The sequence below is a fragment of the Lampetra planeri genome, chromosome 79, assembly GCF_965212315.1.
Source record: "Lampetra planeri chromosome 79, kcLamPlan1.2.h2, whole genome shotgun sequence".
NCBI classification, from domain to species: Eukaryota; Metazoa; Chordata; class Hyperoartia; order Petromyzontiformes; family Petromyzontidae; genus Lampetra; species Lampetra planeri.
In genome coordinates, this window is record NC_136184.1 from 595749 (window position 1) to 667837 (window position 72089).

At 47.3% G+C, this 72089-nt stretch overlaps 1 protein-coding gene across 6 annotated transcripts; it reads left to right on the top strand.

The window, feature by feature from the left end:
• Window positions 1-584: 584 nt before the first annotated feature.
• Window positions 585-55489, top strand: LOC144738253 (ribonuclease inhibitor-like). 6 transcript variants are annotated; one of them, XR_013589194.1, is made up of 11 exons: window positions 591-740; window positions 2717-3102; window positions 6353-8024; window positions 12323-12409; window positions 16781-16864; window positions 24050-24136; window positions 42809-42892; window positions 43732-43818; window positions 46472-46555; window positions 47128-47407; window positions 48389-55489. XR_013589194.1 is itself a non-coding variant. In XM_078621259.1 (10 exons), exons 2-10 carry the CDS (start codon window positions 2739-2741, stop codon window positions 47213-47215), a joined length of 2637 nt encoding a protein of 878 aa, XP_078477385.1. In that variant the 5' UTR covers window positions 591-740; window positions 2717-2738; the 3' UTR covers window positions 47216-55489. The 6 variants fall into 6 exon arrangements, 5 of the variants coding, with proteins under 5 accessions (XP_078477387.1, XP_078477385.1, XP_078477386.1 ...); XM_078621259.1 differs by having other exon boundaries at window positions 47128-55489; XM_078621260.1 differs by having other exon boundaries at window positions 598-702; window positions 47128-55489.
• Window positions 55490-72089: the final 16600 nt, after the last annotated feature.

Consider the following 72089-nt stretch of genomic DNA (forward strand, 5'->3'; position numbering starts at 1 on the left):
CGTCATAGAAAAGTGGAATTATCACCACCACTGGAAGAGGGCTGTAAGCAGGAGATAAGCACCACCTAAATGCTTATTTTAGGAACAAATGACTCACTTTAGACATGTATGATAAGTGTCACAGACTTCATCAGTGCATCACACGAGTTGCTTGAAAGGTGAGGTGATCACATTGATGGTTTTCATGAGCTGAGCTCACCTACCAATGAGGAACTCTCAATAAAAATAACCAACATTGTCTCAGTACAATGTAAACAGGCGTGTCTTTTCTTAACGAGCGAGATACGTTCTGTGGAAAATGATCGATAAGCAAAAACTCGTCAAACAACCATCATTACCCCATTGACTCCCATGCTTAAAGCTGAGCTACGTTTCAGCACCAAAATGTTGCACTCTTGAGCAACTTTATTACCGTGAGAGATACAAATTATTATATATAAAAAAAGTAATAAAACATCAAATATAACACCTACCACACATGAAGAACCACAGTGCTTGGAGGTGCCACCGCTCTCCACACCCGCCCTGTCCGCCCACCCCTCCCCCTTTACCCCTCCCCCTCACCACCCACCCATCCTGCCTCCCCTTCCTGCTGCTGCTGGAGGAGACTTGTTGATGCCACTGCTGGCGTCAGGGCCTGAGACTGAGAGAGCGGCAGAGGAGGCGACACGGGGAGCGGGGCCGCGTCTGCGCGTGTCAGGGGTGAGAGACGCAAATCGACTCAATACTTCACGGCGTGGGTGAGTATGGGGAGTTTGTGGTGCGTGGGGGACGGTGGGTGGTGTGACACTTCACAGCATGGGTGTGAGGAGTTTGTGGTGCGTGGGGGACGGTGGGTGTTGTGGTCCAGACTATAAACCGTCGGTGTAGGCTACATGGCAAGATTTTTTAATTGGTGCATAAATGTCTGTGTGTGTGTGAAAGATGGTGTAGCACGTGTGAGTGTGTGTGAGCCAGGTCACTGTGTGTGTAACTAAAATTAGTACCTGGGGCGGTGTGTAAATATCACACATTGGGGAGACAAAGGCGGTCTCACGTCGTTCTGAACACCCACCTCATCGTGTGCCATTCCGGCTTTTATAGGGGCTCGTTAACAGCACTTGCCCCACCAGTCTGTGGAGCCACATGGGGCATGATTGTGATGGAGCTCGAGCTGTAGGCGTAGAAGACGCGCGGCCGTCGATCCTCTGCAGGAAGCGCGCGTCTGCTGTGTGCAGCGTGTAGCTGCACGAGAGTGAAACCAATAGAGTTGTTGCGCCTTGGGCAAATAATACATACACTATGTTATCGTACGTGAGGTGAGGAGGAAGGACAACAAACTAAACACAAAAAGCACTTCTAATGAAATGAGTTTTCAATCAAGTGCATCGCCCCAGCGGCTTCCTAATATCAGAAGGAAGAGAATTACAGACGGCAGCAGAAGCGCATCTGAAAGCGCGCGATGAAAACAACTGCAGGCCACCGTGTGCTGCTGCCAAAGAACGCAAATTGATCAAGCCGTCTCTACTCGTTACACGAACATTTGATAATTTTGCAAACAATTGGTTAAAATGCAATTTGCTTGTTATAGCGCATTCTCGTAGAAAGAACGCTGGTTAAGTCAGACAGGCCTGTATATGTACAGTATAGATATTTAGTTTGCAGCAGTGCAATACACACAGCTCAATACACAAAGAGTTAAATGTATAAATATCTCAAACTAAAGAATGGGTCACTTGTGTTTACAAACATGATGTACAAAACTCGTTTTAGTCTCATGCTCTGCATGCTGTTGTAAATAACCGTGGTGCATGCTCACTGACCAGATGCTTCATTATTATTGATACACATTTGAAATGTAAAATTAAGGATTTTTTTCATTAAATTCTTACGTAAAACAAATAGGGAGGTGTTCATCCAGCGATAGAGAGACAATGGCTTCTGATGATGGTGTAACGTGCCGTTAATTTTGGAGGACTCCTAAGAGAGTGTAGGTGGAAATTCAAATGCATAGGAAGGAGGCTGCACAGACACTGGACCACTGCTGTCCTGGATGAGTGATTTATTTAACATAATGAACATCACAGTAACACTGACGCTGCCTCATGTGTGTACTTTAAGTTTTGGCTTCCCCCACGAAATTCCGTGCAGGGTATGTGACGTCATACCACTGCTAGAGCGCCCTCTACCCATATATTGATAACATGGGAGTGCCCACAACATAGGGACCACCCAAGAACAAACCTGGCTCCCACCCTCTGCCGCTCCACCTCCATCATAATCGTCACTCAACTAGAGGTGACGCTATCCCGATCATTGCACATTACAGCGCAATTCGCCGTCTGCGTGGCATCACGGTGGTCGAGGCAGTGAGCACGTGGTGTCACGCCGCTGCTTAATCTGCTAAACCTGTGTGGTGTTTTATATTAGGTTTACATTTAATCTTTTTTGTCTTAATGTTGTGTTCATATCAATGTTCAGATGCTTGCACTGAAGAGTGTTTCGAGATTCCTAAGGTGTTTAGATGCTATTTAATGCATTTACTTATATTCCAATTACATTTTAAGCTTACAGTACCATTCAAATAACGAAATGTGTTCACAATCAAATACCTAAAGTCAAAATTCTACCTAACCGAGACAAAACTATTTTTGGTATAGACATTTTATTATAATAATTAATATTTTCACACGACTATGCTTACAGGTGACACGTGGTTTGTTTTAATGTTCTTCAGGTGACTCCATGCATTTGTCGTGATGGAATCAAACGATTCTACATATGGGATCATTAGAACCAACAAAGTGAAACTCCGGCAATGTCTCCAAGTGCAGTCATCAGAAGTACTTGACCATTCACAACAAGCAGGGATAGTCCTGAAGAATGAATACGCAACCCTCAAAAGCCAGAATGACCCCATTGCACGAACACGGGACCTGGTTGACCTGGTGCTCGACAAGGGAGAAGATGTGTGCATGAGATTCCTTGAAGATGTGCTGGTTCCACTGAGATCCGAGATCCCTCTCTTGGATCAGTGGATATCACAGCATGAGCAGCAGCTCAAAGTGATGGGTGTCGATCTGAGCAGAACTGCGGGAAAAACCATCCCTGGAGCAGCTTCTCGTGAGTGATGCTAAACTTCACATAGCCATCCGCATGTCTCGAGAAAGTCTAGGTCAGGGGTCTGCAACCTTTAAGACATAAAGAGCCACTTGGACCCGTTTCCGAAGGAAAAAATAAACTGGGAGCCGCAAAACCATTGCAACTATTAAAACAAATATAACACTGCATATATTGTTTCTTACCTTATTGCTATATACAGGATCATGCAGTCAGCTGTCAATCTGAATAAAAAAAGGACTTTTTCACTTAACAATGTAAAATATATTTTTGCAAATTAATAGCTAAATTACCTGGTTAATGGGATTTTTGCTCCTGAACCTCAGTGCACAGTGTCTGCACATCAGGGCTGTAAGACGTCACCTTCATTTTCACACAGCCTTGCAAGCTGTCATCTGTGAGGCGTGATCGATGTTTGTTTTTAATATAGTTCATGTTGGAGAAGACCTGCTCACATACATATGTAATGCGGGCGTAAGCGACCTTCCGGAGGTGACGTCACGGGGGGTGGAGTCATGTGACGTGGGGGTAAGGTTCGGGGCTTTAAGCGGGTAAACCGGAAGGGGAAGGTAGTCGGGGTGTGAGCGGAAAAGAGTGAGGCCACGCGGGCAAGTGTGGAGAGGGGGGGCGCCGACGGCCATCGGGAGCCAACCCCGAAGATAAGAGGAAGCTGCGGAGTGGTGTGGAGCTGGGGAGGAGACAGCCAGGAGGGCTGCGTGTTAGAGGCAGCGGTGTGGCTGCCAGGAGGAGCTGCGGAGAGAGAGAGAGAGAGCAAGAAGCTGGGAGAGCTGCGGAGGGAGAAGAGCAGCAGCGAGTACAGCCAAGGGGGGCTGTGTGAGAGAAACAGCAGCGGAGCTGCTGTTGTGGATCGGGCCGACATTGGAGTCAGCACCGTGGAGAAGCTACAGAGTAAAGACAGCCGTGTGGGTGTACAGCACGAACCGAATAATAAAGGACACTGAGCCAGACATCGTGGTCCAGTCGTTTATTACACATATGTGGAGCTGAAGATCGACAGGACTCCAAATGCATACTTTTTCATGTTTATATAAGTGTTGGGGATGGCATTCCATGTTTCGAATACAAGTTTGTCCTGTTTGGGAAGGTTTTCAATATCACTCCATTTATGATTCTGAGCCAGAATGGCCTTCTGACGGGCAACATCCTCAAGAGTAGCGGTCAAGCATTTGAACTTGGACACCCATATATCTTTGTCGGCTATATCGGCCAGTTCCATCTCAAGATCAGGTTGACTTACACCTGCAAATGCAGTCATATTCAATAGGGATGGATCGATCGCCAAGGGAGTGACAGGGAAGGATAATGTCGTTTTTTCCTCTCTGAACTCACAGAATCGTTTCCCAAACGAACTTTGCATTGTGGTGATTGCAGACTTGAAATATTCCAAATTTATCGTATCATGACTTTGTTTGAACTCTCTCAAAGAGGGAAAGTGAGACAGTGTACCTCTCTGTAAATCTTTGACAAACACTGTCAACTTGCGCTCGAATGCCAAAACCTCCTCCAGCATGTGCAGGGCTGTGCCTCCTTTCCCCTGAAGGGTTGTATTTAGCGTGTTTAGATGTGCTGTCATGTCTACCATAAAATGTAATTTTTCCAGCCACTCTGGCTGTTCCAGCTCAGCAAAGGTGAGCTCTTTGCTGCCCAGGAAGGTTTTTACTTCTTCCAAACATGTGACAAAGCAACCGCAACGTTATTGCCTGTCACCGGGCGGGCAGTGTGGAGCGGAGCGGCGACCTGTCAGCAGCGGCAACGCCAGAGCAGGTGTCACAGTGCGCCTCCTCCTCTCGCTAGCATCCGCCCCGGAGCCGCGGTCAAGGTTCAAAAGAGCCGCATGCGGCTCCGGAGCCGCAGGTTGCCGACCCCTGGTCTAGGTGAAGGCTTTTCTTTGAACTGAGATAAATTGTCATTTAAAATTAGCAAACTGCACCACCCTTGCATGACAACATTCCTCTCAGGACATTTATATTCCATTCCATAGCAGGGAAAGTACATTTGATCAGCAATCAGGAGGAAAAGATGGATCTATAATGAAAATGTGTATGGACCCCAACATTCCTGAATTTATCATATCCCACAGCTCCCTTTTCTTGGAAAATACAAAAAAAATTGTTATTTTCTCCCACCTCTTCAGACACAGACATTGTATTTAAGCTTGAAGAAAATATAATGAGCGATGAAGCTCTATTTCAAGTGTCATGCCCACGATGGTTGACCATGGCAGCAAACCCATCTGCTGCCATGGTCTCCGTGACATCGTACAATCTGGATTCCACCAAGGCTATGTCATTGAAACTGTTCCCCTATGCATGGTGAATGACCACCTCTCGGAAACTATGGAAGCTGCTTCTAGTTCTTGACCTTTGGGCTGCTTTGGAGACTGCACACCACTCCATCCTCTTGAATCGGCATGGCTACGCAGGCATCTCTCAGACACTTCCCTACTGCTTCTGCTTCACCCTCGAAAAGTGAGCCATATTTTTCCAATCAAGAATTGCCTTCCATTCAGAAGCCCCAATTCTATGGTGTTCCACATGACTCCGTCCTTGGTTATCTGCTCTTCTCAGCACAATGTATCCTCCTTTGTCGAATTATTTTTTCCGAATTTTTATTATCGACTATCACTGCTATTTTAAATGACACTCAGTCTTTTATTGGCATTGATCTCATTAAACTGAACCTACTCTCTCCTCCACACCCTGACTCGGGTTGGTTACAGTTTTCTCCAGATTAAACATCAAATTTGTATCCCTCATCATTTAAAAAAAGTTATCTGGTCCAACACCATGTGAGACTAGGCTCTAAGAAAAGCTGTCTCTGGTGTGGACCAATCAATTTCAAGGACAGTGCATACATTATCAGAGTTGTGTTTTTTGCTTGCATTCCGACCGCAGGTATTATGGTCAATGCAAACATGACTCCTTGTAAAAAAAAGTGTCAGTTTTTCTGCCAGATAAAAGGGTAAAAAAACAATTATCATATTTTGCTACTGGCAAAGGAGGTTCCAAAGGTACAGTGTTTTAAAAAAATTGCATATGTAGAATGCACATCGGGGAAAACTTCCACACAATAATTCGTGATGCGCATGATGTTGCTGCATTATCCATGGTGAACGAATTCTATATGCTTTTTTAAATCATGCAGTTGATTTAAAACATATTTGTCTGCTATAGGAATGTTTTTATAGTGTAAATGAAACTAATTTGTTAGTGAAATTGTCTGTTTTATTTAGATAACCCAGGTGATGATTACAGAGAATTCTTGCTGAAGCTGACATCATTAACACGAGACTACGACGCACGACCTGGAGAACCTGCAGTGTTTTTGCTGGAGAGGATGGTGAAGCCAATTCTGGTTCTCTACTACCGCCATAAAGAAACCAAGGAGCACGAGTTACTAGCGAGAGGCAAGCAGCACGAGGAGCTAATGAATAGAGCACAGAGAGAAGGGATGGCTTACAATAAGCTATTTGATCCCATTGGAGAAAAAAAACCCCGACTGGTTATTGTAGTGGGGACTCCAGGCAGCGGTAAAACCATGTTGAGCAAATTCATTGTGCACAGCCTGCTGTCAGGTGAGAGAGTGTTTGCACGACACTTTGAGCACATTGTGCTCATAAAGTTCAGGGAGATAAATGATGTTGGAGAGGTGTCACTCGCAGAGTTGTTTTCTGTACTGCACTCATGTTTGGGAAACAAAGCGAATGAGGTTTTCGCAAACCAAGAGAAAACCCTTTTTGTTATGGATGGGTTGGACGAGTTTGGAAAGTGCCTTCACTATGCAAATGCTTGCACTGATCCACGGAAGACGGCAACAATAGAAGCCATCATTGCTGCCATAGTGAATGGAAGTCTCTTGCCCAAGGCCTCGGTCTTGATAACGACCAGACCCATTGCCATGGAGCAGTTGAGTGGAGTGAATGTTGATCAAGCTGTTGAAATCACTGGGTTTTCCAACGAAGATAAAATAGAATTCTTTAAAATGTTTTACCAAGATAGGAGTCTAGCAGAAAGGGCACTCAAGCTCCTGCAGGAAAATGAAACCGTGAATACATTGTCCCAGAATCCTTCATTTTGCCAAATAGCAGCCATTACACTGAAGGAACATTTACAAAGGTCTGATCATTCTGAGATTACCTTCAAATCAATGACCGACCTCTTCACACAATACGTGTTTGGGCTCATAGAACACCATGGACGTGGCAGCCACGGAGCCAAGGAAATCGTAACGTCTCTTGCCAATATGGCTCTGAAGGGGGTTCAGCAAAACACCCAGATGTTCAGCCAAAAATATCTTGAAGAGTATGTTGTTAGTTCTTCTGAACTCGGAAGTACATTCATCAACAAAGTGTTCACATGCGAGGGCATTAAACAAGGGAGTTGTTATTCATTTTCACACTTGACAATGCAGGAATTCTTTGCAGCAATAGCCGTGCATCTGTCACATTCAACACGGCCAGTGAGTGACGTCATCAAGGCTATTGAGGACAGCAAAGATGGGAGGTTTGATGTGTTTCAGAGGTTTTTTTGTGGACTAGCATCAAGCACTCCATGGAAGTTCTTTGAGGGTATCTTGGATCCTCCATCTGCAGATTCTCAAAAGGGAATAATCGAGTGGCTCAATCGCAGCATGAAGAATCAGAAGGATGACAAACACAGGCTCATCAGTCTCCTGCACTGCGTGCACGAGCTGCACGACCACAAGTCTCTGAGTGATGCCACTCAGTCCATGACTGTGATAGACCTGTCATGCACAAAGCTGTCCCTGCCAGACTGCGCTGCTCTCTCCTGGATCTTGATGCATCGAGAAGAACCTGTGGAGACACTCAACCTGTTCGGCTGTTTCATCGGCACCGAGGAAATGAAGAGGCTCCAGCCTGGACTGTACAGATGTAAAGAGCTACTGTAAGACTTGCACACCTCGCATTGACTACTGCACAAATTGTGCATGCATATGTGTGTGTGTGATATCAACTTATCTTCAAATGAGTATCAGGTGCTGCAGTGTGTAAAACAGTGCGACTTGGGAGACAAAAGCGGTCGGTCATGATGCTGGCCACCCACCCCATCATATGCCATGCCGGCCTTCATAGGTGCTCCCTAACAGCACTTGCCCCAGCAGCCTGTTAAGACTATACGGCGGATCTTGGTCTATAAGAATCCTCACTTAGTAACTGTACACGCACAGAGTACAATGTAACCCCATACAGTCACTACACTTGTGTAGGGGTGTTACGGGAGGGCAAACAAACACAAGGGGTTTACACCATTGGAACCTCATTTGCCAGTAAAAATATGATACATTTTTTTTACCCTTCTATCTGGCAACAAAACTGACACCTTGTAAACAATTATCATATTTTTATTGGCAAATGAGGTTCCAATGGTATAAATGCTTACCCCGAGCTCTCATACTCTGATGGTGCATTGTCTTTGAGTTGTGCGCCTTTTGGCGTCATCTGGTCCAACCCATGTGAGACTAGGCTCTAAGGAAAGCTGTCTCGGGTGTGGACCAATCAACTTCAAGGACAGGGCACATTATCAGAGTTATGTCTTTTGTTGTATTATGACTGCAGGTATTGCGGTCTATACAAACATGACTCCTTGTAAAAAGGTGTCAGTTTTGTTGCCAGATAGAAGGGTAAAAAACCAATTATCACCAGGACTTACTGTGGAGCTGATCTGTCCTCTGACCATCGACTAGTCATCTGTAAGATGTGCCTGCCATTCTTCCATTCTGGTGGTGGATGTACACCCAGGACCCCATTCCAAACTAAAGTGGCCTGGTCTCAGCTGATGAAAGTTGCAAGTGAGAATTTCATCATCGCTTGCGGCTGGGGTTGGCATCGTCCCCCACTCCGTCTGATGTCGAGGGTAAATGGGCGAGGTTTAGGACTGTGACTCATGCAGCTGCAATGGCTGCTTTGGGTACGCGGTCCAGACCTCCCCAGAGACCCTGGCTGACAGGAGGTGTTCAGGATAGTTGAGACAAAGCGACAGGTCCATTCTCAAAGGCTACAGCATCCCACGTCAGAGAATGAAGAGGCTTACCACAGCCTTCGCTCGGAGGTTCGGAGAGCCGGAAGGCGCTGCAAGGATGGGTGGTGGTCGCGGGTTGCTGAGGAGATGGAGTCTGCCTCAGTGGCCCGCGATCACAAATCACTATTAACGCCATCAAAAAAGTAACCTGCTGCGCCACACCGATTACCATCATTAGGGGAAAAAACGGTGATCCAATCTCCGACCCCCAGGAACAGTTTTGCAGATTTGCTGAGCATTTCTGTGAGGTCCTGGGGGAGGGGAAATCCCTCAGCCAGGAAAACATCATGGCACAAAGTGGGGATAACCCTGCTGAGGCTGCGGTGCTTCAAATATTGGAAGAAGTCATCCCCTGTGAGTGGCTGGCTGAGGTGCCATCTGTTGAAGAAGTACTGATGGCGATCCGGAGTCTGAGACCAGGAAAGGCACCGGGCAGAGATGATCTTCCAAGCGAAATGCTGAGGGAGGGTGGCGTTTGTGCACAGACTGCCCTATATGACATCATAACAACAGTCTGGACCACTGGACGGGTTCTGCATGACTGGAAGGATGCCCTGATCGTCCCCCTCTTTAAGAAGGGGGACCGCACAGACTATAACAACTACAGGGGCATCTCACTCCTCAGTGTGCCGGGAATGGTCCTGGCAAGGGTTATTCAACATCGCCTTGCTAGGCACGCTGAGGAGAGGCTTGCGGAGCCCCAATGCAGTTTCAGAAAAGGGCGGTCCTGCACAGATTCCATATTTTCTGTCCGTCTGCTACAGCAGAGGTGTAGGGAATTCCAAAAAGACTTACATCTCTGCTTTATTGACCTGGTCAAGGGCTATGATACAATCAGTAGGCCTGGGCTCTGGGTTGTTCTTCGTGCTTTCGGAGTCCCTGACCCTCTGCTAACGATCATTAACGACCTTCATGATGGTGAGTGGGCCCGGGTAAACCTACGTGGCCGGGAGTCAGAGCCTTTCCCTGTACACCTTGGGGTGCGACAGGGATGTCCTCTGGCTTCCACATTATTTAACATCTATTTTGACCACGTAGTTCGTGAAGCCTTCAGTGGCTGTTCCATCTGGTACAAATGCAATGGGAGGCTGATCGATGCCCATGTGCGGTCAAGGGATGGCTCCCTATTGGTCAACCACGTTATGTATGCCGACGACCTGGTAATTGCGGCTCACTCAGAGGAGAAGTTGGAGGCGCTGCTGCTGAAACTGGAGTGTGCCACTAAGAGGTGGGGCCTTACCATCAGCCCCATCAAAACGAAGCACCTGCCTGGGTAATTTGTACCATCGGGTACTCCACCCCCACAACTCCCAATCGGTGATGGGACAGTTGTGGAGAGAGTCGAGAGATTCCCATACCTGGGCAGTGTTCTCATGACCTGCTCCGGTTTAACAGCAGAGGTCTCACTCTGAATCAGTTGAGCGCCATTATCTTTTCACCGGTTTTGTACCGCTTAACCATGATTAACCATGCAAAAAAAGATTTAACTACACTTAGTTGGCCAATCTTATTTGACAGACTACTATTACAGGTTCACCATGTTTAGTGGTTGTCTCCTTCTCACAGGTTGAGTCACAAACCGTACCTCTCCATAACAAAGGCTCACCCTCTTAAGCCTCACCTTACCATATGAATAAAAAGTGTGCTTTACTTGGCCCTTTCCCCCCCCCTCTCCAACCATTATATAAACGGAGTGGTAGCTCCTGCAATCTCTCATTTACTTGATACAGCTATCGTGGCTGTGACGGTTCCACCTGAAGACGGAAGCTTGTGTTGCCTCCGAAACGTCGTGATTTTTATTTTATTTTACTTTTATTAATTTTAATGTTTTACCTACGTGACTTTACCGAAAAACCCTAAGAATATGTGTGGAAGCTACCTGGTCTGTCGCTCCGCACGAAGCTTCGAGTCTTCTCGGCCACAGTCATTCCCTCCCTAGGCTGGCCTGCCTACGATCAATCCTGGGTTTAACCAGGCTGGATTGTGTGAGGAGCTCACAAATCCCCGAAAGATCTGGACAAAGTCCCATTGGTGACCTCCTCCGGCAGGCAAGGCTGCGTTGGTTGGGGCATGTAGCCCGCATGCCCAATCACCGCATGCCCAAACAGCTTTTGTTTGGCTGGATCGAGGGGGCTAAACGGGCGCGGCACAGGCTAGAGAAGAGATGGAGTGATGTGGTACAGGAGGATGTGGAGCTGAGTGGACCTGCCGATGACTGGTACCAGCGGTGTCAAGATTGGTCTCTGTGGAGGAGGCTCGTGAAGGACGCTACTGGGCAGTTGGAGGCAGTCGCCTACCAACAACAATGGAAGGTGGAGGAGCGACGTTCACAACAACGAGCAGAGCACCGGGTGGCTAAAGCACAGCAATTTGGCACAGTAGGGGGCACAGGTGGTGCATCAGCCAGTCATCTCAGTCAGTCGACCCGTGGCACCTGGGTCTGCCCCGTGACCTGCCAGCGGGCGTTCGACACTTCACGTGGCCTCAAGGTGCACATAGCCTGGCACAAGCGTCGTGGTGAAGTCACTGCCACTTAGTGGCGAATGGCGGTTGTTGTTGTAGACGATGAGCGATAGTGCAGCGGTTAGCACACTGCGCTATGAACCCAGCATCCCGGGTTCGATTCCCGCTCACAGCCAACACCAGTGACGATTATCTGAACCGGACTTGGGCCTCCCCTAGGTCGACTCAGCCTCAAATTAGTACCTAGTGCGATGTGTAAATATTGCCACTGGGGAGACAAATGCGGTCAGGCATAGTGCAGGCCACCCACCCCCTTGTGTGCCATTCCGGCCTTCATAGGTGTTCACTAATAGCACTTGCCCCTAGAGTATGTTAAGGCTATATGGAAGATCTTTGTCTTTTTTGTAGACGAGGTCTTGCAAAACAACACCCTTATAAACACAAACACTTTCAGATTATAAAGGTACAGTGCAGTATGAATGGATGGATTATTGTGGGTAAACTGATATTTGTGAATGCCACAAAAATCATATGCTTCTGTGTTATCTATGAAACAATGAGCAGCTTTACTCATGAACCTGTGTGCTGTGGTCATGTGCAACGCCATTGTGAGTGTCCCTAACTCACCGCGTGTTTGACTCCACGGTTCCCGTGGGCTCAATGAGTCAGCGCTGTCCCTTCTCCCGTCCACCCGGGTTTAGGATGGGTCGCAACGAGATCGGAGACAGCGGCCTCCAACTTTTCGCGGACGGGATGTTGGGGAGAGAAGGAAGTTTGGAGACGTTAGTGTGAGTAATGTCCTTGAGAAACACGCGTCACGCGCGGGGTCGGTACGCGTGCACGTGGCGGACAGTGTGGGCAAACGAGGACACAGGGCGTTGATCGGCTAACTGTTGTTGTGATACTAATTAAGGTGGGGTGATAGTTAAGGGGGCTGCAGGTGGCTTGGGGTAACTGAGGACGCAGGGCGGTGATTGGACGAGAGATATTGATGTCTGGAATTGGCGCCAGTGTGGCTGGAACAACAACGCCACGTGACACCGGGGGCTGGGGGCGAGTGGCGTCGCAGGGGGATGACCCAATTAATCAGGGGTAATTGGTTCGGGGATAAAGTGGGAGAGCGTGGAGTTAAACGGGAGTTGGTGCCCGGGACGAGAGATGAACGGATGGAGAGACGGAGCAGCGGATAGAGTATAGTATAGGGTAGCAGTGGATAGAGAAGGTACAGTATAGGGTAGCAGTGGATAGGAAGAGAGTACAGCGTAGGGTAGCAGCAGAGCAACGGAAGCGTCAGAGAGAGAGAGAGAGACGATGGAGAGTTACGATGGAGTGAGACGACGAATTTAACGGAGAGCGCCCGAGCTGGAGAGAGAGAGAGAGCGAGGCCAGCGGAGCGAGCGAAGGGATATCGAGTGATATTGATGGAGAGTTGTGGGTTGGAGAGTACGACGGAACATGGAGCGGTGTTAATGGAAAGACCGTGAACTATATGATCAATAAAAAAACGAGGAAAAACAAGAAGCTGTCGTGTCGGTACGAGTCCGACATAAGTACACCTAAACAAATATATACACACAGACACAAAACACAAAGATACTCAGTATAGCATGCTATTGTATTTTAACGTCGTTTATAACTACATTTTTATGCACTCATCAATTAAGTTATTAGCCACACCTATTACAGCACTTTTAACCACTATTAAATAACAATACAATTAAATCTTGACTTAAAGCTTTCGTGACTGCAGGAATTCATACTCTTTAGGTCTTTTCGTAAAGTCACGTAGATAGAAAATTATATTTGATTATATTTCTACTATAACCTTTGATATTGTTTCAAACTATATCATGTTAATACAGTAGATCATCGATTATCCAGCAGCTTCGGAGGGAAGGGGATACTGGATTTTCAAAAACCACCAGATAATCGCATTATTTAAAACAGCTTGTTTTTGCACATCCTTGAATAAGATTATATCCTTAGGTTTTTTCGGTAAAGTCACGTAGGTAAAAACATTAAAAAGTAAAATAAAATAAAAATCACGACGTTTCGTAGGCAACACAAGCTTCCATAGAGAACCTTGGTCTCGGAAAATACAATTTCATGAGAGCCCACCGAGTTGTAGCAATGATCGGCAACGGCCGAAGAATCAGTTCTGCCGTGTTTCAGATCTGACTTGCTATGGGCTCTGTGGTATAGCGTTTTGATGAGAGAATTATTTTGAGATGGGTGGTGGTGGGAATCCGGTTTCAAGTAGGAATCTGTGTGGGTGGCTTTCCTGTAGACAGAATGTCCCAAGGATCCGTCAGGCCTCCTCTCAGATCTGAAACACGGCAGAACTGATTCTTCGGCCGTTGCCGATCATTGCTACAACTCGGTGGGCTCTCATGAAATTGTATTTTCCGAGACCAAGGTTCTCTGCAAACCTCCTGGCTACCATCAAAAGTTTGTACACGAAGCCATACAAATATACAAACACAGACATAATTCCAACCGTGATGACGGTTACAAACTGAGTAATCATTGGAAAGATGTAATTAACCATGCAAAAAAGATTTAACTACACTTATTTGCCAATCTTATTTGACAGACAACCATTACTGTTTTACCATGTTTAGTGGTGGTCTTCCTGTTACAGGTTGAGTCACAAACCGCACCTCTCCATTAGGCTCAGCCTTTGTTATGCAGTCTATTCTTAGTCTCAAGCCTCACCTTACCATATTAATAATAAAGATGCGGCCCATGCCCCACCACCTTCTCCAACCATTATATAAACGCAGTGGTAACTCCTGAAATCTCTCTTTTACTTGATACAGCTGTCGTGGCTGTGACGGTACCACCTGAAGACGGAAGCTTGTGTTGCCTCCGAAACGTCGTGATTTTTATTTTATTTTACTTTTTAATGTTTTTACCTACGTGACTTTACCGAAAAAACCTAAGGATATGAATCATTGCAGTCACGAAAGCTTCAAATCTAGAATAAGATTATGTTTGTAGGTGTTCTGTATATATATATTGACTGTTTTAAATAGTTTACATTATAAAAATCGCTTAACTAAATATACAAAGACAAAATAAATATCCTGCTGTAAACAGTGACTATTTACTGTACCGCACTCACCACTCCAATATCGAAGACTCTGCATGGGGTGATGTGTGTACTACGCTCTTGTTCAACAACTTGTGTTTGACAACATCTTGTCTTTGACAACAACTTGTGTTTGACATCAACTTGTGTTTGACAACAACTTGTGTTTGACATCAACTTGTGTTTGACAACAACTTGTGTTTGAAAACAACAACTTGTGTTTGACAATCGTCGGACTGATGCAGCCTTCAGATCGGTGCTCTGGCAAACGCCGAATTGCACGCAATTTTTGCCGGATCGCACTGCAAATTTACTTTTTCTATGACGAGTTATTAGTCATGAAAAATGTATATACGTGTAGTATTTTAATTGTTTAAGTTGTTGTATGTAGTGTAAAATGTACTGTAAATATTATTTGACGCGGAAATGGGGGGATGTTCAGAGGAAATTAGGAATGAGAGGATATGGGAAGAGTTGTAGTGGAAATGCCGATATGCAGGCCAGGTGCTGAGTTACTTTCTGCTCAGACAGTTGCCACTGGGGGTGTCCTTTCAATTATATTGTGATGAGATGTTAAATTAAACGCTTTCACATGTGACCTCTTATAGGATGATGCAATATCGAAGATAAATCATGATTATTTGATCTATATATACATCCACAGAGATTCTACAGAGAGCCTTAAGCGGACTTTTGGGTCATATACTGTTAGGGGACACCTAATGAAGGCCAGAACGGCACATGAGGGGTTGGGAGGCCAGCACCACACTCAGCCAACTGATGTTTACTTACTACACCAGATACTAATTTTAGGCTGAGTCGACCTAAATGAGGCCGACGGCCGTTTTAGATATTCATCAATGAAGTTCGCCGTGAGCGGCAATCGAACCAGGTTTGTAGTTCACTGTGCTAACCACTGCACCACTACTTCCCACGTGCATGCACATATATATGTGTAGTGCTGAACTTTACGCAGACAGCTTTTTTTTCCGTCGTCACTTTTATTACAAAACTCTTTACATTCAACACCCGTGATTTCAGCGTGTTTCTCTGCGCTCCGCTTGCCTCGCTCGCTCCGCTCCCTCTGTCTCTCTCTCCGGCCGTCTCCTGTCTCTCTCCGGCCGTCTCCTGTCTCCCTCCGGCCGTCTCCGTCTCTCTCTGCTCTGCCTCACTCACTCATCTTCTCTCGTTCCTGTTCCACTGCTAGTCTGTTCTATCTCTCATATCTTCTTCTTGTTTCTGCTCCACTGCTTCTCCCCTACCATCTCCATCAAGGCTCCCAGCAACAACTCTCCGTCCCTCTCTCACGCTCCCGTATATATCCCCGTCCTCATTAATTACCTGTAGTGCCATAGGAGGGGCCACTGTGCCAGCCCAAGAGGGGAGGGGCTGCTGGGGGCTCTAGGACCCTAGACAGCTAAGCCCTCAGCGCCAGGGGATATCTGGGGGCACAAACAACTCCACCCCTCGATGGGGAAGAGGCATAAAAGGGCCGCTCCCTGGCTGATTGGGGCCAGTCGCAGCTCAAGACCCAAGACCAGCCAGCCAGCCAGCTTAGGACCCTGGACCCCCTCGTCCCGCTTGTCCTTGTAAGGGCCGGGACGCTGTGCGGGCCAGTGGTGGGACTCTGGGACTCCCGGCTCTACGTCCTTGTAAGGGCAAGTTCCGAGGAAGCCAGAGTCCAGACCCACACCTTGGCTGGGTCGGGTCAGGTAGCCTCCCCTAGGGTAATTGTAGCCGGAGGACCCCAGAGTGTAGCTAGAGTAGGCTGTGTTCCTAGGCTGTGTACCTAGGCTGTAACAGAGTATCAGGACTGTTGGAGTGTTGCATTTTAATAAAGAAGTTACCTCTACAAGTGTCTCTGGAACCCATTATATACAAATTAATTAAGCGGCGTCCCCACCGACGCCTCGCGCCCGTGGCTTCCGTCGTTATCGCTCCCATCTCCAGACTTGCTGGCGCCATCCTGCACCTGCTACCTCCACCATCCCTCACCATCCTCCACTCTCTGCCCAGACTCTCCACCCATCTTCTCTGCCCCCACTAACCGTCTCTTCTCTCCCTGTAGGCTGTATCGGTGTTCACTGACAGACAAGTCGGGTTCCTCTCTCAGTGTCATCCTGAAGGCCAACACAGGTTTGAAGAGTCTCACGTAAGCTCTGCTGTTCGTTTCTCACATGTGCTCTGTGCACGAACTGTGCTAATTGTTGGTGCAACGCGTCGTGAAGTAAACATTTAAATGTGAACCCATCAATCTTGCTGTCTCTACATGGCAAGGCTGAGCAGGATCTTTGTCTACAGAAAAATCACGCAGCATGCACCAAACTGAATCAGAATTTAGCTTGGATAGAGCCTGGATGGGAGACCACCATGTATTAGTAGGTGCTATGGGTTACAGGAAAACTTTGTGGGCAGTAGAGGGCAGGGAAGAAATATCTTGAGACATCTCACATTTCCAACACTTAATAACCATAAAATGCTTATATTATATTTAAACATTTACGGGATGCTGGCTTCACCAAAATGCCTGCTTAATCGAGTCCATTTTCAAAATGTTTTACTGTAACCTCAACACATTTGTATGATTTAACAAGTAGGCTAAAGCAATGTTCATATTCACACCATATTGTTAGCAGATACATTAATTTTAAACATCTCCCCATGTAAAATTTTGATTTAAAGCTTTCGTGACTGCAGGGATTCATATTCTTGGTTCTTTTGGTAAAGTCACGTAGAAGGGAAATAATAAAATAATACAAATATAAAACAAATTATCACGACGTTTCGACTGCAACACAAGCAATCATCATCAGGTGTGAAATCCACAGCAAGAACATTTTTAAAAAGTGGCGATTCAACACATTACATAAAATCCGTGATCTGGTTCCGTCTGTAAAAGATGTGATTCCGGACATACAGTACCCTGGCGTTTACAAACTGAGTTGCCTCTGTGGTAGTAGTTACATTGGAGAAACCAAACGACATGTCTCTGACCGCATCCGTGAGCACAAAGCAGACCTAAAACACGGTAGGACTAACATCTCGGCTGTGGCAGATCACTGTTATAATTCAGTGGGCTCACATGACATTGATTTCTCCAAGACAGAGGTTCTCTGCAAGCCATCTGGCTACCATGAGAGGTCCGTTCATGAGGCTATTCACAAATACAAACACAGAGACAATTTCAACCGAGAAGATAGATTCTGGCTTAGCAATCATTGGAAGGATTTGATAAACTATTTCGGGTCTTAATTGATTGTGTTTACGCTTATGATGACTTTCAAACCGCATTCCATTTTCTGCTCCCCCTCCTTTTTTCCGAACATAGATGGACTCGTCAATCTGGCCAACTGCCAAATCGCTGTCTGTGGTGCTGATGTTAGGAAAATCCGACACTTTTTTCAAATTTTCTTGCTGTGGATTTCACACCTGATGATGATTTCTTGTGTTGCAGTCGAAACGTCGTGAGAATTTTTTTTTTATTCTTGGTTCTTTCGGTAAAGGCACGTAGAAGGAAAATAATTAAATAATAAAAATAAAACATAATAAAATAATTCTCACGACGTTTCGGCCACAACGCGAGCAGCCGTCTTCAGGTGGAGAACAGGTCTGTCGAGAAGGCAGAGTCTGAATGGCACGCCCCAGGCTTGGAGCGACTATTTATGCTGGGATGGAGGGGCGAAGAGCGTCTTGACAAAATAATTTGCATATCAAGAGGAATTTAGCATATTTATGGGAAATGCAGATATCGATTAGTACTACTTGTGAAATGCGTAGGAGGTTTGGCGAGGGGTTTAAAGTCATTATGCCCATGCATTGTGCAGGATTAGCAGTATCAAAGGGAGGCAGTAAGGTTAGAATTAATAAAGGGAAGGAATGTTAATAATATGGCGCCGCAGCAATTAATATGCTTATAGACTATACATTGTAATATTACACTATGTATTATTATACCCACCCAACTGTATACCACACTGCTATATATTCACTATAAAATTACGTTACTATATATTACCTTATACATTGTATTAAACATTACACTTTAATACTATTTATTATTATACAATATGCTATAAACTATACCATTGACCGTCGCGTGAAAGGTACTAAGAGGAAGCAACGAAATATGTCAATGAGAGAGTGGTGGTAGGAAGCTTGCAGCGGAGCAAAGAATACATTCCCTGCGGAGAATACAAGATATATAGTCAATGTCAGTGAGTGGACTGCGGTCTGAAAGTCACCGTAAACGTGAACACAATCAGTTAAGATTCTCCACCTGAAGACGGCTGCTTGTGTTGTGGCCGAAACGTCGTGAGAATTATTTTGTATTGTTTTATTTTTATTATTTTATTATTTTCATTCTACGTGACTTTACCGAAAGAACAAAGAAGATGAATCCCTGCAGTCAGGAAAGCTTTAAATCGAGAATTTTTATTGTTTTATATTTGTATTATTTTATTATTTCCCTTCTACGTGACTTTACTGAAAGATCTTCTTGGTTCTTTCGGTAAAGTCACGTAGAAGGGAAGTAATAAAAAAATAAACATAATAAAATAATTCTCACGACGTTTCGGCCACAACACAAGCAGCCGTCCTCAGGTGAAGACCAGGTCTGTCGAGGCAACAGCGTCTAAAAGAAAACACCACCACGCTTGGAGCGTCTATTTAAGCTGGGTTGGAAGGGTGGGGAAATGCGCATTGGCAAAAGAATCTGCATATCAAGAGGAATTTAGCATATTTATGGGAAATGCAAGAATGCAATTAGTGCTATTTGTGAAATGCTAATCCTGCATAATGCCCATGCATTATGCAGGATTAGCAGCATCAAAGGGAGGGGATAGGGGTAGCATTAATAAAGGGAAGGAATGTAAATAGTATGTAGCTGCAGTAACTAAACAACAACGTAAAAAGCTAAAGTATAAATTACATAGTATTAAATTGTATACTGTATTACTATACACTACCCTATGTCTTAGAATAATACATAGTGGAATATTACACTACATATTATTCTACCCACCCAACTGTATACCACCCTGCTGTATATTCACTATACAATTTCGATACTATATATTACCTTATACATTGTATTAAACATTACACTTTAATACTATTTATTATTATACAATTTGCTATACACTATACCAGGGGTCGGCAACCTGCGGCTCCGGAGCCGCATGCGGCTCTTTTGAACCTTGACCGCGGCTCCGGGGCGGATGCTAGCGAGAGGAGGAGGCGCACTGTGACACCTGCTCTGGCGTTGCCGCTGCTGACAGGTCGCCGCTCCGCTCCACACTGCCCGCCCGGTGACAGGCAATAACGTTGCGGTTGCTTTGTCACATGTTTGGAAGAAGTAAAAACCTTCCTGGGCAGCAAAGAGCTCACCTTTGCTGAGCTGGAACAGCCAGAGTGGCTGGAAAAATTACATTTTATGGTAGACATGACAGCACATCTAAACACGCTAAATACAACCCTTCAGGGGAAAGGAGGCACAGCCCTGCACATGCTGGAGGAGGTTTTGGCATTCGAGCGCAAGTTGACAGTGTTTGTCAAAGATTTACAGAGAGGTACACTGTCTCACTTTCCCTCTTTGAGAGAGTTCAAACAAAGTCATGATACGATAAATTTGGAATATTTCAAGTCTGCAATCACCACAATGCAAAGTTCGTTTGGGAAACGATTCTGTGAGTTCAGAGAGGAAAAAACGACATTATCCTTCCCTGTCACTCCCTTGGCGATCGATCCATCCCTATTGAATATGACTGCATTTGCAGGTGTAAGTCAACCTGATCTTGAGATGGAACTGGCCGATATAGCCGACAAAGATATATGGGTGTCCAAGTTCAAATGCTTGACCGCTACTCTTGAGGATGTTGCCCGTCAGAAGGCCATTCTGGCTCAGAATCATAAATGGAGTGATATTGAAAACCTTCCCAAACAGGACAAACTTGTATTCGAAACATGGAATGCCATCCCCAACACTTATATAAACATGAAAAAGTATGCATTTGGAGTCCTGTCGATCTTCAGCTCCACATATGTATGTGAGCAGGTCTTCTCCAACATGAACTATATTAAAAACAAACATCGATCACGCCTCACAGATGACAGCTTGCAAGGCTGTGTGAAAATGAAGGTGACGTCTTACAGCCCTGATGTGCAGACACTGTGCACTGAGGTTCAGGAGCAAAAATCCCATTAACCAGGTAATTTAGCTATTAATTTGCAAAAATATATTTTACATTGTTAAGTGAAAAAGTCCTTTTTTTATTCAGATTGACAGCTGACTGCATGATCCTGTATATAGCAATAAGGTAAGAAACAATATATGCAGTGTTATATTTGTTTTAATAGTTGCAATGGTTTTGCGGCTCCCAGTTTATTTTTTCCTTCGGAAACGGGTCCAAGTGGCTCTTTATGTCTTAAAGGTTGCAGACCCCTGCACTATACCATTGACCGTCGTGTGAAAGGTACTAAGAGGAAGCAACGAAATATGTCAATTGGAGAGTGGTGATAGGAAGCTTGCAGCGGAGCAAAGAATCCATTCCCTGCGGAGAATACAAGATATATAGTCAATGTCAGTAAGTGGAACGCGGTCTGAAAGTCACCGTAAACGTGGACACAATCAGTTAAGATCCGAAATGGTTTATTACGTCCTTCCAATGATTGCTAAGCCGGAATCCATCTTCTCGGTTGAAATTGTCTCTGTGTTTGTATATGTGGATCGCCTCATGAAAGAATCTCTCATGGTAGCCAGATGGCTTGCAGAGAACCTCTGTCTTGGAGAAGTCAATATCATGTGAGCCCACTGAATTGTAACAGTGATCTGCCACGGCTGAAGTGTTAGTCCTACCGTGTTTCAAGTCTGCTTTATGTTCACGGATGCTGCTACCACAGAGGCAACTTAGTTTGTAGACGCCAGGGTACTGTATGTCTGGAACCACATCTTTTACAGACGGGACCAGATCACGGATTTTATGTACTGTGTTGAATCGGACCTGGATCTTGTGTTTAATCAGGATTTTGGAGATCTTTTTTGTGGTTAAGCAGTGTCTCACCAGGGGGGGTACCCCAGCATTCAGTCCTTGATGAACCAAGTCTTCAATGATTGCGATGGTGTCAGGTACAGGAACTTTGGTGAATAAGGAAACCACATCAAAACTGACAAGCAGGTCGTCTGGGGACAGGGAAATCCCCTTGATTGTCGATACCAGGTCAGTAGAGTTTAGTACCGCAGAGGTGGTTTTTCCAGTGAAAGGCAGTAGCATTTCAGACAAAAAACGAGCCAGTTTGTATGTGGGGGAGTTGATCATAGAGACAATGGGACGAAGAGGTGTATCTTCTTTATGTAGATACACTCCAACTATCAAGAAGGATCCTGTTGAGGAGCCTCTCAAGACCATCACCTTACCCTACATTGCTGGGGTCACAAAAAGATCTCCAAAATCCTGATTAAACACAAGATCCAGGTCCGATTCAGCACAGTACATAAAATCCGTGATCTGGTCCCGTCTGTAAAAGATGTGGTTCCAGACATAGAGTACCCTGGCGTCTACAAACTAAGTTGCCTCTGTGATAGCAGTTACATTGGAGAAACCAAACGACATGTCTCGGACCGCATCCGTGAACATAAAGCAGACTTGAAACACGGTAGGACTAACACCTCAGCCGTGGCAGATCACTGTTACAATTCAGTGGGCTCACATGATATTGACTTCTCCAAGACAGAGGTTCTCTGCAAGCCATCTGGCTACCATGAGAGATTCTTTCATGAGGCGATCCACATATACAAACACAGAGACAATTTCAACCGAGAAGATGGATTCCGGCTTAGCAATCATTGGAAGGACGTAATAAACCATTTCGGATCTTAACTGATTGTGTCCACGTTTACGGTGACTTTCAGACCGCGTTCCACTCACTGACATTGACTATATATCTTGTATTCTCCGCAGGGAATGGATTCTTTGCTCCGCTGCAAGCTTCCTATCACCACTCTCCCATTGACATATTTCGTTGCTTCCTCTTAGTACCTTTCACACGACGGTCAATGGTATAGTGTATAGCAAATTGTATAATAATAAATAGTATTAAAGTGTAATGTTTAATACAATGTATAAGGTAATCTATAGTATCGAAATTGTATAGTGAATATACAGCAGTGTGGTATACAGTTGGGTAGGTATACTAATACATAGTTTAATATTACACAATGTATTATTCTATGACATAGGGTAGTGTATAGTAATACAGTATACAATTTAATACTATGTAGTTTATACTTTAGCTTTATACGTTGTTGTTTAGTTACTGCAGCTACATACTATTAACATTCCTTCCCTTTATTAATGCTACCCCTATCCCCTCCCTATGTAGTTTATACTTTAGCTTTTAACGTTGTTGTTTAGTTACTGCAGCTTCATACTATTAACATTCCTTCCCTTTATTAATGCTACCCCTATCCCCTCCCTATGTAGTTTATACTTTAGCTTTTTACGTTGTTGTTTAGTTACTGCAGCTACATACTATTAACATTCCTTCTCTTTATTAATGCTACCCCTATCCCCTCCCTTTGATGCTGCTAATCCTGCATAATGCATGGGCATTATGCAGGATTAGCATTTCACAAATAGCACTAATCACATTCTTGCATTTCCCATAATATGCTAAATTCCTCTTGATATGCAGATTATTTTGCCAATGCGCACTTTTTCCCCCCCTTCCGACCCAGCTTAAATAGACGCTCCAAGCGTGGTGGTGTTTTCTTTTAGACGCTGTCGCCTCGACAGACCTGGTCTTTACCTGAGGATGGCTGCTTGTGTTGTGTCCGAAACGTCGTGAGAATTATTTTATTATGTTTTATTTTGTATTATTTTATTACTTCCCTTCTACGTGACTTTCCCGAAAAAACCAACAAGATGAATCCCTGCAGTCACGAAAGCTTTAAATCGAAATTTACTGAAAGAACCAATAATATATATCTCCCTATGTTCTTCGATTAAAATGTACTTCACTTGTGTGATCCTCTGTTGCAACTTTGTGTTTATATTAACGCAAACACTTTTCATATTATAAAGGTACAGTGCAGTATAATTGAATGGATGATTGTGAGTAAACTGATATTTGTGAATGTCACCTGTTATACATAAAATGTATACATAAAATGTATAACACAGAAGCATTAAACAATGAGCAGCTTTGTTTGTGAACGTGTGTGCTCTGGTCATGTGCACCGCCATTGTGAGTGTCCCTAACTCACCGCGTGTTTGACCCCACGGTTCCCGTGGGCTCAGTGAGTCAGCGCTGTCTCTTCTCCTGTCCACCCGGGTTTATTTAGGATGAGTCGCAACGAGATCGGAGAAAGCGGCCTCCGACTTCTAGCGGACGGGATGTTGGGGAGAGAAGGGAGTTTGGAGACGTTAGAGTGAGTAATGTCCTGATGCACACACACTTATATAAGTAAATCTAAACAAATATATACACACACATGCGGATACAAAACACAGAGATGGCAGAATAATGTTGTATTTTAACTTCTGTTATAACTTTATTTTTATGCACTCATCAATTAAGATATTAACCACACTTATTGCAGAACTTTTAACCACTATTAATTAACAATACAATTACAATTGTCACATTACCTACTCTAACCTATGATATTGTTTGAAACTATATTAAGGTAATAAAGTAGATCAATTAAATTATCCAGCGGCTTCGGAGGGAAGGGGGTACTGGATTTTCAAAAACACAGATAATCGTGTCATTATTTAAAATAGCTTATTTTTGCACATTCTTGAATAAGATTACGTTTATAGGTGCTCTGTATATATTTAATATTTTAAATAGTTAACGATATGAAAATCGCTTAAATAAATATACAAAAAAACAAATAAATATCCTGTAAAACATGACAGTATTTACTGTACTGCACTCACCACTCCAAAATCGAAGACTCTGCATGGGGTGATGTGCCTACTATGCTCTTGTTCAACAACCTGTGTTTGACAACAACTTGTGTTAGACGACAACTTGTGTTTGACAACGACTTGTGTTCGACAACAAACTTGTGTTCGACAACAACAACTTGTGTTGACAACAACTTGTGTTTGACAACAACTTGTATTTGACAACAACAACTTGTATTTGACAACAACTTGTGTTTGACAACAACTTGTGTTCGACAACAAACTTGTGTTCGACAACAAACTTGTGTTAGATGACAACTTGTGTTTGACGACAACTTGTGTGAGACAACAACAACTTGTGTTTGACAACAACAACTTGTGTTTGACAACAACTTGTGTTGACAACAACTTGTGTTGACAACAACTTGTGTTTGACAACAACTTGTGTTTAACAACGACAACTTGTGTTTGACAACAACTTGTGTTTAACAACAACAACTTGTGTTTGACAACGACTTGTGTTTGACAATGACTTGTGTTTGACAACGACTTGTCTTTGACAACGACTTGTCTTTGACAACAACAACTTGTGTTAGACAACAACAACTTGTGTTTGACAACAACTTTTGATTGACAACAACTTGTGTTTGACAACAACAACTGTGTTTGACAACAACTTGTGTTAGACGACAACTTGTGTTTGACAACAACTTGTGTTCGACAACAAACTTGTATTAGATGACAACTTGTGTTTGACGACAACTTGTGTGAGACAACAACAACTTGTGTTTGACAACAACAACTTGTGTTTCACAACAACTTGTGTTGACAACAACTTGTGTTTCACAACAACAACTTGTGTTTGACAACAACTTGTGTTGACAACAACTTGTGTTTGACAACAACTTGTGTTTGACAACAACAACTTGTGTTGACAACAACTTGTGTTGACAACAACTTGTGTTTGACAACAACTTGTGTTTAACAACGACAACTTGTGTTTAACAACGACAACTTGTGTTTGACAACAACAACTTGTGTTTGACAACGACTTGTGTTTGACAACGACTTGTCTTTGACAACGACTTGTTGTTGACAACAACAACTTGTGTTAGACAACAACAACTTGTGTTTGACAACAACTTTTGATTGACAACAACTTGTGTTTGACAACAACTTGTGTTAGACGACAACTTGTGTTTGACAACAACAACTTGGATTTGAAGACAACTTGTGTTTGACAACAACTTGTGTTTGACAACGACAACTTGTGTTTGACAACAACAACTTGTGTTTGACAACAACTATCTTCTTGGTTCTTTCGGTAAAGTCACGTAGAAGGAAAGTAATAAAATAATAAAAAATAAAACACAATAAAATAATTATCACGACGTTTCGGCTACAACGCAAGCAGCCGTCCTCAGGTGAAGAACATGTCTGTCGATAAGACAGAGTCTAAATGACACGTCTTAGGCTTGGAGTGTCTATTTAAGCTGTGAGGGAGGAGGAAGAGAGCCTTGACAAAAGAATTTGCATTTGAAAAGGAATTTAGCATATTTATGGGAAATGCAAGAATGCGAATAGTGCTAATTGTGAAATGTGTGGGAGGTGGGCGGGGGGTTTTCAAAGTCATATTATGCCCACGCATTATGCAGGATTAGAAGCATCAAAGGGAGGGGGCAGGGGCAGGGGCAGCACCAACAAAGGGAAGGAATTTGAATAGTATGCAGCTGCAGCAACCAGACAACCACGTAAAAAACTAAAGTATAAACTTCATAGTATCATCAGTATACTAAATATACTCTCCAATAAGCTGAGCTACTAACAGTAAGTAATACATTACAATTCTATGTCGCAAAAAATATAATATGCTTCCAGCTAAACTTTTTTCCGTTACATCAAACAGGTCTTCCCCGTACTATATGCTGCCATAGACAAACCCAACATTTAATTATATACTGTATTACTATACACCACCCTATACCTTATACATTCTTATATTACACTATGTATTATTCTACCCACCCTAATGTATATCACACTGCTATACATTCACTATACAATTACGATACTATATATTACTTCATACATTGTATTAAGCATATAAATGTTATACTATTTGTTATTATACACTGTACCATTACCCGTCGTGTGAAAGATACTAAGAGGCAGCAACGAAATATGACAATGGGAGAGTAGCAGAGCAAAGAATCCATTCCCTGCGGAGAATACAATGCCAGTGAGTGGAACGCGGTCTGAGAGTCACCGTAAACGTGAACACAATCAGTTAAGATCCGAAATGGTTTATTACGTCCTTCCAATGATTGCTAAGCCAGAATCCATCTTCTCGGTTGAAATTGTCTCTGTGTTTGTATATGTGGATCGCCTCATGAACGAATCTCTCATGATAGCCAGATGGCTTGCAGAGAACCTCTGTCTTGGAGAAGTCAATGTCATGTGAGCCCACTGAATTGTAACAGTGATCTGCCACGGCTGAGGTGTTTGTCCTACCGTGTTTCAGGTCTGCTTTATGTTCACGGATGCGGTCCGAGACATGTCGTTTGGTTTCTCCAATGTAACTGCTACCACAGAGGCAACTTAGTTTGTAGACGCCAGGGTACTGTATGTCTGGAACCACATCTTTTACAGACGGGACCAGATCACGGATTTTATGTACTGTGTTGAATCGGACCTGGATCTTGTGTTTAATCAGGATTTTGGAGATCTTTTTTGTGACCCCAGCAATGTAGGGTAAGGTCTTGAAAGGCTCCTCAACAGGATCCTTCTTGATGGTTGGAGTGATGGCTTTGCGGATTGTGTCGTCGGAGTAACCATTAGCCTTAAGAGCTTGGCGTACGTGTTTGAGTTCACTGGCAGTGTGTTCCTGGTCGGAAATGCATTGGGCTCTATGGTATAGAGTCTTGATGAGGGAATTCTTCTGGGATGGATGGTGGTGGGAATCCGGTTTTAGGTAAGCATCCGTATGGGTGGCTTTCCTGTAGACAGAGTGGCTCATTGAACCATCAGGTCTCCTTTTAATTAGGACATCCAAAAAGGGTAGCTTGCCATCTTTTTCGACTTCCATGGTGAATCTGATGGCTGGGTGTATGGAATTGATGTGTTCGAGAATGGATTCTTTGCTCTGGTACTCTCCTATTGTCATATTTCGTTGCTGCCTCTTAGTATCTTTCACACGACGGGCAATGGTACAGTGTATAGTAACAAATAGTATAACATTTATATGCTTAATACAATGTACGAAGTAATATATAGTATCGTAATTGTATAGTGAATGTATAGCAGTGTGATATACATTAGGGTGGGTAGAATAATACATATGTAATAAAAGACTTGACCACGATGTCTGGCTCAGTGTCCTTTATTTGGTTCGTACTATATTTCCCACACGGCTGTCTCCTATTTGTTCAGTCCCCACAGTGCTGGCTCCGATGTCGCTCCAGTCACCATCAGCAGCCCCGCTGCTGTTCCTTGTCGCTCCCGTAGCACCACAGCAGCTCCGCTGCTGTTATTCTCACACAGCCCCCCTGGCTGTACTTGCTGCAGCTCTTCTCTCTCTCGGTCACTCCGCAGCTCTGACAGCCTCGTGCTGTCTCCCTCCTCGTTGCTCCTGCAACTCCTGGCAGCCACACCGCTGCCTCTAACACACAGCCTTACTGGCTGTACTTCTCTGCAGCTTCACACCACCCAGTAGCTCCCTACTCCCCGGGGTTGGCTCCCGATGGCCGACGGTGCCCCCCTCCTCTCGTTCGCCCGCGTGGCCTCACTCTTTTCCATTCACAACCCGACTGACTTCTCCTTCCGGTTTACCCCCTTAAGGACCCGAACCTTCCTCCCACGTCACATGACTCCACCCCCCCGTGACGTCACATCCGGAAGGTCGCTTACGCCCGCATTACACCACCCTCCCCCATAGAGAAAATCCCAGCCGACCTCGGCTGAACAATACCAAACCGTAATGCGGCGAACCGACCTTCCCCCCTAAAGGACACTAAGCATGCAATATAACAACAAGAACAACAACACAAGTAACATCAACGAACGTACGAGAAGCATGCAATAAATACAGCGGTAAGAACAAGAACAATAACACAACATACAATCAACGAAACGTAAGCGATTTGGAACGTGTGCGGGTCGCCGGCCCATCCCGGACGGTCGGCGGCCCACTCGCAGAACGGGAACGCGATGGAACTCGAGGAACGACAGGGGGTAATTCTCCTGTTGCGGTTGGAAGTCCACCAACGTCCCGTGTCCCTGAAGAATTAGTCTTGGCCGTGTCCCGCGAATGTGCCTGCAGCGGGGTCGGAAGGGCTGCAGGGCTCGAAGGTCCCGCAGACCTGGCAGGCGTCCTCCGAGCAGGGCCCCGCGTCCCCCGCGGTGTCACGGCCGGCCTGTCTGGAACAGGTACAACAGGCGCTCTAGCAAGATCAATGGACGCAGCCAGGGGAGAGTCAGCAGCAACAGACCCCGGCAAGGCAACATTGGGAGATGACGCATCATGTAGGGGAGCAACAAATGGTTTCAAACGCGACGTATGAACAAACCAGCGACGAGATCCAATCTGAACGCGTGCCGACTGTGGGTTGGGAACCTCAATGAGGCGTACGGGACCATGCCAAGGCTTGTGCAATTTAGGAGAGGTTCCCGGCCGTACCTGTGGACAATGGAGCCAGGCCAGGTCCCCAACCTTCCAGGGGCACTCCCCCTCGGACCGTCGAGCATACCGCTCGTTCCGGGCCTGGGCTTTGGCCGTAGCCACGCGGGCATTCTCCCGCGCCTCCGTGACCCGTCGGACCGTGTCCTGAATGTATTCAGGGAGTGGTTTACGAGGTCCCTTCAACCCAGTTCCCAATTGCACATCCACCGGCGGCACGTTTTCCCGACCATACATAAGGTAAAACGGCGAATACCCTGTAGCAGCATGAGGCGTCATCCTGTACGCCGAAAGCACTCCGGGGATGTGCAGATCCCAATCTGATTGTTGTTCACTCACAGTATGGCAAAGCATGGCAGACAATGTCCTGTTCAGCCGTTCAACCATACCATCCGTCTGCGGATGGTATGGGGATGTCCGTACTTTCTTAGTCCCAAGGCCCGCGCACACTTCCGCCAATAATTTAGAAGAGAAATTTCGGCCCTGGTCCGTGAGGAGTCTCTCAGGCGCCCCCTTGTCCATAATGTACCCAAACAAAAAGGCGTCGGTAATGGCCACGGCCGATTGATCGGGCAACGGCCAGGCCATCGGCCAACGGGAGAGGTACTCAACCCCAACCAGCAAATATTTATTACCCCTCGCCGATGGTGGGAAGGGTCCCAATATGTCCAGTGCCACCAATTCATTGACTCGAGACACCTGAATCGACTGGAGAGGCAGCACGTAAGGACGTTTAGGCGGCTTACGTCGGGCGCACTCAGGGCACGCGCGCACGTGCCCTACGACATCTGTCACCATGCCGTGCCAAAAATAATGACGTTGCAACGTCAACAAAGTCTTCTGCACCCCTAAATGTAAGAGTGTGTCACAATGGAGAGTTCTAATCAACTCGAATCGCAAGGACGTTGGTACCACCAGACGCCAGCGTTCCTGGAACCCCTCCCGCCACATAAGTAGACCATCTCGGAGAGCGGTTTGCGGCCCCACAGCCGTACTCGGACTCCCATTGTCCCTCGTAGACCGCTTCCGCAAGGACAACAACGACTCATCCATCATCTGTTCCCGAATCCAGACAGACCGCGGCAGATTCAGAACCCCGTCAGTCGGTCCCGGTTCCATCGGAGTATCCGACTTCTCGACGGCCAACGTAAGCGGCTGAGGGGGGTTTAGAATCGGCGAACACCTGTGCGTCCCCGACGCACATTTACAAGGGGCGCGCCGCGGTAATCTGGAAAGTGCGTCAGCGTTCGCATGGCGCACTCCCTTCCGATGTTGAATTTGGAAGGAAAATTCCTGCAGCGTGTCCAACCAACGTGCCAACTGTCCGGATGGCTGGTCCATTTTAAGTGCATATTGCAAGGCAGCATGATCCGTACGCACAATAAAAGAACGACCGTAGAGATACGGTCGACATTGCCGTAGGAAAAAAACAACCGCCAAAAGTTCTCTGCGAGTGACACAGTAGCGGGTTTCCGCAGGAGACAAGACTCGGCTACCATACGCCACGACGCGCTCTACACCCCCTTTAGACTGTGATAATATCGCCCCAATACCTGTGTCACTCGCGTCCGTATCAAGAATGAATGGGTGATCAAAATCGGGATAGTCCAATGTCGGGGCCGTAGCCAATAGATCACGCAGACTCCGAAAGGCCGCCTCTTCCGGCTGTCCCCAAACAAACTTCCGTCCTTTACCCGTAAGGAGATGCAAGGGCCTCGCAATCGTCGCAAAACCAGGCACAAATCTTCGGTAATACGAGGCAAATCCCAAAAACCGCCGAACATCCCCCACGGTGGCCGGAGTCGGCCAATCCCGGACGCACGCCGTCTTTTCCGGATCCGTGGACACCCCCTCAGCACTCACAATGTGCCCCAAATAACGGACGGACCGTTGCAGTAGGTGGCATTTCTTTGGTTTGAATTTCAAATTCGCAGAGCGCATCCTCGTGAACACTGTCTCCAGCCGCGTTAAATGTTCCTCAAATGTGCGGCTGAAGACAAAAATATCGTCCAAATATATAAGACACGTCTCCCACTGCAACCCCGTCAAAACGAGCTCCATCAATCTTTGAAATGTAGCAGGGGCCGCATTCAATCCCATCGGAAGGCAGTTGAATTGAAATAACCCCTGCGGCGTACGGAATGCGGTTTTCTCCCGTGAGGACTCGTCAAGGGGAAGCTGCCAAAATCCCGAAGAGAGGTCCAGTGTGGAAAAGAACTTAGCCCCCGACAATGCGTCAAGGGAGTCGTCCATACGCGGCAGGGGGTACGCATCTGCCACCGATATCTTATTCAATTTTCGGAAATCCACACAAAATCGCAATTTGCCATCCTTTTTCTTAACCAAGACCACAGGAGCGCCCCATGGGCTGTTAGATGGCGATATAATGTCCGCAGCCAACATGTCTTCCACTGCCCCCCGAACGTGTTCTCGCTCCGCAGGACTCATCCGATGCGAATTTAAACGAATAGGGGCAGCGTCGCCCATATCAATATGATGGGAAAGCAACGATGTGCGGCCCAAATCCAAATCATCGGAGCTGAACACATCCGAATACGTCAACAACAATTTACGCAGCGCACCACGTTGCTCCATGGATAGGGAAGAATTTTTGTCACATAAGTCAGCAATCCAACGATTATCCGAACCCCTTGGCTCGGAAACACCAGCAACCACTCCCCGGCTATGCGGACAATCGTGCGTCGCAAACGCCGTAGTGGCATGTGCCACAACCGTACCGGCCGGGACGCGGACGTTTTCCACCCCCGCATTGAGCACCTGTAAAAACGGTAATTGATCCGGCCGGACGATGGTCTGTGCCCCAACTAACGCCAACCCGGTTGTTATCGTGGCGGACGGTGACAACAAGACCCCTACTGCTCCTAGCCGATCAGGCAGGGGCTTCCGATACCGCAAGGGTATAAGCATCTGTGAACCAGGTGGGATGTCCACAGATGCAACGGACAGCGCCTGCACTTGCACGGCCGAAGCAGGTCGCCCCCAGGGCGACGGCAGAAACGAGATTTGACGGCCCCCCGGCAATTCAATACAATTCTCATTGATTTTGATCAAAATGGGCATCTTAGCCAAAAAATCGGTGCCTAATAAACAAGGGACCGCCAAAGATCTTGATATTAACACAACGCCCGAAGCCGACACATCCCCAATAGATATCTTAGCATCCACCTGGCCCACGATACCCATGCTACCCCCGTTCGCAGCGACGCACGACCCATAAACCGGACGCACAGCCCCCGGCCGAATGCCCAACAGATGGAAAATGACATCCGATATAATAGTCGCAGACGCTCCGGAGTCGACCAAAATGCGCACGTCCAGCCCTTGTATAGACCCCGGTACAGTGGACGACCCCGTAGTGGCCGCGACGACTCTCCGTGCCAATTTGCGCCACTGCGTGACCGAGCGACAAGGCCCCGTCGATGGCCCTTCTTTAACAACAACATTAGGATCGCGCAACGAAGGTGGTGGGTGAGGTGCAAAGCCTTGCCGGGTGTCTGGTGCGTGCCGACATGCCTGTTTCGGAGGTTCTTTGGTCGGCTTCTCCAGTGCTGAGGCCTCCTGCTGCGGCGGACCTGGGAAGCGGGCCCAGCAGTCCTTTGCGTAGTGGCCCCTACGCCCGCAGTGGAAGCAGTCGACATCGTTGCGCCGAAGCGCAGGCCTTGCATCCCGACGGCTCCGTTCCGGTAGCGTAGCGCGCGGCCCCGGCCCGCCGCGTCCCGACCATGGAGCGGAGGCGGCCGTCAGCTCCTGAGGGCCCCGCTCCTCCGGCACGTAGACCGCCTTCGTAGGGTCCCACCCCAGCGCGCCCCCCTCCTTGACGGGCCCCCCCGTCCACGCCGCCACTTGCTTCCAGCGACGGAGGTTAAATTGCGCATCCAGACACTTTGCTGCCGGCCGGGACGTGAGCTTCTCATGCCCACACACAGGCATGGGGATCCCCAGATCCCGAGACAGCTCCAGCATTTTACCTAATATGAGAGGCTCGAGCAGGTCCTGTGGCGTCTCAGGATATGCTGCCATGGCCAGCTCCAGCACCGCACCCCTGAACGCCACGGGCGATTCCTCGGGTGCTCATTGTCGTTGAGCGAATCGCCGATGCGCGTCGTCAGGTGGCTCATAAGCGTCGGCCATTTCTTCAAAAACTCCACATAAAGTCTTCTTCTTATCGGTCGTTATAGAACGGAAAAATCGAACAGATTCGTCGTCCAGTAGAGTCGGCAACACCTCCAAGGCCTCAGCATCGGACCATCTTGCTGAACGAACTGCCGCCAAGAATCGGCAGGCGAAAGCGCTCCAATCGCCCCCGATGGAGAATTCCTTAACTGTGGTAAGGTGGCGACTCCGACTCCTCTTCACGCCGTCCTCCAATGGTGGTTGTTCTGGAGGCAAATTCAAAATGGCGTCGGCCCGCGGCGTGGCCAAGATGGCGGTTTGGCACCGCGGAGCACGCAAGATGGCGGCTTCTTGCCGCGTGGCCAATGGCGGCAGCAGGGCAGGCAACGTGGCGGCCCGTGGAGCACCTTCCGCTTCCTCCATCGTCCTTGGCGTGACGAGATGACATAGTTGCGCCAGGACGTCCTTGAGTGCCTCCAGTTGTTCCGCCATCTGTTGCCATCTTCGATCAGCGTCCGATGATGTTGACGGACCCGCCATTGCGCCAACATCTTCCACTCCCGTCCCCGTGCTCGCTTCAGCAGGGCTCTCCTCCACCACCCCAGCAGGATCCATGGTTGGAGGGAAATCGTCGTCGTCGGACGAAGAAGCCGATGCTGGCGCCGGAGTAATTTTCTTCCTTACTTGCTTCGACATGCCGTTTCACTTCTGACACCAGTGTAATAAAAGACTTGACCACGATGTCTGGCTCAGTGTCCTTTATTTGGTTCGTACTATATTTCCCACATGGCTGTCTCCTATTTGTTCAGTCCCCACAGTGCTGGCTCCGATGTCGCTCCAGTCACCATCAGCAGCCCCGCTGCTGTTCCTTGTCGCTCCCGTAGCACCACAGCAGCTCCGCTGCTGTTATTCTCACACAGCCCCCCTGGCTGTACTTGCTGCAGCTCTTCTCTCTCTCGGTCACTCCGCAGCTCTGACAGCTTCGTGCTGTCTCCCTCTTCGTTGCTCCTGCAACTCCTGGCAGCCACACCGCTGCCTCTAACACACAGCCTTACTGGCTGTACTTCTCTGCAGCTTCACACCACCCAGTAGCTCCCTACTCCCCGGGGTTGGCTCCCGATGGCCGACGGTGCCCCCCTCCTCTCGTTCGCCCGCGTGGCCTCACTCTTTTCCATTCACAACCCGACTGACTTCTCCTTCCGGTTTACCCCCTTAAGGACCCGAACCTTCCTCCCACGTCACATGACTCCACCCCCCCGTGACGTCACATCCGGAAGGTCACTTACACCCGCATTACACCACCCTCCCCCATAGAGAAAATCCCAGCCGACCTCGGCTGAACAATACCAAACCGTAATGCGGCGAACCGACCTTCCCCCCTAAAGGACACTAAGCATGCAATATAACAACAAGAACAACAACACAAGTAACATCAACGGGGTAGACCTGTTTGCTGTAAGGGAAAAAAGTTTAGCTGGAAGCATATTATATTTTTTGCGACATAGAATTGTAATGTATTACTTACTGTTAGTAGCTCAGCTTATTGGAGAGTATATTAAGTATACTGATGATACTATGAAGTTTATACTTTAGTTTTTTACGTGGTTGTCTGGTTGCTGCAGCTGCATACTATTCACATTCCATCCCTTTGTTGGTGCTGCCCCTGCCCCCTCCCTTTGATGCTTCTAATCCTGCATAATGCATGGGCATAATATGACTTTGAAAACCCCCCGCCCACCTCCCACACATTTCACAATTAGCACTATTCGCATTCCTGCATTTCCCATAAATATGCTAAATTCCTCTTCAAATGCAAATTCTTTTGTCAAGGCTCTCTTCCTCCTCCCTCACAGCTTAAATAGACACTCCAAGCCTAAGACGTGTCATTTAGACTCTGTCTTATCGACAGACATGTTCTTCACCTGAGGACGGCTGCTTGCGTTGTGGCCTAAACGTCGTGAGAATTATTTTATTGTGTTTTATTTTTATTATTTTATTACTTCCCTTCTACGTGACTTTACCGAAAGAACCAAGAAGATGAATCCCTGCAGTCGCGAAAGCTTTAAATCGAAATGACAACAACTACTTGTGTTTGACATCTTGTGTTTGACAACAACAACTTGTGTTTCACAACAACAACTTGTGTTTGACGACAACAACTTGTGTTTCACAACAACAACTTGTGTTTGACAACAACTTGTGTTTGACAACAACAACTTGTGTTTGACAACGACTTGTGTTTGACAACGACTTGTGTTTGACAACGACTTGTCTTTGACAACGACTTGTCTTTGACAACAACAACTTGTGTTAGACAACAACAACAACTTGTGTTTGACAATAACTTTTGATTGACAACAACTTGTGTTTGACAACAACAACTTGTGTTTGACAACAACTTGTGTTAGACGACAACTTGTGTTTGACAACTACTTGTGTTTGACAACATCTTGTGTTTGACAACTACTTGTGTTTGACAACATCTTGTGTTTGACAACAACAACAAGTTGTGTTTGACAACAACTTGTGTTTGACTACGACTTGTGTTTGACAACAACTGCTTGTGTTTGACATCTTGTGTTTGACAACATCAACTTGTGTTTAACAACAACAACTTGTGTTTTACTTCGTCTTGTGTTTGACAACAACAACTTGTGTTTGACAACAACAACTTGTGTTTCACAACAACAACTTGTGTTTGACGACAACAACAACTTGTGTTTGACAACGACAACTTGTGTTTGACAACAACTTGTGTTTGACAACAACTTGTGTTTGACAATAACTTGTATTTGACAACAACAACTTGTGTTTGACAACAACAACTTGTGTTGACAACTTGTGTTTGACAACAAATTGTGTTTAACAACGACAACTTGTGTTTAACAACGACAACTTGTGTTTAACAACGACAACTTGTGTTTAACAACAACAACTTGTGTTTGACAACGACTTGTGTTTGACAACGACTTGTGTTTGACAACGACATGTGTTTGACAACGACTTGTCTTTGACAACGACTTTTGATTGACAACAACTTGTGTTTGACAACAACTTGTGTTAGACGACAACTTGTGTTTGACGACAACTTGTGTTTGACAACAACTTGTGTTTGACAACCACAACTTGTGTTTGACAACAACAACTTGTGTTTGACAACAACTACTTGTATTTGACGACAACTTGTGTTTGACGAAAACTTGTGTTTGACAACGACAACTTGTGTTTGACAACAACAACTTGTGATTGACAACAACTACTTGTGTTTGACAACAACGACTTGTGTTTGACAACAACGACTTGTGTTTGACAACAACGACTTGTGTTTGACAACAACTACTTGTGTTTGACATCTTGTGTTTGACAACATCAACTTGTGTTTAACAACAACTTGTGTTTTACGTCTTCTTATGTTTGACAACAACAACTTGTGTTTGACAAAAACAACTTGTGTTTCACAACAACTTGTGTTTGACGACAACAACTTGTGTTTCACAACAACAACTTGTGTTTGACAACAACTTGTGTTTGACAATAACTTGTATTTGACAACAACAACTTGTGTTGACAACAACTTGTGTTGACAACAACTTGTGTTTGACAACAACTTGTGTTTAACAACGACAACTTGTGTTTAACAACGACAACTTGTGTTTGACAACAACTTGTGTTTGACAACAACAACTTGTGTTTGACAACGACTTGTGTTTGACAACGACTTGTGTTTGACAACGACTTGTCTTTGACAACGACTTGTCTTTGACAACAACAACTTGTGTTAGACAACAACAACTTGTGTTTGACAACAACTTGTGATTGACAACAACTTGTGTTTGACAACAACTTGTGTTAGACGACAACTTGTGTTTGACAACAACAACTTGTATTTGAAGACAACTTGTGTTTGACAACAACTTGTGTTTGACAACGACAACTTGTGGTTGACAACAACAACTTGTGTTTGACAACAACTATCTTCTTGGTTCTTTCGGTAAAGTCACGTAGAAGGGAAGTAATAACATAATAAAAATAAAACACAATAAAATAATTATCACGACGTTTCCGCCACAACGCAAGCAGCCGTCCTCAGGTGAAGAAAATGTCTGTCGATAAGACAGAGTCTAAATGACACGTCTTAGGCTTGGAGTGTCTATTTAAGCTGTGAGGGAGGAGAGCCTTGACAAAAGAATTTGCATTTGAAGAGGAATTTAGCATATTTATGGGAAATGCAGGAATGCGAATAGTGCTAATTGTGAAATGTGTGGGAGGTGGGCGGGGGGTTTTCAAAGTCATATTATGCCCATGCATTATGCAGGATTAGAAGCATCAAAGGGAGGGGGCAGGGGCAGGGGCAGCACCAACAAAGGGAAGGAATGTGAATAGTATGCAGCTGCAGCAACCAGACAACCACGTAAAAAACTAAAGTATAAACTTCATAGTATCATCAGTATACTAAATATACTCTCCAATAAGCTGAGCTACTAACAGTAAGTAATACATTACAATTCTATGTCGCAAAAAATATAATATGCTTCCAGCTAAACTTTTTTCACTTACATCAAACAGGTCTGCCCCGTACTATATGCTGCCATAGACAAACCCAACATTAAATTATATACTGTATTACTATACACCACCCTATACCTTATACATTGTTATATTACACAATGTATTATTCTACCCACCCTAATGTATATCACACTGCTATACATTCACTATACAATTACGATACTATATATTACTTCATACATTGTATTAAGCATATAAATGTTATACTATTTGTTATTATACACTGTACCATTACCCGTCGTGTGAAAGATACTAAGAGGCAGCAACGAAATATGACAATGGGAGAGTAGCAGAGCAAAGAATCCATTCCCTGCGGAGAACACAATGCCAGTGAGTGGAACGCGGTCTGAGAGTCACCGTAAACGTGAACACAATCAGTTAAGATCCGAAATGGTTTATTACGTCCTTCCAATGATTGCTAAGCCAGAATCCATCTTCTCGGTTGAAATTATCTCTGTGTTTGTATATGTGGATCGCCTCATGAACGAATCTCTCATGATAGCCAGATGGCTTGCAGAGAACCTCTGTCTTGGAGAAGTCAATGTCATGTGAGCCCACTGAATTGTAACAGTGATCTGCCACGGCTGAGGTGTTTGTCCTACCGTGTTTCAGGTCTGCTTTATGTTCACGGATGCGGTCCGAGACATGTCGTTTGGATTCTCCAATGTAACTGCTACCACAGAGGCAACTTAGTTTGTAGACGCCAGGGTACTGTATGTCTGGAACCACATCTTTTACAGACGGGACCAGATCACGGATTTTATGTACTGTGTTGAATCGGACCTGGATCTTGTGTTTAATCAGGATGTTGGAGATCTTTTTTGTGACCCCAGCAATGTAGGGTAAGGTGATGGTCTTGAAAGGCTCCTCAACAGGATCCTTCTTGATGGTTGGAGTGATGGCTTTGCGGATTGTGTCGTCGGAGTAACCATTAGCCTTAAGAGCTTGGCGTACGTGTTTGAGTTCACTGGCAATGTGTTCCTGGTCGGAAATGCATTGGGCTCTATGGTATAGAGTCTTGATGAGGGAATTCTTCTGGGATGGATGGTGGTGGGAATCCGGTTTTAGGTAAGCATCCGTATGGGTGGCTTTCCTGTAGACAGAGTGGCTCATTGAACCATCAGGTCTCCTTTTAATTAGGACATCCAAAAAGGGTAGCTTGCCATCTTTTTCGACTTCCATGGTGAATCTGATGGCTGGGTGTATGGAATTGATGTGTTCGAGAATGGATTCTTTGCTCTGGTACTCTCCCATTGTCATATTTCGTTTCTGCCTCTTAGTATCTTTCACACGACGGGCAATGGTACAGTGTATAATAACAAATAGTATAACATTTATATGCTTAATACAATGTACGAAGTAATATATAGTATCGTAATTGTATAGTGAATGTATAGCAGTGTGATATACATTAGGGTGAGTAGAATAATACATAGTGTAATATAACAATGTATAAGGTATAGGGTGGTGTATAGTAATACAGTATATAATTTAATGTTGGGTTTGTCTATGGCAGCATATAGTACGGGGCTAGACCTGTTTGATGTAAGGGAAAAAAGTTTAGCTGGAAGCATGTTATATTTTTTGCGACATAAAATTGTAATGTATTACTTACTGTTAGTAGCTCAGCTTATTGGAGAGTATATTAAGTATACTGATGATACTATGAAGTTTATACTTTAGTTTTTTACGTGGTTGTCTGGTTGCTGCAGCTGCATACTATTCACATTCCTTCCCTTTGTTGGTGCTGCCCCTGCCCCTGCCCCCTCCCTTTGATGCTTCTAATCCTGCATAATGCATGGGCATAATATGACTTTGAAAACCCCTCGCCCACCTCCCACGCATTTCACAATTAGCACTATTCGCATTCCTGCATTTCCCATAAATATGCTAAATTCCTCTTCAAATGCAAATTCTTTTGTCAAGGCTCTCTTCCTCCTCCCTCACAGCTTAAATAGACACTCCAAGCCTAAGACGTGTCATTTAGACTCTGTCTTATCGACAGACATGTTCTTCACCTGAGGACGGCTGCTTGCGTTGTGGCCTAAACGTCGTGAGAATTATTTTATTGTGTTTTATTTTTATTATTATATTACTTCCCTTCTACGTGACTTTACCGAAAGAACCAAGAAGATGAATCCCTGCAGTCGCGAAAGCTTTAAATCGAAATGACAACAACTACTTGTGTTTGACATCTTGTGTTTGACAACAACTTGTGTTTCACAACAACAACTTGTGTTTGACGACAACAACTTGTGTTTCACAACAACAACTTGTGTTTGACAACAACTTGTGTTTGACAACAACAACTTGTGTTTGACAACGACTTGTGTTTGACAACGACTTGTGTTTGACAACGACTTGTCTTTGACAACGACTTGTCTTTGACAACAACAACTTGTGTTAGACAACAACAACTTGTGTTTGACAACAACTTTTGATTGACAACAACTTGTGTTTGACAACAACAACTTGTGTTTGACAACAACTTGTGTTAGACGACAACTTGTGTTTGACAACAACAACTTGTATTTGACGACAACTTGTGTTTGACAACAACTTGTGTTTGACAACGACAACTTGTGTTTGACAACAACAACTTGTGTTTGACAACTACTTGTGTTTGACAACATCTTGTGTTTGACAACTACTTGTGTTTGACAACATCTTGTGTTTGACAACAACAACAAGTTGTGTTTGACAACAACAACAACTTGTGTTTGACAACGACTTGTGTTTGACAACAACAACTTGTGTTTGACAACGACTTGTGTTTGACAACGACTTGTGTTTGACAACGACTTGTCTTTGACAACGACTTGTCTTTGACAACAACAACTTGTGTTAGACAACAACAACTTGTGTTTGACAACAACTTTTGATTGACAACAACTTGTGTTTGACAACAACAACTTGTGTTTGACAACTACTTGTGTTTGACAACATCTTGTGTTTGACAACTACTTGTGTTTGACAACATCTTGTGTTTGACAACAACAAGTTGTGTTTGACAACAACAACAACTTGTGTTTGACAACGACTTGTGTTTGACAACAACTACTTGTGTTTGACATCTTGTGTTTGACAACATCAACTTGTGTTTGACAACAACAACTTGTGTTTCACAACAACAACTTGTGTTTGACGACAACAACAACTTGTGTTTGACAACGACAACTTGTGTTTGACAACAACTTGTGTTTGACAACAACTTGTGTTTGACAATAACTTGTATTTGACAACAACTTGTGTTTGACAACAACAACTTGTGTTGACAACTTGTGTTTGACAACAACTTGTGTTTAACAACGACAACTTGTGTTTAACAACGACAACTTGTGTTTAACAACGACAACTTGTGTTTGACAACAACTTGTGTTTAACAACAACAACTTGTGTTTGACAACGACATGTGTTTGACAACGACTTGTCTTTGACAACAACTTGTGTTAGACAACAACAACTTGTGTTTGACAACAACTTTTGATTGACAACAACTTGTGTTTGACAACAACAACTTGTGTTTGACAACAACTTGTGTTAGACGACAACTTGTGTTTGACAACAACAACTTGTATTTGACGACAACTTGTGTTTGACAACAACTTGTGTTTGACAACGACAACTTGTGTTTCACAACAACAACTTGTGTTTGACGACAACAACTTGTGTTTCACAACAACAACTTGTGTTTGACAACTTGTGTTTGACAACAACTTGTGTTTGACAATAACTTGTGTTTGACAATAACAACTTGTGTTTGACAATAACAACTTGTGTTTGACAACGACTTGTGTTTGACGACTTGTCTTTGACAATCGTCAGACTGAGGCAGCCTTCAGATCGGTGCTCTGGCGCACGCCGAATTGCATGAATTTTTTGTTTCTATTACTGTAGTTGTTAGTCATGAAAAATGTATATACGTTCAGTATTTTCATTGTTTAAGTTGTTGTATGTAGTGTATAATGTACTGTATATATTATTTGACGCGAAAATGGGAGGATGTTCTGAGGAAATTAGGAATGAGAGGATTTGGGAAGAGTTGTAGTGGAAATGCCGATATGCAGGCCAGGTGCTAAAAGTTACCTTGTGCTCAGACAGTTGCCACTGGGGGTTTCCTTTCAATGACATTGTTATGAGATGTTAAATGAAACGCTTTCAGATGTGACCGCTTATAGGATGATGCAATATCAAAGATAAATCATGATTATTTGATTTATATATACATCCGCAGAGATTCTACAGAGAGCCTTTAGCAGACTTTTGGGTCATATACTGTTAAGGAACACCTATGAATACCAGAACGGCACATATGAGGGGTTGGGAGGCCAGCACCACACTCAGCCAACTGATGTTTACTTACTACACCAGGTACTAATTTAAGGCTGAGTCGACCCAGGTGAGGTCCACGGCCGTTTTAGATATTCATCAATGAAGTTAGCCGTGAGCGGCAATCGAACCAGGTTTGTGGCGCAGTGTGCTAACCACTGCAATACTACTTCCCACATGCATGCACACAAATATGCATACACTAAGATACACAAGTACAAACACGCATAGAGTGGACAAACGAAAATATACACATAGTAGGCATTCACACACATCACATTCAACCCAAAAACCTAAACAGCAGTTGCTATTTGCAAGCTCCTATTAAAGTTAACATGAGGTTCATTTGTGCATAGTCTCCACAAACACGACCCTCAACCACTGCCCCATCAACCACCACCACCCCTCACCATCTCCCACTCTCTGCCCAGACCCTCCACCCATCCTCTCTGCCCCCACTAAGTCTCTTTTCTCCCTGCAGCCTTTGTTGGTGTCCACTGACAGACAAGTCGGGTTCTTCTCTCAGTGTCATCCTCAAGGCCAACAGAGGATTGAAGATGCTCAGGTAAGCTCTGCTGTTCGTTTCTCACATGTGCTCTGTGCCCTAACTGTGCTAATTGTTGGTGCAACGCGTCGTGAAGTAAACATTTAAATGTGAACACAGCAATCTTGCTGTCTCTTCATGGCAAGGCTGAGCAATATCTTTGTCTACGCCAAAATCACGCAGAATGCACCAAACTGAATCAGAATTGAGCCTAGATAGAGCCTGGATGGGAGGCCACCATGTATTATTAGGTGCTATGTGCTACAGGAAAACTTTGTTGGCAGTAGAGGGCAGGGAAGCAAAATCTAGAGACATCTCAAATTTCCGACACTAAATTACCATAAAATGATTATTTCATATTTAAACATTTACGGGAGGCTGGCTTACCCAAAATTCCTGCTTAATCGAGTCCACTTTAAAAGTGTTTTACTGTAACCTTAAACACATTTGTTTAATTTAACACGTAGGCTAATCAATATTCATATGCACAACATATTTTATCAGATATATTAATTGTAAACATCTCCCTGTGTTCGCGATGAAACTGTACTTCACTCGTGTGATTCTCTGTTGCAACTTTGTGTTTATGTAAACGCAAACACTTTTCAGATTATAAAGGTACAGTGCATCATAATTGAATGGATGATTGTGAGTAAACTGATATTTGTAAATGCCACCTGTTATCTTTAAAATGTCTAACACAGAAGCATTAAACAATGAGCAGCTTTGTCATGAACGCGTGTGCTCTGGTCATGTTCACCGCCATTGTGAGTGTCCCTCACTCACCGCGTGTTTGACTCCGCGGTTCCCGAGGGCTCAGTGAGTCAGCGCTGTCCCTTTTCCCGTCCACGCGGGTTTAGGACGAGTCGCAATAAGTTTGGAGACAGCGGACTCCGACTTTTAGCGGACGGGATGTTGGGGAGAGAAGGGAGTTTGGAGACGTTAGAGTGAGTAATGTCCTGATGCACACACACTCGTATAAGTGCACCTAAACAAATATATGCACGTGGACACAAAACACAGTATTACTACTATAATAGCCCAGAAATGTGTGTAACGCGCGTGACGTCACTCCACATACCGCCCCCCCCCCCTCACGCAGGTCGAGCGGAAATACTTTTTTCCGCAAATTCGCTTTATATTTGACGTTTCTTTATTGAAAGTTAACCAAATAAATAACTCTACGCAGACGTTTCTTTACAGAAAGTGACAGGGGAGTGACGTCATCCGCTCATTATTATTGAGGGAGTGGGGGCGGGGTCCACATGAGTGACGTCATCCGCTCATTATTGATGGTGGGGAGCTCCATGTGGAATGACGTCATCCGCTCTTGAATATTAATGAGTGGGGTGGGGGGGCGTGGTCCACATGAGTGACGTCATCGGCTCATGATAATTGATGAGGGGTGGAAGCTCCATGTGTAGTGACGTCTTCCACTCATAATTATTAATGAGGGAGTTGTGTCCCGCGCGTGACGTCACTCCACATGCCGCACCCCCCGTCATTAAGAAGGTCGAGCGGAAATAAACATTTTTCGCAAATTCGCTTTAAATTTGACGTTTCATTATTGAAAGTGAATCTAATCAATAATTTTACGCAGCACAAAGTGGATTTGGGGTCTTTCTATTTTTTCTTCAGCACTTGAAACAAAAGGTAAGTTTAATTTATGCTTCTATATTTTGGTTAAATAGACATTTATCGGTGATTTTCCAGATATTGTACTGCAATCCAATGTATTTGAACCCCAGCAACCGAAAGCAGAAGAGAATAAAGTATCAGAGCAGTGAATTAGAACACATTTAATGTCAGTTATATACAGTGCTATTGTGAAATGCAGTGTTTTATGACATACTTTCGTGCAAGATTCACTGCCATTCAATTAACACAATATACAATTATACTCTGCTCATTTTTGTTCGTAAATATTACAGCTTCCGTCCTAGGACAGGCTAATAAGCAAGTAGCATAATGTTGTATTTTAACGTCTTTTATAACTTTCTTTTTTATGCACTCATCAATTAAGTTATTAGCCACACTTATTACAATACTTTTAACCACTATTAAATAACAATACAATTACAATTGTCACATTACCTACTCTAACCAATGATATTGTTTCAAACTATATTATGTTAATACAGTAGATCATCGATTATCCAGCAGCATCGGGGGGGAAGGGGGTACTGGATTTTCAATAACACCAGATAATCGCGTCATTATTTAAAACCGGTTATTTTTGCACGTTCTTGAATTAGATTATGTTTATAGGCGCTCTGTATATATTTAATATTTTAAATAGTTTTCGATATGAAAATCGCTTAAATACATATACAAATAAACTAAATATCCTGTAAAAAGTGACTTTACTGTACCGCACTCACCACTCCAATATCAAAGACTCTGCATGGGGTGATGTGTGTACTACGCTCTTGTTCAACAACTTGTGTTTGACGACAACAACTTGTGTTTGATGACAACAACTTGTGTTTGACGACAACAACTTGTGTTTGACGACAACAACTTGTGTTTGATGACGACAACTTTTGTTTGACAACAACTTGTGTTTAACGACAACAACCTGTGTTTGACGACAACAACCTGTGTTTGACAACAACAAACTTGTGTTTGGCAACAACAACTTGTGTTTGACAATCGTCAGACTGATGCAACCTTCAGATCAGTGCTCTGGCGAACGCCGAATTGCAAGCAATTTTCGCCAGATCGCACTGTATATTTACTGTTTTTATGACTAGTTATTAGTCATGAAAAAATATATGCGTGCAGTATTTTCATTGTTTAAGTTGTATATAGTGTGTAATGTACTGTATATATTATTTGACACTGAAATAAAGGATAGCTACTTGTTTTGTCACGCACATGGTGCCGATCGCCGTACTGGTACAGCCTTTGAAGCGGTTTTACCGGTTTCACCGGATGTTGGAAGCCAGATAGGCACTCTTGGATATAATCGATGGACATCTGTATTTAACGTCATGGATTACAATTAAGAATTTAATTTAATGAACGTCTACAATCTTGACATTAATTGCCCACCCTTACATTTACAATAATAACACCATAACCTGACCCTTATTAAAGCCATAAAGTCACCAATGGCTCTTATACGCCAACCCTATACATTTGAACATTATTTTAACCTTACCCAATATACAGTTTAAACCAGCCTTGGCCTCGTGATGGGTAGCGTGGACATCTGTGATAAAGAGCTTCATAGATTTTCGGATTCTCCAATATAAATAAATATTCAGATTAGATTATGGCTACTCTGTCTGTATCTAGTGGCCTTTCATGGACAAACGCGATGTTTAATACAATATATTGCACAGGCAGACCTCGCCAAATGCGGTGGGTTACGTTCCTGTAAAATGCCGTGTTGGACAAAGCCGCATTAAACAATGAATAGACAAATAATAGGGTTGAATTCCTGGGTCCGAAATGATTTCTCCCTCTGTTTAGCTATTTCTACGAGATTTACACCCTTATTGTATTAAAGGATGTTGAGTTGCTCTCCATATCTTGTGTGTGTGTGTACACTATTTTCCAATTTCACCCCACTCAGTGCCTCTTCTCTCCCTGTAGTCTGATAGACTGCTCACTGACGGACAAATCGATCCCAGCTCTTTATGGCATCATGTTCACCAACAAAGCATTGAGGAACCTCGGGTAAGCTCTGCTGCTCATGTCTCATATGCGCTCTGTTGCTACAGACAAAACAACTTAGATTCGTCAGTAACACTGTGGCCTTAGCAGAAGAAAACATGGAAAAGGCAACGTTTTGGGCAATGGACCTTGACAGCACGTTTGTGTGCTATGAACATGGCAGAAGTGGGGGTTAGTAGTGGAGTGTATTCCAGTGCATTTATTATTCATTATCAGACCAAGGAACATGACCAAACGACTGGGAATGTGCCTGATCTTAAATCTGCAAGATAAGCTGGTTTTAGCCTGGATAGTGCTTAGATGGGTGACCACTGCGCATAACCACAGGCGTTATAGGCAGAAGAGCTAAGTTGCAGACAACATACTGCAGTGTGCAGCACAATTTACCCTTGGACTATACTACGATCCTAGATATGCAGTCCCTGCCATCACAGACCTGCAATGACCCGTGTGGTGGTGAAGTATGGTAAAGCAGCTCTCGGCATGGGGAGACCTTCATCCAATGTGGTTTTTGTGGGGGCTGCGTGGGTCTTTGTGTGAACCCGCGTCAGCGTGGACCTCTCTCTGTGCTGCAGGGTGCAAAACAATCGCTTCAGTGAGGAAGGGAAGAAGGAGCTAATGAGCAGATGGACTCACCAAGGAGGCCTGGTTATTCATGTTTAAGCTGAGAGGCCGTGCTGGGCCTGCAGCAGACGGAGCTGCCCCACATGCAACTGGAACAGCAGCCAGGCTCATTTCACCTCCACCGCTCCGATCGCCGACACCGACTCTGAGACGACAATGAGCTGGGAGCTCTCTCTGTGAGCTCCACACGGAGCCGAGGGTGAACGCGGCTCCAAGATCCTGATGAGCGTGGTGATTCCAATAATGTGTAAATGTATTTATGAATATGTGGTGTAGGGAAGCGATGTTGGGGGCATGCAGGGGAGGGGTGGCATGCAGGGGGGTGTTGTATCTATGCCCTGTTTTCCGTTATTAATATTAAGAATAATAAAAAAAAAACCATTTCTCTTTTTACTATATCTATATATACCTTTTAATTAAATAATGAAAACAACCCACTACAAACACACCAGGAATCTGTGAAACGGCCATTAAACTGGTAAGAAGTCGGTGACAGAGAGGTCATAGACATCCAGATGGACAAAGATGTATGGACTAACCTCCCAAAGACATCTGGAGATGTCCAGATAAGGTACAGAGCAAACAACGGTTGAAACTCGCGTTTTCTTAACGTTTTCCTTACCGAAAAGTAGAAACTTAACATAGATAATTAACCAACAAACAATAATTTTTATTATTAGTAATTCCCTTATATTCACCGCATACATATTATTTAGAAGTATATGTTTCCTATCTACACGACCTTCCGAAAAACTAAAGAGTACGAATTCCAGAAAGCTCAAGTGCATAGTACACTTAATCTCCGGACATAAAAAAAATTAACTCAGAATAAACACCAATCTCTGGAGAACTAAACTTGGCGAAACCCAAAATAATAATGTGACGAGGATCATGACGAATATTCATTAAACATAGACGAATGATAACCCCGATACCAAGACCGAAGGAACTCATAAAATATAATTCAAGATTAAATGTAACACACAGGACCACATAAATGTATTGCAAACCTCTCCTCAGCCACCCTTGTCTCCCAGCGGGGTCTGGCCTCGGAATGACCCGCGCGGGGCGGGCAAGAAGGGAGCAGAGAGGTCGCAAAGGGGCGGGGGGGGGTTTGTGCTGACATGGTTTGTTTTCTCTCGCAAGAGATGCGGAGAGAGGGAGAGTGCTCGCGTGTTTGAGTTAAGCACGGCCGCCTTTGTCTCCCCGCAGCACAAACAGATGGCCCATGAATGCTTGGAGGGTTAGGAAGGTCGCGAGGAGTGATTGCGAGGGTGTCTGCTTATTCTCGCTCTGTTTTAGTTTGTTTTCTCTCGCAAAAGAGAGAAGAGGGTGATCACGTTTTGAGCACAAACAGCAAGATTTGCACACGCAAGCAAATAATATTCCACACCCCTCCTCCCAGAAGGGTCACACAACTGTGTCTTCACTAATAAACACACGAAACACACGGACGAGATGTGTTCAACCCACAGAAAGATATATGACAGCCTTCAAACAACTCGGGAAGATTGAGTGGATATTCTCAATATAAGCCGGGGAAAAATCCATTCAACTCAGATCGTCAGGGCCTCTGGCCCCACCACAGATCTCCAGGGCTTCGGCTCCATCTCTTCTCGTCGCCGCCAACGAAGAAGCTTTTCGTCATCCAGAAGGACGAGGCATCGCCTGACCCAAACGAGTACACGAGCTCAGCTCCCTTGCCGTGTCACCACGCCGAGGTGCATCGCCTGCCGCACACGAGGGTACGAGCCCAGCTCCCGTGTCGTGTCACCACGCCGAGGTGCATCGCCTGCCGCACACGAGGGTACGAGCCCAGCTCCCGTGCCGTGTCGCCACGCCGAGGTGCATCGCCTGCTGCACACGAGGGTACGAGCCCAGCTCCCGTGCCGTGTCGCCACGCCGAGGTGCATCGCCTGACCGCGCCGACAATCATCGTACGGGGTCAGCCGAGGGCGGAGCCTGCAGCAGCTGATCACCGCAACCGCGACAAGGAGGGCCCCTCTCCGAAAGTCGTTCGTACCCACAACTTCCCCCACCAATAGACCCACACACACGCACGCATCGACACCCCACTCACCTGTGAGACTATCCTATCTAGTTCACCCTTACTGTCGTATCAACCCTACACAATTATTGGAAGACTGATTATCAACTACATGAACCATCAGCTGGCCATGAGGAATCGTGGCCCATCGAGTGATTAAGAGTCCGTCGGTTATAAGAGTGAGGTTGTTATCCGTGCCTGTCCCTTGTTCCGCTCATCACATAGGCGATCAATAGACTCGTCGAGGCAAACTCAACCTCCCGAAATTCTCATTACAAATCGACCGTGCACAGAGAGAGAAAATCTTGTCAAACCAGTTCCCCTTTGTCAGAGAATCTCGCCGAAGAATTAATTTAAAAAAATCAGACTCGCTCTCCCCACACCCGCCCTCACATACACCTTCGCCTCTGGGATACAATAAGTGCTGTTTATTACCGCTAAATGAAGTGTGTCATGCTTGTTTTCAAACTCGGCCAGTCGCCGATGGTGATCGATACAAAAACGAACTAATGAGATGCCTGGTGGAGAGGTAGAGGTTACGATTGCATAGGAATTTTAGTTATCCATATTAGTCGAATGCCCAATATCGAAAATGCATAAGAGTTTTGAGTTATTCAATTTAGTAAATGCATAAGTGTTTATTCATTCATATTAGTCAATGCTTAATCTCATAATTGCATAAGAATTTTAGTTATCCATATTAGTCGAATGCACAATATCGAAAATGCATAAGAGTTTTGAGTTATTCAATTTAGTAAATGCATAAGTGTTTATTCATTCATTTTAGTCAATGCTTAATCTCGTAATTGCATAAGAATTTTAGTTATCCATATTAGTCGAATGCACAATATCGAAAATACATAAGAGTTTTGAGTTATTCAATTTAGTAAATGCATAAGTGTTTATTCATTCATTTTAGTCAATGCTTATTCTCGTAATTGCATAATAATTTTAGTTATCCATATTAGTCGAATGCACAATATCGAAAATGCATAAGAGTTTTGAGTTATTCAATTTAGTAAATGCATAAGTGTTTATTCATTCATTTTAGTCAAATGCATAATATCGTAATTGCATAAGAATTTTAGTTATTCATATTAATCGAATGCATAGTATCGCAATGCATAAGAGTTTGGTTATTCATGAATTATTGACGCATGTTTGACCTGCATGATAGAATGTCACATGCTTGTTAGAATAAAATTGCTTAACACCAACTGTTCGAGTGCTTCTTTCCAAGTCCATGCAAAACTGTCTTATTCATAAGAGCTGTATCCTGTGATGAGATCTGAACTGGTGACCTTAAATATCATAACACACACTAGGATAATCGGTAAACGTTTAATCGATGATAATCGTGTTATCCTGATTGACAACTCTGGATAAACGAAGCTGAGCCTAATTATCACAACTGCACACATTAACATCGTCGCAAGCATCCGCATAAATTACTACGATTATCTCAGCGATTATCATAATTTATGCATATAATTACACGCATCATCATAATGTATGCATATTAATACACATATTAACATAATTAATGCGATTTGCGCATTTTTCGGAAAATTATTAATTTTTAGTATTTTCATCAAAATTTCATAACCCGACACATACAACAGGGGGGGGATGCAGGTGGATTTTAAATGGTCTGGCAGCTCACCATCGTTTCACTGAGTAGGAATTTTTTGCATGAAATTTCGTACATAGGGGTGTGTATCACACACGTGCGCATATCCTAGTTTATTTATGTATGACTTCAATAGTCACCCTATATCTGTTTAATATGCATGTATTTTAACTTTTAATTGTGCTATGATCGGTCTAAAAATAATCTTCCAAGTCGACTTAAGCTAGAAGGAATTTATGAATGATTGTTTGGGCAATGTTGTCGATTTTTTGCTCTGAATTCTCTTTCATTGCTCTAATGTAGTAGTTTTCGATTGCGGTGCCTCAGATCACAGTTGCAATTGAAAATTTCCAGGTTAAAAACCTGGCTAAACAAATACACTTGATATTTCTAATCTTTGTGAAAACATATATCTATATACCAAAGAACAGAACTTCAACACCCTCGGAATGCTTAACAATGTATCAATAGTAAAATTTTAATGTACAATTTTATTGGGAGACTGTCATTGTCTTGGTGTGGCCTGGGAATGTTTATTGCTGTTGTTTAACTGCCTTTCCCAAGCTTGGGAATTAATGCAATTTGAACTTGCATACTTTTATGTATTTGTTTAAGTGACGTCACAGTGGTGTGATGTTATCTTCCTCGCCTGGTATGCAGGAGGTCGGGGGTTCTATCCAGACCCTGACACCTGCTGTATATTTGGAGTGTGCATGGTCTCTTCGTGGTCGCTTGTATTTTTTTCTCTGGGTTCTCCAGTTTTTCTCTACACATTTAGAAACATCCGTTTAGAGTATGTTGCTGCTACAGTATATACTTCCACATGAAAAGCCACTTCCTCGAGCTATTTTTTTGTGGCCAGCTCGCTTCTGAAAAACAAGATAATAGCTCTGGGCCTTACCTGGTTAGATAAAAAAAGAGTTTAGTTTCATTTATATATGTTAAAGTAATTTGTTCACCTTTACTATACTTTGCACTCTTATCGTGTATTTGTATTGGTTGTAACTTTCTGTCCTGTCTCTACTGCACTCATTGGATTACTCTTGTATAAATATTCACACTCTGTGATTAGGTGTAGCTTTGTATTTGTATATTCAGCCTTAACTGAGTACCCATCGCAGTGTGTAAACATCAGCACTGTGGAGACAAAAGTGGTCAAGCGTGGCACTGGCCACACCCTCGTGTGCCATGTCAGCCTGAATAGGTGCTCACTAACTGCACTTTCCCCGAACAGCTTATGGAGGCTACATGGGGGATCTGTGTGTGTTTCTTTGTGTGTGTATTGTATATGGGGGATTTGTGTTGTACTTGTGTGTGGGGGTAGCCGTGGTGTAGGGGGTGATGATGAAACAAGGGAACAGAGAAGAGACTCCCAGTGACCCCACTCCTCCCCTCCCAGTGTCAGTGCGTTGAGCTTTTGGTGCATGAGGTTTAGTAAATTTCCATTTGGCTCACTCCACTTCTCTTGCTTGTCAAGCGTTCTAACTTCTCGCATGGACTACGTGCTGGAGAATACAAACTGGGTGTAACTCACAAGAGGACTCTCCTGGTTACTCATGCGGCGTTCCCAATGTAAATGTTTCAATATTATTGAATAGTTTTGATATTGTACCCAATGCTATCATCGACCGTACTTATGATGTCACGAGACTAATAATATAATCTGTATGGATATCTCACGGTGCAGTGCAGGCAGTTGTGTAAGACAGTGGCCCACAAAAGTGGATATCACAGAGCTCCCAGTCAAATGCCTTCCACTGAAACTCGGTTTCAGATAGACCCATAAACTCACAGATATCCCCAGACTCACATTAACAAAGAGACTCGTATATGTATATCAGCTCAAAGCTACAGACTCACAAAAACATCCAGACTCATACAGAGAACCACTCCCCCACTAGCACCCGCCCACTCTACCACTAGGGATGCCCATTCACTCACTGGACCCGTACACTCCCCGACGAGTCCCGCCCACTCCCTCAATTAGCCCAACCCACTCCACCACTAACCCAGCCCACTCTACCATTAAGATCCACCAAATTAACTTGCCACGCCCACTATACCACTATTATCCCACTCCTAGTTCATTTTATGATTTTTAACCGTCTGGACCACCGTAATTATCGTCGTCTTGGTCTTCCTGCATCAGCCCTCACTCCCCTACAACGAATAAAAAATGCTTCCGCACAAGTTTTTTTCAATCTCCCATTTATTCTCACACTTTTCCTCTCCTCCTTCAACTTCACTGGCTTCCCGTTCACTACTGCTGTCTTTTCAAATGCCTGATGCTCATCTTCAAATCTCCCTAGGGCCTTGCCCCACTTATTGCCTCTCATCTCCTTCGATGTCCCCTCTCGTCCTGTCAGTTCCCAATTTCCTCTGTCTCTCTGTCCCTCCATCTCCCTATGCCCAATCCTCCCTGCACACGTCCACTGGAATAACCTTCCGCAGTACATTATGCAGTCCCCCTCCTTAAACTCCTGTTCCTCTCTTAAAGCCTCACTACTTCTCCATTTCCCATTCTCTACCTCTAACTCTCCCTCCCTGTCCCTCCCCTACCATTTCGTCTTCTTCTTTTCGCATGGCTTATTTAGATGCAGAGCAACAAGCAGGGCCAGATCATGGTCCCTGGGCGCATGTCTTTTGGAGCCCCCCCCCCCCCCTGCTTTCCTATATTGCTGTCTTTGTTGCCTTCCTCCTCGCAAAATCATCCACTAGATCAGGGGTCGGCAACCAAAATAACAAGAAGAGCCATTTCTTTCCAATTCGGTACAAAATTCAGTATTTCAAGAGCCGCAATGCATCTGAGTACATACTGTACATACGTACATATCGTCAAGAAGCAGCCCGTAAAGAGCCACATGCGGCTCCGGAGGCGTAGGTTGCCGACCCCTGCACTAGATCGTCAAAATCTAGCTGTCTGACAAGGTCTGACTCTATTGACATATTGACAATGAGCTGAGACGTGTTTGGCACATGCTACTCTGCAGTTCACTTTTTTGCCTAAAAGGGAAAAAGTCTGCTCACCCTATTCTTAGGTTTTTTCGGTAAAGTCACGTAGGTAAAAAATTAATAAAAGTAAAATAAAATAAAAAATCACGACGTTTCGGAGGCAACACAAGCTTCCGTCTTCAGGTGGAACCGTCACAGCCACGACAGCTGTATCAAGTAAATGAGAGATTACAAGAGATGCCACTCCGTATATATAATGGTTGAAGAGGAGAAGGGCCAAGTACGGCACACTTTTTATTAATATGGTAAAGTTAGAAAAATCCAAAGTGCCACGAAAACATTGGGGAACACTGACTGTAGATGAAGTGCCTGCAATGTCTCAAGCGATTTAGTTGGGCACTTCACACCCTCAGAGTCAGACATGAAATACTTGAATTGGATGAGATCGTTGGCAAAAGTTCATGTCCAGGTCTGATGGATATGCAGCAGAGAGCGCATTTACGTTTTCCACGATGACATCACTGTTAGACACCTGATCTGACATAAGCAGAACTTGGCCAAACGCTTGTAAGCGTCCAAGCGATGTTCAAGGCATGCCACTAGCTTATCAATGACCACATAAAATGTTTCTATTTTGAACTTCTCCCTCCCTTCAAGTGTCACACCTGACTCTGAGCTCTCATCTGCAAATGTGTTTGGAGCTGGTGTTCGAGAACGGCTTCAATGTGACTTGTTAAAGCAAGCACCTGGTCGCAACAATTTAAACAAATTCTAAATCCTGCTTGTTCATGGGGAAATATCACCTTGAGCGTGGGCATCAGCCTTTTGAGCAGAAGCCACTCCATTAGTTTATAGTAGGCGCTGAGTAGGAAGATAGGGTGGTAGTTTTGAGCGTCCGATGCATCCTTGCCTGGTTTCAGAATAGCTTTTATCCTTGCCTCTTTTCACTCCTTCAGAATGCTGCTTGTGGAATCGATGTCAGTTAAGAATGTGGCTAGCCATTTTCTCACTCTTGGTCCTAAGTTCTTGATGAATTCTGGATAAATATCGTTAAGACCGGAGGCTTTCCTGCATGTCAACTGGGCAATACTGGCATCTACTTCCTCCACTAAGAACGAATGGGAGAATTCAGAGGTTTCTTGGCAGTTATCTATTGTACAATAAAGTTATTTGTAGACTTGCTGTCTTGTGTTTTTGTCGATCGAAGTTCGTGAAATGTTAATAAGTTGCCTATGTCGTCAGGACTGACATGTGGAGGTTTGTTGGCTTATGTCGCGGCTGCTCCAATCAACATCAGGAGGCGCCAGGCTTTACGGCTAGATTTTTCAAAGTCAAGTGCCTCAACTGTTTCGTGCCACCTTTCTCAAAGTCAACGATTCGGTTAGTTATCTTCAACTTCCGGGTGATCCGGACTCCCTCCCTGCCATCCTGCCTCCTCGAGCTGCTCGCAGCATCCATGTGATGCCAGCGAGTGCTGCTACGAGGCAGTGAGAAGTGAGGGTTTCGCTCGTCTTTCTCCCTCTGACTCTCTGCGTCCGTGCGATGCCGTGAGTACATTTACGAGGTACGTGGTAGGACGTTTGTGTAACTGGGGTCATAGGCAGTGTTAGGCTAGGCTCTCCTCGAGGAATATACCCCCTCCAAGTAGCGAATATTTGCGCCATTAATAAACTTTAGTTCAGAGCATCGGCATAGTGTGATTTCTGTGTGTGTCGGTAGAACCTTGGCGTGGTGTCTGTGATTTGTGTGTGGAAGACGCACGTCTGCAGCGCCGCGTGAGTAACTCGGGTGCGGGCTGGGTGCGATAAACTCCCCTCACTGTCGTTTGTGCGTTATTGTTTGCGTGTGTTTGCGCGCGTGTGTGTGGAAGGCGCGTGCCTGCAATGTGCCACGAGTACCTGGGGCGGGGGCAGGGGTGGAGTGCATTGCGCCCGCTCGCTTGCACTCACGCGCAATTGCACAGCGTGTTTGGATGATAAATATAACCTTAACGGCGAGGCGTGCCCCATAGCCCTATCCCTGCCGTTCCTTTTCAACAAGCATTAGCTTCTGTTTGCACAGCGGATTAAGGCATATCCACGGTGGGGGTGGGGTGTGCAAATTCAAACTGCTATTTAGGCTAGCGTACAACGAGCGCCTGCAGAGGCATGCTCGGGCACGCAGCCACCTCCGTATTAGTGGTGGTGTACGTGGACGTCGGCGTGCATATTCATACTGCTATTGTTTAGCACTAGCCGTTGTGTACAACGAGCGCCTGCAGGGGCACGTGCGTGCACACAGACATCTCCGTATTTTTGGTGGTGTATATGGAAGTGTGTGTGGGATAACTCTGGGTGGTGATGAGCCAGCCGAGTAGCAATGTCCCTCAGAGAGGGGGAGCTGGTCACCCGATCGGCGGGGGCCTGGCGAGGAGCGGCCAATGAGGAGGAGGGGGGAGCGAAGGGGGTGGACGTTGCGCCCCGCCCGCTCGCAGGGAGCGGGGAGGCGGACATCACCCCCCCCCAACTGCCCTACATGACATCACAACAACAATCTAGACCACTGGATGGGTTCGGCAGGACTGGATGGATGCCCTGGTGGTCCCCCTCTTTAAGAAAGGGGATCGCACAGACTGTAACAACTACAGGGGCATCTCACGCCTCAGTGTGCCAGGAAAGGTCCTGGCAGGGATTATTCAGCATTGCCTTGTTAGGCATGCTGAGGAGAGGCTTGCAGAGCTCCAATGCGGTTTCAGGAAAGGGGCGGTCCTGAACAGATGCCATATTTTCTGTCCGTCTGCTACAGCAGAAGTGTAGGGAATTCCAACAAGACCAACATCTCTACTTTAGTGACCTGGTCAAGGCCTATGATACCATCAGTAGGCCTGGGCTCTGGGTTCTTCGTGCATTCGGAGTCCATGACCCTCTGCTCACGATCATTAAGGACCTTCATAATGGGGAGCGGGCCTGGGTAAAACTACGTGGCCGGGAGTCAGAGCCATTCCCTGTACACCTTGGGGTGCGACAGGGATGTCCTGTGGCCCCCATATTATTTAACATCTATTTCGACCACGTAGTTCGTGAAACCTCAATAGCTGTGCTGGGGGATTTTCCATCTGGTACAGATACAATTGGAGGCCGATCAATGCCCGAGTGCGGTCAAGGGATGGTTCCCTATTGCTCAACCATGTTATGTATGCTGATGATCTGCTAATTGCTGCTCACTCAGAGGAGGAGTTTGAGGCGCTGCTGCTGAACCAGGAGATTGCCACTAAGTGGTGGGGCCTTACCGTCAGCCCCACCAAAACTAAGCACCTGCCTGGGTATTTTGTACCATCGGACACTCCACCCCCACAAATCCCAATTGGTGATAGGGCAGTTGTGGAAAGAGTGGAGAGTTTCCCATACCTGGGCAGTGTGCTCATGACCAGCTCATAGGTCTTACTCTGAAGCAGTCGAGCGGAATTATTTTTTCATCGGTTGTGTAATGCTGTGTGGAAGTTACCTGGTCTGTTGCTCCGAACGACGCTTCAGGTCTTCTTGGCCACAGTTATTCCCTCCCTTTTCTATGCTTGCGAAACATAGACCCCCTTAATGGAACATCTTCGCCGGTTAGAAAGATTTAGGCTGGCCTGCCTATGATCCATCCTTGGTTTAACCAGGCTGGATTGTGTGAGGAGCTCACAAATCCTTGAAAGATCTAGGCTGCATTGGCTGGGTCATGTAGCCCACATGCCCAATCACCGTATGCCCAATCACCGCATGCCCAAACAGCTTTTGTTCGGCCGGATCGAGGGGGCTAAACTGGTGCGGAACGGGCTAGAGAAAGGATGGAGTGATGTGGTACATGAGGATGTGGAGCTGGGTGGACTTGCCGATGACTGGTACCAGCGGTGTCACTATTGGCCTTTGTAGACGAGGCTCGTGAAGGAAGCTACTGGGCAACAGAAGTCGGAGGAGCGACGCTCACAACAATGAGTGGAGCACTGGGTAGCCAAAGCACAGCAAGTTGGCACAGTAGGTGTCACAGGTGGTGCATTGGCCAGTCATCTCAGTGAGTCGACCTGTGGCACCTGGGTCTGCCCCGTGACCTCATGCCAGCGGGCGTTCGACACTTCACGTGGACTTGATATGCACATAGCCTGGAACAATCGTCGTGGTGACGTCACCACCACTTAGTGGTGAATGTGTAATTGAGTCACTTTGTGTGAGTTAATGTGTGTGAGTGTGAATGTGTGTGTGAGTGTGTGATGTGTGGGTGAGTGTGAGTGGATGAATGTGTGAGTGTGTGGGTGAATGAGTGAGATGAGTGTTTGAGTGAGTGTGAGTGAGTGTCTGGACGAGTGAGTGTGTGAATGTGAGTATGTGAATGTGTGTGAGTGAATGTCTGAGTATGTGAAGTATTGGAAAATGACGGCAGGAAACTCCTTGACGGGAACACACTTCTTTTATTAAATCTTGACTTGTAACAATACAACGCGTGGCCTCTCTTCTTCACAATGCACTTCTCTTGACTCTGGATTCTGTGCTGCCGGCTCTCTGTGCCTCGTGTAGACTCCGCGCCTCGGCTACACTCCTCTCTCGCCTCGTGTAGACTCTGCGCCTCTGCTACACTCTCCACTCGCCTCGTGTAGACTTTGCACCTCTCTCGCTGGCTACACCGTATGCATACTCGGCTCGTGCAGACCTTTCTCTCTCGCTGGCTACACCGTATGCATACTCGGCTCGTGCAGACCGTTCTCTCTCGCTGGCTACACACTACACATTACTCAGCTCGTGTAGACCGTTCTATCTCGCTGGCTACACACTATACATTACTCAGCTCGTGTAGACCTTTCTCTCTCGCTGGCTACACACTATACCTTACTCTCTTCTACTCTCCATTACTCTCCTCTCCGGGCTCTATCTCTGCACCTTCGTCTTCATTCTTAGATGGTTCCACTTCTGCCCCCTGCTCCTCTGTGCATCACCTTATATACCCCTTCTTCCCGGGAGACGGAGCGGATGCGGACCTCAACGTCGGCACCGCTCCTCAGTTACCCAATCCACACGCGCTATCCCTACGATCCGGTTCCGCTCAGCGCGTGTTTCCACTTCTCGACCAATCACACCGCGCTGCTACCCGATCACTCCCTCTGGGCGCGTCACCGGCACACAGCCAATCAGCAGCACTACCCCCACCCGCGCACTGACGCCTGCTCCTCCCCGTCAGCGCGCGTCACCACACACACACCCGTACATACGCGCTGGCACACGACATATACACCCAGCGCGTATCACCACTACATCACCCCCTCCCACATAGCTCGCAGCCGGCCCGGCTGCTAACAACAACCAACCGCGATGATAAAACGACAACCAACAAAAAAAAACCCCGTAACCCCCCGAGTGTGCCCCGTAACATAACACAACAACAACAACGACAAGAATAACTATGTACAGATTGACAATGAACACGAAAAGTCAACAATAACACGATACGAGCAAATTCGAAACGAACGCGCCCCACGTCCCTGCGACTACACGCAGTGACGAGGCGCTCCAACTGCCCCGACTCCTCACGAGGCAGGTCATGCAAAGTAGCACGACCTGGCGCGAGTCCGTCTGGCTGGTCCATCATATGGGGCGGGACACTGACGACCGTCCGGCGGTTCCGGTTGCTCCAGACGGCGCGGAACGGGCCTGAAGGGGCCGGCCCCGCCGCGGAGATCCGGCCGCCGGTGATCGGCAGCTGTCAGTTCCGAGACACCTGGGAGCAGATCAGGCGAAAATACGTGTGGATCAGGCAGAGACATTTCCCCCTCTGGGTCGCCGGTCACGTCACACGCCCGGCCATCACGACACACGGGGAGGCCATATGGAGGCGAGAACGGTTTCAGTCGGGAGGGGTGAACGTACCAACGGCGCTTTCCCCACTTTATCTGAACGCACTGGGGCCGTGCAACGCGCCCGACCTCCACGGGTCCCCTCCACGGTCTCAACAATTTAGGCGACGTAGCCAAGGGTGCCTGAGGGCAATGCAGCCAGGCCCTGTCACCTGGTTTCCATTCGTGCATGGACACCTTCCGTGCCCGCAACCGTTCATTAGCAATTTGGCGAGCCCGCGAATTAAGCCGTGCGGCCTCCCTCGCCTCTGTCAGCTTATGAATATTAAACTTAATATGTTCTGCCAAATTAGAATTAGTTCGTGGAGCGGACAGGCCAAGTTGCGTTTCTATTGGCGGGTCAGCTTCCCGACCGTACATCAAATAGAATGGGGAAAACCCCGTAGCTGCATGGGGGGCCATTCTATACGCGGCAAGGACTCCCGGGACCTGCAGGTCCCAATCTACATGTGCCTCGCACACCTGCTGGCACAGCATGGAAGTCAAGGTTTTGTGGAGTCTCTCCACCATCCCGTCAGTCTGCGGGTGGTACGGGGAGGTACGCACCTTCTTGGTACCCAACAGATCGCACACCTCTTGCAACAATTTACTCGAAAAATTTTTACCTTGGTCGGTCAGCAGGCGTTCGGGAGCCCCCTTGTCCAGGACATAGCCCTGGACGAAGGCATCCGTCACAGCCGCTGCCGACTGGTTAGCGAGAGGCCACGCCATAGGCCATCGGGTAAAGTATTCGACCCCCACTAACAAATATTTATTCCCTCTCGGCGTGACTGGGAAGGGCCCCAAAATATCGAGTGCAACGAGCTCATTGGTACGCGAGACCTGAATAGATTGCAGCGGTGGATTAGCTGCCACGGCCGGTGGTTTACGCCTGGCGCACTCAACGCACCCCTTCAGAATATGCACCACATCACTTCCCATTCCCGGCCAGTAATAGTCACGCTGAAGCAGGGCAAGCGTCTTGTTAACTCCCAAGTGCAAGAGGCGTTCGTGTGCCGCCAAGACAACCCTCCCCCTCACAGCGGAAGGCACCACGAGTGCGTTCCGCCGGGACAAACTGTCCCATTTCAATAACACTCCCTGCTCAAGTACATAGGAGCCGGTACGCTCCTGGTCCCCCTCGGGACCCCCAACCTTGCGGCGCAATGCTAGCAGCGAGCTGTCCGCCATCTGGAGGCGGCCCCATTCGCTGAGCGACAGCGAGAGCAGCGAGTCCCGACCCTGAGAGGCAGTGGAATCATCCCTGATCGGTGCGCCCGCTGTCGCAGCCAGTGCCCCCATCTCCCCCGCAAGCGTCGGTTTACAGCGCGCCGATCCCGACAAACACGCGCATTCATCACAAGGCAACAACCGCGACAAGCAATCGGCATTCGTGTGTCGCAACCCCTTACGGTACGTAGTCGTAAACTGATAGTCCTGGAGGACTTCCAACCAACGCGACAACTGGCCCGAGGGCTGGGCGACCCTCAATGAATACTGTAGCGCCGCGTGGTCCGTTCGGACTGTAAAGTGACGACCATAAAGATATGGCCTAAACTGCTGCACAAAAAAAACAATGGCAAGCAGCTCGCGACGGGTGACACAGTAGCGCTGCTCCGCCGGAGACAACACCCTACTACCGTAGGCGACAACTCTTTCGACACCCCCAACGACTTGGGATAGCACCCCCCCAATGCCCGTGTTGCTAGCATCCGTGTCCAGCAAAAAGGGACTGGCAAAATCGGGATAACACAAGGGTGGGGCACCCACCAAGGCGTCCCGGAGGGAGCGAAACGCGGCCTCCTCCTCCGGTCCCCATTTGAACTTCACTCCCTTCGCCGTTAGAGCGTGCAAGGGTTTTGCAATAGTGGCGAAGTGCTCAACGAACCGCCGATAATAAGAAGCAAACCCGATGAAACTACGCACGTCGGAAACGGACGTAGGTGTCGGCCACGAACCGACACAATCCGTCTTCGCGGGATCGGTGGAGATCCCCGAAGAATCGACAATGTGACCCAAGTATCTAACCGACTTCCGAAGGAGGTGACATTTGGCCGGTTTAAATTTCAGCTTAGCCGATCGCATTCGCAAGAACACCCCTCTCAATCGCTGGAGGTGTTCTTCAAACGTTTTACTGAAAACAATGACATCGTCCATATAAATCAAGCATGTATCCCACTGCAAGCCCGACAAAACCAACTCCATAAGTCGCTGAAACGTCGCTGGAGAGGAGTGAAGTCCCCTGGGTAACCGGTTAAACTGGAACAGCCCCCCTGGAGTCCGAAATGCTGTCTTAGGTTTCGACTCTTCGTCGAGCGGCAACTGCCAAAACCCCGATAACAAATCAAGAGTCGAAAAATATCGCGCACCAGACAATGCATCGAGGGACTCATCCATCCTGGGGAGCGGATACGCGTCAGCCACAGAGATCTTATTCAGGCGACGGAAATCAACGCAGAATCGCAGGGACCCGTCCTGCTTCTTAACCAGCACAATAGGCGCTCCCCACGGGCTAGAGGAGGGCGAAATAATATCGGCTTCTAGCATTTCGTTAACAGCCGACTGAACATGTTCCTTCTCCACGGGACTCAGTCGGAAGGGATTTAGCTTGACCGGCGCCGCATCGCCCGTTTCAATGTGGTGGTGCAACAAATCTGTGCACCCAATGTCATACTCATGTTTACTGAACACATCAGAGAATTCTATGAGCAACTCGCGCAGCGCACCCAACTGCGCCGCCGACAAATCGTCCGAGGCGGCGCATAGCGAATGGACCCACTCAAGGTCTTCCCCTGGCTCAACGTTCCGCGCGGGGCTCGAGCCCACCTGCGCAACCAACCCATCATCCACAGGGACCCGCGCCGCGTGAGCCAGCACGGTGCCCTGTGGAATGACAGCTGGCCGCGACCCCGCGTTCAAAACCATCACAAACGGATCCCTGTCAGCCCGCACCAAAGTGTGAGCCACCGATAAATCAAGACCCCCGACAGCCTTGTTAGAAGGACCCAAAAGCATACTTTGTTCCGAAGCCTCCCTCACCCATGGTTTCCGCAACCGGAGGGGAATCAACATCTGTGAACCCGGGGGCACATGCACGGTCTGTGTCGCCACCGCTTGTATCGTAGCGCACGCCGTCCGAATGTCAGTAGGGCTCGTCAAAAATGCAATCCGGCGACCCGATGGCAGTTCAATGCATCGTTGATCGATAAGAATTTTAATGGGCATTTTAGCCAAAAAATCAGTGCCCAAAAGACACGGAACCGCCAAAGAAGACGAAACGAAAACGGGTCCCGACAATTTGATATTTCCAATGCAAATGGACGCCCTAATCTGACCGATAATGCCCAACGATCCCCCATTAGCGGCGTAAAATGGCACATCCACTGGAAGCAGCGGACGACATTGGACTGGGAGAATATCATAAATGAGGTCCGATATAATAGTTGCCGATGCCCCCGTGTCCACTAACACCCTAATCTCGACCCCATCAATAGATCCCGTAACAACGGACGAACCCGCCGAAGCAGCCACAATTCTATGCCCCAATTCCGCCCATTCGATGTCTCCCTGGTCCCGGCCGAACCCCCCTCGCCGAACCGAATCCCCGAACCTTAACCGGCCCTCCTCCGCCGCAACGCGGCGTCCCATGTGTGCCGAATAAACAGGCCGAGCGTGTGAGGTGCCGCGACTTGCCGGGGATTGTAGAGATGACTTGGGATCTCGGTCGTCGTCCAGCCGAGCACCCATGGCGCGCTGACGCGGAGCGCGGCACCCGGACGCCACGTGGCCCCGGAGGCCGCAGTTATAGCACGTGACGAGGGTCGGAGTAGATCTTGGATGCTCCGACTTTCGGCCCGATCGCAGAGGCGACCGAGCCCCCGGCCTCCAGTCCCCTGGTCGTCCCGTGGCGAACGCCTCCTCTCGTGGGCTGACGACTTGGGGTTCGGTGACCACCGAACCCGGAGCTGCGACGACAGCAGCGTTGCAACCAACTCCTTGTTTCCGTTGTAGGGCCTCGTGCGCTTGAATACTCGTGGCGACTCTCAAAGAAGAAATATCAATCTCGTCAGCTGTGTTGATAGGGACCCCCAGGTCCTGCGCCAACTTAAGCAGCTGCTCCAAAACCATCGCGTCTTGGCCCTCCTCGTCCATCCGAGGGAACGCAGCATCAGCAAGAGCCAGCAACGCCGTGCGATAGGCCAGCGCGGTCTCCGTGGCCGCTTTCCGTCTTGCGTAGAAATGATGGCGGCACGCCGAGGGAGGTCCGTAGACCCTGGCCAACAAACCCAGCGCATCCTTCAGCGTGGAGCGGTCCGACTTCCGTGCAGACCTGAAGGCCGCGAGCGCGTCGTCGTCCAGCAGGGCAGGCAACGCCCGCAGCGCCGTAGCATCGGACCACGCTGACATCTCTTGATGCGCCAAAAACCTTCGCTGAAATTTGCCCCAGTCTCCGCCTTCCGCCTTGAAGGCTGACAACGTGGGCAGACGCTGCTGAAAAATGAAGTCATCCGCCTCGTGGTTCCTCTCCGCCTCTCTGTCGGTGTGTAAGATGGCGGCTCCAGCGGCAGACGTAAAATGGCGGACCCCCTCGCGCGCTGATGACGTCGATGCGCGCGCTTGGGAACCCACCACCACGTGGCGCTCGCCGTTCCCGCCAAAAGTAGGCCCAGGCGCAATGGCGGGAATCCCCCATTCGTTTTGGCGGGAATCTGCGGGGCGACCTTGTAAAATGTCCCCCACCGTCCCCGCTCCTCCCGACGAGCTGATCTCCGCCAAGATGGACGCGGCGGCGAGCAGCAGCTCCGCCAGTCGGGAGTGCGCCTCACGAAGCACGGCCTCGGTCCCCGGTCGCTCGGCCGGCGCCGTCGACGGATCCTGTAGCGTGGGCAAGTCTTCCTCCTCGCCCCCCGCCACCAGCGGCCCCGAGTCGTCCAGGTTTTCCTCGCGGTCAATCCCGTGGGTCCTACGGGTCTTCCTTGTCTCCATGCTTGGAAGCCCGTTTCACTTCTGACGCCAGATGAAGTATTGGAAAATGACGGCAGGAAACTCCTTGACGGGAACACACTTCTTTTATTAAATCTTGACTTGTAACAATACAACGCGTGGCCTCTCTTCTTCACAATGCACTTCTCTTGACTCTGGATTCTGTGCTGCCGGCTCTCTGTGCCTCGTGTAGACTCCGCGCCTCGGCTACACTCCTCTCTCGCCTCGTGTAGACTCTGCGCCTCTGCTACACTCTCCACTCGCCTCGTGTAGACTTTGCACCTCTCTCGCTGGCTACACCGTATGCATACTCGGCTCGTGCAGACCTTTCTCTCTCGCTGGCTACACCGTATGCATACTCGGCTCGTGCAGACCGTTCTCTCTCGCTGGCTACACACTACACATTACTCAGCTCGTGTAGACCGTTCTATCTCGCTGGCTACACACTATACATTACTCAGCTCGTGTAGACCTTTCTCTCTCGCTGGCTACACACTATACCTTACTCTCTTCTACTCTCCATTACTCTCCTCTCCGGGCTCTATCTCTGCACCTTCGTCTTCATTCTTAGATGGTTCCACTTCTGCCCCCTGCTCCTCTGTGCATCACCTTATATACCCCTTCTTCCCGGGAGACGGAGCGGATGCGGACCTCAACGTCGGCACCGCTCCTCAGTTACCCAATCCACACGCGCTATCCCTACGATCCGGTTCCGCTCAGCGCGTGTTTCCACTTCTCGACCAATCACACCGCGCTGCTACCCGATCACTCCCTCTGGGCGCGTCACCGGCACACAGCCAATCAGCAGCACTACCCCCACCCGCGCACTGACGCCTGCTCCTCCCCGTCAGCGCGCGTCACCACACACACACCCGTACATACGCGCTGGCACACGACATATACACCCAGCGCGTATCACCACTACATATGTATAGCCTGTGGGGCGCCTTTGTGTCTGTGTGTAGTCGGTTCCTCTGACGACAGAGTCGTTGAAGTAGAGGAAACACTTATTTATTAACACTTAGCCCCGTTACAGCTTCACACTCGAAGAGGTAATGGCCTCTTCACCCGCTGCTCTCAAGGGAGGTATTCCCAAGCTAACTCGCCTACTGCCCACCTATACCTCGACCCTCCTCTCAAGGAGGCTACCTGACCTGGCCCAGCCAAGGCGCTGGTCTCGACCACCAGCCACACGGACCCGGCCCTTACAAGGACGTCGGCTCCGAGGCTCTGGGGTCGCACCACTGGCTTGCTCTGCCCGACCCTTACTAGGACAGCGGGTCAGAGGAATCCCAGGGTCTAGCGAGGTGGACTTCAGTCTTCAGCTGGTTCTTCTGGCTTCGGCTTGTCCATGCTACCCAACTCTCTCCCCACCGAGGGGCGGGGCTCTGTGGGATCACAGCACACCAAGCAGCCCCCACCCGTTCGGAGGGGCGCGGGGGATCGAAACACCACACAGCCCCCTCCCCCTCGGGCGGGGCCCCGGCTAGGGATATCACAATCGCCCTGTACAGGTAAGTAATGGGAGCTAACCAGAGCTGATGTGCGTACGTCTCAATACCACCATTATATCACCCCCCCTGTACAGCCTGAAGCCGTCCTGGCTGCAACAACAAGTACAATAAAATATCTTAATACGAACCGGAACCCCATGCGCCTCATTAACAACAAGAACAACAGTAACACCCGCAATAATTTACCCCAACCCACCTGTACAAATGAACACTATGGACAATTATACACATCATCCCCCCACCCGGCCAGACAACGCACCCTGCCCGAAATCGACGTACAATCCGTGGCGAGAGAAGGAACACGTGAACAGGTAAGTGGTCACCGCGACGCGCATGTGGGTGCAATGGATCCAGCAAAAACATCATGAAAAACGGTGCAATCTAGCACGAGTTCGAATGGCTAGTCCATCGTAAGGGACAGGGCTGGGTCGTCTGGTGGCTGAGGCGGGTAGCCCCTGAGGGGACGAAGTGGGCCTCCTGGTTGCACACTCACCATCGGGATTGGGTGGTGGATGCGTCCGGGAAGCCGTCAATTCCGGGGCATCTGAAGGCGGGACAGTTAGTGGCAGGTGAGGACCAGGCAGCGGTACCACATTCTCAGAGTCAACGGACACATTACATGCTCGGCCCTTGTGATATGTAGAAGCGGTATGTGGCGCGACGAACGGTTTCAGACGTGAGGGGTGTCCCGATGGTTGGTCAACACGAAGGGCATATTGCAGTGCCGCATGGTTAGTACGGATGGTGAAGTGCCGTCCGCAGTGAGTCGTGTGTGGTATGTGTGGGGGCTGAGCATGTGTGGTGCCGCGACTTTCCGGAGGATGCTGTGTCGACTTGCGACCTTGGGCGTCGTCCGGCCGAGGTTCCGATGCACGCTGTCGTGGAGCTCGGCATCCTGAAGCAACGAGGCCCCGGAGGCCACAGTTGAAGCAGGTAACGAGGGCTGCGGCAGTCCTCGACTGCTCTTGCTGGCGCGCCGAGTGTTGAGGTGGTCGGCCACCAGACCTCCACTCCCCGAGTCGACCGGTGGCAAAAACCTCCGATGGTTGGGCGATGTTCCGCTGGACGCCGAAGTCGAAGCGCTGGCGATGAGGGGTGGCCGCCGTTTCAGGACCAAATGAGCATGAATGTTCCTTGCGGCGCGCAAGGAGCATATGTCAGCGTCGTCTACAGCGAGGACTACAATGCCCAGCTCTTGTGCTAGTGCTAAAAGCTTCTCCGTAACCATAGCATCGATGCCTTCGCAGTCCATGCGTGGAAAAGCTGCCTTAGCGAGAAGAGCTGTGCGGTACGCGAGAGGAGACTCCTTCTCACCCTTGCGCCGAGCGTGGAAGTGATGGCGACTATCGGACGGCGGTCCGTAGACCATAGCCAAAAGACCAAGCGCCATCTGTAGTGTGGAACAGCTCGACCTTGGAGTCGTCATGAGGGTGGCGAGGACGTCATTATCCAGGGTCGCTGGAAGGGCGCGCAACGCCTCGTCATCAGTCCAATTGGGCATCTCTTGGTGAGCGAGGAATCATCGCTCAAAGGCTCCCCAGTCGCCGCCCTCTGCTGAAAATGCCGTCAAGACGGGCAGTCGTTGCTCGAACGACGGCTCCGTCCCCAGCTGTCGATGTTCATTTTTGACGCCGTCGCCAGGTGTGGTGGAGAAAATGGCGGCTCCCTCCAGTGGTCGCATCACCTCTGATGCGGTATCTGCTGGTTGGTCCTGGCAGTGCCAGTCGGCTGGAGATGATGTGGTGCTCGTTGATTGGTCCGTACTCCCCACGTTGTACGCCTGGCTTCCGCTGTCGGCGGAACCACTCCAGGCCATGGTGGCAATTTCAAATTGTGGTGCGGTCCCAGTAACGGGAATGGCCATTGTTTAGGCATGCGGTGCCTGGGCATGCGGGCTACATGACACAGCCAACGCAGCCTTGCCTGATGGAGGAGCTCACCAATGGGACTTTGCCCAGATTTTTCAAGGATTTGTGAGCTCCTCACACAATCCAGCCTGGTTAAACCCAGGATGGTTCGTAGGCAGGCCAGCCTAAATGTTTCTAACTGGCGAAGATGCTCCATTAAGGGGGTCCACGTTTCGAAAGCATAGAGAAGACCTGAATCTTCGTGCGGTGCGACAGACCAGGTAGCTTCCACACAGCGTTACGTAACCGATGAAAAGATATTTCTGCTCGACTGATTCGGAGTGAGACTTCTGCTGTTAATCTGGAGCCGGCCATAAGCAAACTGCCCAGGTATGGGAAACTCTCCACTCTTTCCACAACTGCCCCATCACCGATTGGGAGTTGTGTGGGTCGAGTGTCCGATGGTACAAAATACCCATGCAGGTGCTTAGTTTTGGTGGGGCTGATGGTAAGGCCCCAACTACTCCTCTGAATGAGCATCTATTACCAAATCATCGGCATACATAACGTGGTTGACCAATAGGGAGCCATCCCTTGATCGCACCCGGGCATCGATCAGCCTCCCATTATATCTGTACCAAATGGAAATTTCCCCGGTACAGCTATTGAAGGCTTCACGAACTACATGGCCAAAATAGATGTTTAATAATGTGGGAGCCAGAGGACATCCCTGTCGCACCCCAAGGTGTACAGGGAATGGCTGTGACTCCCGGCCATGTAGTTTTACCCGGGCCCGCTACCCATCATAAAGGTTCTTAATGATCTTGAGCAGAGGGTCAGGTACTCCGAAAGCACGAAGAACAACCCAGAGCCCAGGCCTACAGATGGTATCATAGACCTTGACCAGGTCAATGAAGCAGAGATGTAGGTCTTGTTGGAATTCCCTACACCTCTGCTGTAGCAGACGGACAGAAAATATGGCATCTGTGCAGGACTGCCCTTTCCTGAAACCGCATTGGGGCTCTGCAAGCCTCTCCTCAGCGTGCCTAGCAAGGCGATGTTGAATAATCATTGCCAGGACCTTTCCCGGCACACTGAGGAGTGAGATGCCCCTGTAGTTGTTACAGTCTGTGCGGTCCCCCTTCTTAAAGAGGGGGACCATCAGGGCATCCTTCCAATCCTGCGGAACCCGTCCAGTGGTCCAGACTGTTGTTATGATGTCATATAGGGCAGTCTGTGCACAAACGCCACCCTCCCTCAGCATTTCGCTTGGGAGATCATCTCTGCCCAGTGCCTTTCCTGGTCTTAGACTCCGGATCGCCTTCAGTACTTCCTCAACAGATGGCACCTCAGCCAGCCACTCACAGGGGGTGACTTCTTCCAATATTTGAGGCACACACTCACTCTCGCACACACACACTCCCACAAAGACCTAGTTCCCCCGTATAGCCTTAACATACTGCTGGGGCAAGTGCTGTTAGCGAGCACCTATGAAGGCCGGAACGGTACACGAGGGGGTGGGTGGCCAGCGCCACGCCCGACCGCCTTTGTCTCCCCAGTGGCGATGTTTACACACCGCACCAGGTTCTCATTTAAGGCTGAGTCGACATAGGGGACGCTCGGGATCGGTTCAGATAATGGAAATTGCTGTGCAGTGTTGGTGGTGGCCCTGAGCAGGAATCAAAATCGGGTCTCTGGCCGGGTTCAGAGTAGCACAGCGGCGCGCTAACCGCTGCGCCACCGCTCCCCATCACCACCACCATCATCATCTTCATCGTCGTCAATATCACCACCATCACCATCATCACCATCATCACCACCGTCATCACCACCATCACCACCGTCATCACCACCATCCTCATCATCACCACCATCATCACCGTCATCACCACCATCATCACCATCATCCCCATCATCACCATCATCACCACCGTCATTACCACCATCACCATCATCCCCATCATCACCATCATCGTCAACACCACCGTCATCATGGCCGGGTTCGAATCGCCACGCACTAACCGCTGCGCCACCGCTCCACACACACACAGACACACACAGACACACACAGACACACAGATACAAACAGAGACACACACAGACACAGACACACACAGACCCAACAACAACCGCCATTCGACACTAGTGGAGGTGACGTCACCACGACGCTTGTGCCAGGCTAGGTGCACCTTGAGGCCACGTGAAGTGTCGAACGCCCGCTGGCAGGAGGTCAAAGGGGCAGACCCAGGTGCCACAGGTCGACTGACTGAGACGACTGGCTGATGCACCACCTGCGCCCCCTACTGTGCCAACTTGCTGTGTTTTAGCCACCCGGCGCTCCGCTCATTGTTGTGAGCGTCGCTCCTCCGCCCTCCGTTGTTGTTGCAGGGCGACTGCCTCCAACTGCCCAGTAGCGTCTTTCACCAGCCTCCTCCACAGAGACCGATCTTGACACCGCTGGTACCAGTCATCGGCAAGTCCACTCAGCTCCACGTCCTCTTGTACCACATCACTCCATCTTTTCTCTAGCCCGTGCCGTGCCCGTTTAGCCACCTCGAACCGGCCGAACAAAAGCTGTTTAGGCATGCTGTGACTGGACATGCGGGCCACATGACCCAGCCAACACAGCCTTGCCTGGGTCATGTAGCCCGCATGCCCAGTCACCGCATGCCTAAACAGACACACACACAGACACACATACAGACACACACACAGACACACACACAGACACACACACAGACAAACACACAGACACACAACTAGACAAAGATCCCCGTATAGCCTGAACAGACTGTGGGGGCAAGTGCCATTAGCGAGTAGCACCTATGAAGGCCGGCACTGTGGCACACGAGGCCGCCTTTGTCTCCCCATTGGCGATGTGTTTACACAACACACCGGGTACTCGTTTGAGGCTGAGTCGACCTAGGGGAGGCACAGGACCGGTTCACATCATTGTAACTGGTAGTGTTATCCGGAGCGGGATCGAACTCGGGTCGCGGGTTCGTAGTGCAGTGCAGAGCTAACGGCCACACTGCTGCAGCGAGCGACGTGTAGAGGGCTCCTTGTTTTTTCCTCACACTTGACAGGCACAATCACTGAGCGACGTATACACACTGGGCTACGCATGGCTAACCCACTCATATGGCTCCATCGCCGGCGTCTTAACTACACAACTGGCTGACTGGTAGAGTGACGACGACGATGATAGGAGCTGTACAGGGGATCGGCCATGCGGCCGGGTGATGGCCAAGAGACAAAGGCGAAGACAGCGATGGCAGCCAGGACCCGGACCACCACGAAAGCCCCGAACCTCCAGTGACGCCCCCTTTTTATACTCCTCGGCGTGGCCAATCCCCACCTCCTGCCACTCCCCCTTCTGGAACCTTCGAGCAGGTTCCTGGAGCTTCCCGACTGATCCCCGCCTCTGACCCTTAGCGCAGGTACGCCCCCCGTTATGGTTGGCTGTTATATAATGCACCCATACCCGTAATTATCCTTCCTGCTCAAGAAATGGCACCCTGTCACTACACTACAACTCCCCACTCACCCACGCACACATACATTCACACACTAACTCACTCACTCACACACACATTGACACACTCACACACACTCCCACACCCACACACTCATCCACACACCAACTGACCCACATACACAGTCATAGACAGGCGTCTATGACGTCTCCTGGCCAAACTCCAATTGGCGGAGCCAGGAGATTGAATCTTTACCCTCGGGGCTCCTCCAGAAACAACGAAAAACCACTTCGTGTGGCCACGTGGAATGTTTGAACACTCACTGCCGGAGATGAGGCTGCCACTCCTCTGTCGGGAGCTGGACTGGTACCGCCTGGATCTCTGTGGCATTCAGGAGGTCCGGTGGACCGGTTCTGGCTCCTGCCACCATGAGGGGTGGACAGTCCTCTACTCGGGGCAGGAGACTGTCAAACAACAAGGTGTGGCTCTTCTTCTGAACAAAAGAATGAAGGGGGCATGGGAGCATGGTGGTGAGGTGTGGGAAGCTGTAAGCCCCAGGCTACCTTGGGCTCGCTTTCCCATCCACCGGAGGCGAGGAGTTGTGGTCGTGGTTACTTATGCC

Excerpts from the sequence above, each read along its gene's own strand:
- LOC144738253 (XM_078621259.1), top strand. The coding sequence starts at position 2,739 with ATGGAATCAAACGATTCTACATATGGGATCATTAGAACCAACAAAGTG. Across the intron at positions 16,865-24,049 it reads ACAGGTTTGAAGAGTCTCAC|GATGAGTCGCAACGAGATCG; the intron begins GTAAGCTCTGCT and ends GGGTTTATTTAG. Across the intron at positions 42,893-43,731 it reads AGAGGATTGAAGATGCTCAG|GACGAGTCGCAATAAGTTTG; the intron begins GTAAGCTCTGCT and ends ACGCGGGTTTAG.